General features: G+C 46.0%; 1 protein-coding gene and 1 pseudogene across 1 annotated transcript; one reads left to right on the top strand and one right to left on the bottom strand.

Moving 5' to 3' along the window:
* Positions 1-36,720: 36,720 nt before the first annotated feature.
* LOC122914055 lies at positions 36,721-37,486 on the top strand (annotated as a pseudogene).
* Positions 37,487-44,575: 7,089 nt separating this feature from the next.
* On the bottom strand, positions 44,576-71,278 carry ADAMTS15 (ADAM metallopeptidase with thrombospondin type 1 motif 15). The gene is made up of 8 exons (XM_044258216.1): positions 70,154-71,278; positions 58,996-59,128; positions 58,334-58,501; positions 57,814-58,097; positions 51,441-51,618; positions 50,242-50,423; positions 49,961-50,136; positions 44,576-48,100 (listed from the first exon to the last, which is right to left on the bottom strand). The coding sequence occupies exons 1-8, from the start codon at positions 71,108-71,110 to the stop codon at positions 47,326-47,328; spliced, it is 2,853 nt and encodes a 950-aa protein (XP_044114151.1). The 5' UTR covers positions 71,111-71,278; the 3' UTR covers positions 44,576-47,325.
* Positions 71,279-71,930: the final 652 nt, after the last annotated feature.

The following is a 71,930-nucleotide window of genomic DNA, read 5'->3' as shown; positions in this document are numbered from 1 at the left end:
TCCTAGCTTTAATGCACAGTCAGATATGATCTGGCCCTGGATGTTGGTCCCTTCAAGCACGCCAGTGCCTTCAAAAAGGACAGCATGTCTCAGCTAAGCCTGACACAACCTCTCCAAGTCTTCCTGGTCTGTTTATTTGTTCTAAGCATCTGTTTGGTGAGAGAAACACGACAAAAACTGGAAGACTGGTGTCCCTGTGCCTGCAAACCTCCCCTTCAGCTGGACAGATGGGCCAGAGAGCCTGGCTTACAGGAGTGGGGGCGCTAAACAAAACACAGATGGTCAGCTGACCGAGGCAGGCAGCTCCACGTGCCGGAGGTTGAGCAATGTCACAGACAGCTCCTTCAACACTCCCTCACCATCGCTGTGCTGACCCCTCTGGCAAAGAGCTCATGGCTAGGATGGGCATGACAGCTTAGAAATAAACCAGCTCCAATCCTCTCCCCCCCACCAACCCCCCTTCCCACACTGGCTAGATTCAGCACTGTTGTCATCAGGAACGCCTGGAGCCTGGACTATAGTCAGCCGATAGGAACCATGCATGTGTTGCGGGGCCTTGACATTGCCGTCTATGATGCAGAGTAGGAGGGCTTGGGCTCAGTAGTCCAGATGTGCTCTGGCCTCCTGTACCTGGCCTGGGCGGGCCTGAAATGAAGTGCCTTGCTCTCACTCACTTCCATACCCTGGGAAGTTTGGACTCCTACTTGGAAGACCTTCCACCCTGCACTCTCCACAGATGCAGATACAATCTCAGAACAGCACTCTGACCAAGACAACTTGTTCTCTGGGAAGCCTCTCCAACTCCCAGGGGCGAAGTTAAATATTCTCATTTCTAACCTCCTGTTTCACCCTGTATAGAGCTCTATTGAGAGGCTGTATGGTGGGGTAATTAAGAGATAGAACCCAGAGGAAGGCTGCCTGGGTTCAAGCCCAGCTACACCACTTAACAGCATACAGTTGCTGCAGGGATTGCTGAGTTAGTAGAGGTGAAGGGCAAAGACAAAGTACTGTGTGTGTTTGTATACTATGTACATACACATTTATATCATACTACACAGTGTGTAGTATGCCTGTATATATGTATACACATGTATATGCATATGCATATGTATTTATATATATTTATACTTCTAATTTACTACATATAGTTATATGATTTATATATACAAATTATATTATTATATTAAGTACTAATAAATTAATATGTTATTATTTTATTATTAATTATGTTCACACTGCATTACATACTAATACATAAAATATACTATTTGTATTCTGAAGGATGAATAATATGACATAGCATCATCTATTTGTCTGTCTTTGTTCATCACTAGACTGTGCTTTTTTTTTTAATTTTTTTAAAGATTTTATTTATTTACATGACAGACTGAGATCACAAGTAGGCAGGGCAGAGAGGGGGGGAAATGGGATTCCTGCTGAGCAGAGAGCTGGATGCGGGACTCGATCCCAGGACGCTGGGATCATGACCTGAGCGGAAGGCAGAGGCTTAAACTCACTGAGCCACCCAGGTGCCCCTAGACTGTGCTGTCTTAAGAGCAGGAACCATGCCTTCTATATTACCTAGCCCCTAAGCCAGGGTTTGGAACACAGTAGGTACTCAGTAACCAATTGATGAATGAATAAAAAACAAAATACTGTGTTGCCTACCCAACATACATACTATCAACTGAGGCAGAAAAATCCAACTCACTACCCACTCCTCCAGAATCTTTTTAATTTCCCAACAGAATCTCAAATGGAACGTTCCAGTGGAGGCCTGGCTTTAATTTTAAGAGATAAAGAGAGCCAAGTGCTGGAGAAATGCGTTATCCCAGTTTTCAAGCCCTTTTCTCCTTAATCCCCCAAGACTCCCACTCCTGCCTTCCCTCTCCAGCCCTTCCCTGGCTACACCCCATGCTGTCCCGTCCTCCACCCCTGGGCGGCCCTCCTTTCCCACACAGTTTGTGACACCACTGCCTGCTCCCAGGGATACAGAGGAAACTGGCTACCTCAGAGGCCAGGCAGGCCGGTGCCATTCCCACGGCCATCATCCATGGCCTTCAACACCAACCAGCTCTGCTGGAAGCAGCCCAGATGCCTCCAATGCTGAGAGTGACATCTAAACCAGAGCCTCCCGTGGCCTGCAAAGCCTCCCGTGGCTAGAAAGACCACACACAGCAGGATGTGCACACCCCCACCCTCGGGCCTCACCCCCCACCCAGGCCTCACACAGACACCCACCTCACACACAGTGCTACACACAAAAGCCCCTCTCGGGGGCATCCTTCTGCCTCCACCCCTAGACAAAAATATCACCATTAAATACACAGCTCACTTAAAACTGTCACTTCCCCGAGTCTGCAGAACTTCCTATCATGATCAAATCACGACGGTAGGGCAGAAAGGAGAGCAGGAGTCTTAAGCAAAAATATCACCTTCAGGGCACCTGGGTGGCCCAGTGCATTGGGCATTCAACTCTTGGTTTCAGCCCAGGTTATGATCTCCAGGTTGTCCATGCTCAGCGGCGAACCTGCTTCTCTCTCTCTCTCTCTCTCAAAATAAGTAAATAAAAATCTTAAAAAAAAAAAAAATCACCTTCAGTTGCATAGCTTCATAGAAAGACATGAAATTTAAGTGAGCACTGAATGTCAGGTCCTACTCATGCTAGGCACTTTCTAAGAGTCAAAAAGACACAAGCATCTATCCGTCTATTTATTTATCTATTTAGGCAAGAACAATGAGGTTCGTGATACCAATAATTTGACAGTGTACTTGGTGAAGCTTCCATGGTCTCTCTTCCCACCTGGCATTGCCCCAGAACAGCTCCACCTTGGTTTATGTACGAACTTGTAAGTAAACTTTAATTTGGGGAAAGAACATGATAGCAGAAAATGGATGATCATGCAGTTCCCGTGTCTCATTTCTCTATCATATCCAAATGTAGGGGTTCAACCTGGATGAAGTTTTACTGACACCTCTTCCCCTCTCCTCCAACCCTCTTTAGCACACACACACTCACATTCACAAATGCCATCCCTCCCAGGCCAATGCTTATTTGTTCTTGGCTAGGGAAGGGCTACTTATAGATACCAGGCTTAAAGGGCAAAGAAGGCTGAGGTGGCACCAGTCTTTGCTCTGGGACCAAGAGTTCCTCTGGGAAGCATGCTTATACCGCAGCTGCCGTGCAGCCTCCTGCAGCCTCCCTGGGCCCTGAGGTCGCTTCTTCCTTGGGTTTCTGCAAGCTCAGAATTCCATGTTGGGAAATGAGGCCGGAGGGTAGAACAGACGCAATCTCAAGGATATTGTTGGGAAATAGAGGAATCTGTGGAGTAAACACTCCACTGTTCTCAAGTTTGTGTTCCCACAAAAACTCGATACTAGGGAGGAGGATGTATCTGACTTTCTGTAAGTTGTCATCAGATACCACTGCATGCATGACGCAGCATTTGTACTAAGAGGGGATAAAAAAAGAAAGACTTCCGGGGCGCCTGGGTGGCTCAGTGGGTTAAAGCCTCTGCTTTCGGCTCAGGTCATCTGGGATCATGCCCCACATCGGGCTCTCTGCTCAGCAGGAAGCCTGCTTCCCCCTCTCTCTCTGCCTCCCTCTCTGCCTACTTGTAATCTCTGTCTGTTAAATAAATAAATAAAGTCTTAAAAAAAAGAAGAAGAAGAAGAAGAAAGAAAGAAAGACTTTCTGTCTACAAGCATCAAACCATCTCACTGAAGACATAAGACCATGTCTGCTCTCAGGAAGGCACACATCAACCCAAAGCAGCTTGAAATCAATGTCAAGGGGAGGAAGGAACTCAAGAGGACAGACAGAGAACTCGGGAATTCTCCCTGGAGAGCTGGGACTCCAGCAGGGTCTTAAGCACTTGGACCAGAAAAAAGGGTGAATGGAAAGCATTTTAAAGGACAAAAAGTAACCTGGGAAGGCCAGAGTGGAAATGAGCAAGAAGTATGTGCAGGATGCTGGGTAGAATGGTAGAGCCACTGGGGCAGGCTGAGAAGAAACACCAGCATCAAGAGTGGTTACTGTAGGATTACTTATGTCAGGCACCTTGTTGATGGATTTATAAAAATAATGTCTCACTCTTCTGAATCATCCCAGGAGGTAAGTAGTGTGGTCTCAGTTTTATAAAGGAGGAAGGTGAGCTCAGAGAGCTTAAGTCACTTGCTCAAGGTCTCATCTCTACTTCCTCTCCTCAAACAAAGCCCGAGCCTACTCTTCTTGAATCAACAAGTTATTTGGGCCCAAACTTCATAATTTCTACAACAGCTAGAGGAGTGTTTTCTCCTACTAGATTGGGAAAGCTTGTGAGGGCAGATTTGATGTTAAAATTCAGCTTAATGGTTTCTCCATGGCCCATATCACCTTCAACAAAGCTAGTGATTTCTTCATTCATTCCATTCACTATAGTGAATATAGTAAACTGGTGACCTGAAGGAAATAGATGTTGAAAGTTTTGAATTTCAATTAGCCACTGACTTAATCAAACAACGGCTCTCCAAGAAAGTATCAGGTGAAGCTATGTCTGGCTCGGTGCAGCTCTGCCGAACTGAAACTGAACAGAGTAAATGGCCTTGAACTGCACAGATGAGATGGGAAACCATCCGTGTGCAAGACACTCTGCAGAGGCTTCATGTTTTCTAACTGGAATGCCAACCTGCAAGGCAATTATGTTCTCCTCGCTACATGAAGAGGAGCCCTGCTGGCTCAGAGAAGCTAAGTAGCTGAGGTAAAATCACCCACGTAGGATGGAACTTAGACGCAAACCTGGGACCCTGTCTCATTTCGGAGCCTGGGCTGCTGCTGCTGTAGTACATTATACTTTGCATAAAGCCCATGTGCCTGAGCTGCTGAAATGGGGGTTGGGGAGAGGAACTGTCCAGAGAGAGAAACCGCTCTCTGCACATTCCCCGGCGGAGAAGCCACTGGCCATACTCCTCCTTGCGGGGGACCTTACCAAAACATCTGTGCTCTGAGGGCTTGAGGCACCACAGACAGCCAGGGAAAATGTGACCCCTCCCGGGAAGAGCCTCAAGTATGCACAGTACCCATCGCCTCTAGGCATTTCCTTCATCCACAGCGATGTGTTCAAAAAATGGCCAGAGATGGAAGAACAGCCTCAGGCCTTGGGCAACACAGTCCATAAGCATAAGGAAACGCTGAGCTTGCTGTTAGGCACTGAGCCACAGGGGAACAGGCAGTGCTTCCCTCAGCAGATCAGACCCCAGACTTGAGCGCTGGGGGAGTGGGGATGAGTAAGGAAGAACTGGAAAACATGGCAGGTATTTTCCTGAAATTCCCGGGAAGCACTGGAACGAAGGGAAGTTTAGTCTGTTTTTCTCCCCAGTTCTGGCTACAGGACTCCATGTTGCAGCCCAGTTAGCTCACCCTAAGGCAACCCTCACATGACTGGAAGGCAGTGGTAGGAAGTGAGGGGCTACAGGGAACCCCAGCAGTCCCATTTCCTCTGCCCTCTGCTCACCCCCTCCTCATCTGCAAGTGCAAACTCAAGGTTGAGCTAAAAGCCAAGCTACTGCGTACAATTTGTCATCTGCACCAATGCGCTCTTTAGAACACAAGGAGGCATCATTAATAATTATGCTGTGACAACAGATGTAAGTCAGAGCTGTGGCAAACTGGAGATTTTGGTCCCCCTAGTTGAAGGGCTCAGAGCAAAGTTTCTGTGGGGTTTTGTCTTTTAAGGCGAACTGGTTGATTTCAGTTGAAGGCAGAGATTTCCCAAAGATTATTTTAGAACCCTCAAGGTTTTCAGCTCCTTCTCCTCTCTGATCTAAGGGTTCGTAGTCAGTTTCAAAAACAGGTAGGAGGGTGGGGAGATGAGTTAAATGGGTGATGTGTATTAAGGAGGGCACTTGTGACGAGCACTGGGTGTTATATGTAAGTGATGAATCACTAAATCCTACACCTGAAGCTAATATTACATGGTTTGTTAACTAACGGGAATTTAGATAAAAATTTGGAGAAAAAAGAAAAAGAACTCCTTTCTCCCATAACTCATAATAGATCTGCTCCCTGGGGATTAAACCCCACCTGACACATACCTAGAGAGAGAAGTCTTTAAACATCTGGAAAGGTCCAGGCAAATAATATGCAAAGGTATCCAGGCCTTCTGTTATACCCCCACACACCAATGACTCCAAGGAGAGCCTTAGAGGAGGGCTCAGAAGAGGACAACTGGGAGGTAGAGGAATTAGATTCCAGGCTCGGGGACCATGAGTTCCTAGAACCAAATCCAGTCCTGCCAACTAATAGCTACCTTGGGCAAGTGGTTAACTCCTATATCTCCATTTTCTCCTCTATAGTTTCTCTGGCTCTGCTATACCAAAAGGCAAACACAGAAGTGGACATTACTGCCCCCCTTCTCCCCGTATGCCACTTCCGTGCTGGGCTACAACCCCCACATCCAAGGAGAGGTGGCAGGGCAGGAAGAATCAACAATGCCAAACTAGGTTGGGTAGGGAGAGGAGGCATTAGGGAGAGCAGGCAAGGAGGAGGCACAAGGGAGTGTCTGTGAAGAGAGAGGTGTCCTCACGTGGCCTTCCCCAAGCTGCCTGGCTGGGAAGCTTTCAAGGGATGGATTTCAGAGCAGAGTGTCACTTTTCAAGATGTCCATCTCATACAGAGCCAGCATCTGTGTGCCGTTGTGGTTTTGGTGAGCTGACTCACTGTCCACGCCCCTCACCCTCACCGGCCCCTGCTCCTCTGGCACTGCTGAAAGGCGAGTGACTGGACTGCCCAGATGTCATCTCTTCCCCGCCACATGAGCACTGACACCTCAGATCACCACATCTTTGTTCAGACCTCAGCCTGAACTGCATCCTGCATTTTGCTAAACAGGAACAAAGACAACATGGCCCTCCTAAGAGCTGGTGACCTGAACACTCACACATGCAGCAGAGCTTCAGTGGGACCTCCATTCATTCTGGTGCTGAGTGGGAAAGAGGAAGAAGTTGCCCAAAGGTAGTGTCTTCAGTGAGCAGAGCTGGAAAGTCGATGCTGGGGCCCCTTGGCCTCCTCAGAAGACAGTCCTTTCATCAGATGATTTAACCTCCTCAATACAAGACTCTTTCCACACCGCTCAGTGAGCAGACCATGCTCAATAACAGACGTCCAGAGCACAATAGCTATTGTGGCCATACGTGGGCCCACGAACCAAGCTCAACAGGCTCTCTACCAGATTCTAGTATTTGGGTTCTGAGACTGATCCAGGGATGGTTAAAGAAACAAAGAAATTTGCTTCAAGCCCACTTTGAAGCTTGAGAGATCTACACTCCACAACAACTTGGTATTTGGCAATCTGAGTCCCTAGAATCTGCTTGGAACTCAGCATCTGAAACTTTTCTAAGCCAATCTTCCATTGGCCTATCTGAAAGCCAATCAGCCCCCCACCTCAGCCCTGAAGGACCTGGTAAACCTCTAACCCTTCCAGAGAAGTGTCCCATTCCAGGATTGGTCAAAACCAGTGGTTGTTAAAGAGGGGGGTCCCAGGCCAACAGCATCAGCATCAGATGGGAACCTTTTAGAAATACAAGTTATTGGCCCCCTCTCCCAACCTATTGAATCAGAAGTTCTGTGGGTGGGCCCACAAATCTGTGTTTTCAAAAATCCTCTAGGTTTAAGAACCACTGGTCTAGACTTAGGATCTTCTCTTCCTCCATCAGAGCCAGAATAGGAGGGCAGGTTCTAGAGGCAAGGGGACCAGGCAGAGGCCCAGGACACTGCTGCACTCAGGGCAATGGCTGGAGGTAAGGAAAAGGTCTGTTTGCTCTCTAATGAGCTAATAGAGACCCTGGCTTTCCCCAGGCAGCAGAAGTCCAGCAGTCTGTCCCTCTGTGTCCTCTCTGAGCATCATCTCTCACCAGATGAGTCTGACCATATGTCACTGCAAACATCACAGCTTGCTCTACCAGAGAACAGATGTTCCTAAGAGTTCAGCCATTTGAACAGAGTTAATGGGCAGCCACAAATCATCAGCTGGAGCCAAGGGGAGGCTGCAGGGGAGATGAGGCCACTTGGCTTGAGCTCTAGCATGAGAACTAGGTGTGTGCTTCATTTGAGCCAGTACGCAGGGCATCAGCCAAATAGGAAGGTCAAGCAAAGGCTCCTCCCTGTGCCAGCTCAGAGCTCAGACGGCAGCTGATTCTCACTACTGGAGAGATCCTGAGCTAGGAAAGAATGGATCCCAACTGGCCATGGTCATATCAACTGCTTCAGTGGGCAGTGTGAAAAGGGCACCATTCCCTCTCCTTTTGCCCCCCTTCCTTTCTCTCTTCATATTGTCTTCACCAAAGTTCTTCACCAAGAGCATGAGTTAAGAAGAGAGGTAGGCAAGGAAGAGAGCCTAGAGAGAAAAATGAGCCTGAGAAGCTCCAAAATGCTGGGGAAATGGATAGGGAGCCAACAGCCCGGAGAGGAGCCTTTTCCAACATTACTAATCAGTCTTCCCAATTGCAGTATCCCTCATTTCTGAACTGAACCTGATACTAGATACCTCACTGTCCTATGTGCTGAGGCTCTCCCATGGCAGAGGCACCTGTGCTGAGCCCTGGTCATTTTCTACCAATCATGCTGAAGGATGTGAGCCACTCTAACACACCAGAACACACTCTTCTTTCTTCATGTCCATATCCTTTCTTCCATTCCCACCCATGCCCATGGTGAATGGCCACTTAGATCTGAATCTCTATCTGTGAGAACCCCCTACCAGATCTGGAGTTCAACACTGGAGACCAGTGCTATTCAGTTGGAACCATTTATCTAAAACTGAGGTGGGGGGAGGATGGGAACAAGGTAAACTTCCAAGATGGGTATGTGGGGCATTCATACCCAGTCATTTACCAGGAGGATAAAGAGGGGAGAAATCAGCCAGGATTTTTCAGGGAAGGAGTGTAACTAAAATTAGAAGGACTTAAATTCTGGGCCTATGAAATGTGTAAGGGGATGCTAAAATCAGTTTTAGTAGAAGAATCAATATAATAAAGACTAGTACCACCATGACTATAAAACCAATCCTGATGTGTGGACCTCACACCACTAATGCTCCAGAACAAATTGCACTACTGTGGGGCCCTTGGGCAGATGAATGCTATAGAAAGGGAACAGAGAGGGGGCCTGGGTGGCTCAGTGGGTTAAGCCTCTGCCTTCGGCTCAGGTCATGATCTCACGGTCCTGGGATCAAGTCCCACGGTGGGCTCTCTGCTCAGCAGGGAGCCTGCTTCCTCCTCTCTCTCCACCTGCCTCTCTGTCTACTTGTCATCTCTCTCTATCAAATAAATAAATAAAATCTTAAAAAAAAAAAGAAAAGAAAAAGAAAGGGAACAGAGAGTTGTGAGAAAAGGTAGAGGAAAAAAGTTCTATGGAGTTAGCTGAGGCTGAGTTATCTCACCCCTCTTGCATTTGGGATTACCTTTCAACCTCAGGGATAGTGAGATAGGGTTTCTAGGGAATTCCTCAGAAAATGTACAGGGTTTCCTACTACCAGAAGAAAATAAAAAGACCTGGTATGTGAGTCACTCCTTAGATGTAAAAATGTCTGTGGCTTAGGTAGATATAGCCACATTATCTATTCCTGGAGAATGTGTGCCTGAGAAGAATGTGCATTTTACTGGTATTGGTTGGAATGTTCTGTATGTTAAGTCCATCTTCTCTAACATGTAGTTTAAATCTAATGTTTCCTTATTGATTTTATATCTATCCATTGGGGGTTTTTTTAAGTTTCTATTTAAATTCCAGTTAGCTAACACACAGTGTAATATCAGTTTCAGGTGTACAATTTAGTGTGCTTCAATACTTCATACAACACATCATGCTCATCACAAATGCCCTCCATGCTCCCCATCACCTATTTAACCCATCCTCTCCATGCACCTCCCTCTAGTAACCATTAGTTTGTAGTTGAGTCTGTTTCTTGGTTTGCCTCTCTCTTTTTCTCCCTTTGCTCATTTATTTGTTTCTTAAATTCCACATAGGAGTGAAATCATATGGCATTTTAGGGGTGCTGTGTTTTACATGTTTTGGATACTAACCCTTTATCAGACATGTCATTTGCAAATATCTTCTCCCATTCTATAGGTTGCCTTTTAGTTTTGTTGATTGTTCCCTTTGCCGTGCAGAAGCTTTTTATTTTGATGAAGTTGCAATAGTTTATTTTTGCTTTTATTCACCTTGTCTCAGGAGACATATCTAAAAAGAAGTTGCTATAGCTAATGTCAAAGTGGTTACTGCCTGTGTCCTCCTCTACAATTTGTATGGGTTCAGGCCTCACATCCAGTTCTTTAATCCATTTTGAATTTATTTTTGCATATGATGTGAGAAAGTGTCCAGTTTCATTCTTTTGCATGTTGCTGTCCAGTTTTCCCAACACCATTTGTTGAAGAGATGTCTTTTTCCCATTGGATATCTTTCCTGTTTTGTCAAAGATTAATTGGTCATATAGTTGTGGGCTCGTTTCTGGGTTTTCTATGCTGTTCTATTGATCTGTGTGTCTATTTTTGTGCCAGTACCATACTATTTTCATCACTACAGCTTTGTAATGTAAGTTGATGTCTTGAATTGTTATGTCTCCATCTTTGCTTTTCTTTTTCAAGGTTGCTTTAGATATTCATGTTCTTTTGTGGTTCTATTTATTTATTTGACAGAGAGAGATCACAAGTAGGCAGAGAGGCAGGCAGAGAGAGAGGGGGAAGCAGGCTCCCTGCCAAGCAGAGAGCCCGATGTGGGGCTTGATCCCAGGACCCTGAGACCATGACCTGAGCTGAAGGCAGAGGCTTAAACCACTGAGCCACCCAAGTGCCCCGATAGTATAGAAATTTTAATACTATTTGTTCTTTTTGTTCTGTTTGTTCTTTCAATCCATGCGGATGGAATGTCTGTTCATTCCTTTGTGTGGATGATCTATCCGTTGTTGAAAGATAAGTATTTTATTTGTATGAAATACCTTTTTAACATTCCTTCACTTTGAGGGTGCCTGAGTGGCTTAGTCATTAAGCATCTGCCTTCAGATCAGGTCATAATCCCAGGTCTTGGGATCAAGCCCTGCATCAGGCTCCCTGCTCAGTGGGAGGCCTGCTTCTCCCTCTCCCACTCCCCCTGCTTGTGTTCCCTCTCTCGTTGTCTCTCTCTCTCTCTGTCAAAAAATAAAATCTTTTTTTAAAAAAATTCCTCACTTTCAACCTATATGTGCCCTTAAAGCTAAAGTGAGTCTCCTGTAGGCAGAATAGAGTTAGCCCTGTTTTTTTATCCATTCAGCTACTCTATGCCTTTTTATTGGAGAATTAACCCATTTACATTTACATTTAAAGTAATTATTTTTTGGCATGTGCTTACTAATGCCATGTTGTTCATTGTTTTCTGGCTGTTTTAGAGTTCCTTTGTTCCTATCTTCCTCTCTTGCTCTCTTCCTTTGTGACTTAATGATTTTCTGTACTGATATGCTTTGACTCCTTTCTCTTTATCTTTTGTGTATCTACTACAGATTTCATTTGTAGTTACTATAAGTCTTGTATAAAACATCTGTATTTTAAGCCCATAAAAACTATTTACCTTTACCAGTGAGTTTCATATTTTCATATGTTTTCATGTTACTAATTAGCATCCTTTTGTTTCAACTTAAAGAACTCCCTTAACATTTATTTTAAGGCAATGAACTCTGTCAGCTTCTATTTATCTGGGAAACCCTCCATCTTTCTTTCAATTCTGAAGGACAGTTTTGCCATGTAGAGTATTTTTGATCGGCAATTTTTTCTGTCAGAACCTTAAATATATCATACCATTTCTTTCTGACCTGCAAGGTCTCTGCCAAAAAATCTGTTCATTGTCTTACGGGGGTTCCTTTGTGTACCAAGTTGCTTCTTTCTTGCTGCTTTTTGTTGTTGTTGTTGTTCAAATATTTTATTTATTTATTTATTTGATAGGAAAGAAAACACAAGTTGGGAAGAAGGGAAGAGAGAGAGAGGGAGAAGTAGACTCCCCACAGATTAGGGAGCCTGATTCAGGGTTCAATCTCAGGACCCTGAGAACATGACCTGAGCCCAAGGTAGATGCTTAACTGACTGAGCCACCCAGTCACCCCTCTCTTGCTGCTTTTAAAATTCTCCCTTTGTCTTTAACTTTTGACAATTTAATTATAATTTGTTTTGTTGTGGATCTCTTTCGTTCATCCTCTTTAGTATTCTTTAGGCTTCCTGGATCTAGATGCCTGTTTTCTTTCCCCAGCTTAGGGAAGTTTTCAGTCATTATTTCTTTGAATAAGATTTCTACTTCTCTCTCTAGAATAGCTTTAAAGTATATACTCATTTGCTTGATGGTGTCCTTAAGTCCCTTATGCTATCTTCACTCTTTTGTTCATTTTTCTTTTTGCTCCCCCTGATTGAATGATATCCCTTGCACTGTCTTCTGGTTCATTGATCTTTTCTTCCACTCAATCCAGTGTGCTGGATTCAATAGAAAACTTTTATTGAATTTTTCAGTGCCTTTATTGTATTTTTCATTTCTATGATTTCTGTTTGGTACATTTCAATGCTTTTTATCTCTATTGAAATTGTCACTTTGGGGGCACCTGGGTAGCTCAGTGTGTTGAGCCTCTGCCTTTGGCTCAGATGATGGTCTCAGGGTCCTGGGATTGAGCCCCGCATTGGGCTCTTTGCTCAGTGGGGAGCCTGCTTACCCCTCTCTGTCTGTGCGCCTTTGACTACTTGTGATATCTATCTATCTATCTATCTATCTCTGTCAAATAAATAAATAAAATCCTTTTTTAAAAAAAAGAAAAAAAAAGAAATTCTCATTTTGTTAATACATTATTCTCCTGACTTTAGTGAGCATCTTTATTTCCATTGATTTGTACTCTATATAGAACAAATCACTTATCCCTAATTCATTAAGACAGTTTCTAGAGATTGATTTTGTTCTTTTGTTTAAAACATATTCCCCAGTCTCTTCATTTTCCTTGACTTCCTGTATTAGTTTTTGTGCATTAGCTAAAACAGCCACCTTCCTTAGTCTTGACAGGTTAGTCTCATGTGGGAGATGAACCTCATCAATCAGCCATGCCTGAGTCCTGGTTACCTCCAAACCTTTGTGAGTGCCTAACGCGCGATCTTTGCTCTTAGTCCCAGTAGATACGCATGTTCAGACTCTCAGAGGACTGCTAATTACTTGCCCCTTCAGATCTACAGTGTGGATTAATTGTATACCCAACTTTCAGGTGGCAGCTGGAAAGAAAAACCAGAATGTTGGATGTCCATTCTAGCTTCTATCAGGGAGAAATTGGGATCTGGGTGTTTTTGTCTATTCTGACAAAACAAGCAGAATAGACTCTGTGCTGAGCCAGAGGTAATAGTCACTGGGAATGCTTATGTACCTAAATAAAACCTTCTCTTTTTTGTGTGTGGCTCTAGGGAACTTTTTTTAAATACCAAGCCCCACTGACTCTCAGAGCTAGGTGATTTGAGATCCAGTCTCTTGGACAGCAGATATAATATTTGGGGTACTAAATATGTTGACAAGCTCCCTCCAGAAATAATATAGAGATTTATTTCTGCTGTTGAAGTGAACTGGAGGCAGATGGTGAGGGACATATACACACATCCTGCACCCAGGAGGATCCAAATCAGCTCCCAAGTGCAGAGTAGCTGTAGGAAGTGCTTGCACATCCATTTGAAAACTGTTTCTGTTGTTATTGGGGTTTTTTTGTTGTTGTTATTTAATATTTTATTTGGTACTAGTAAATATTGAGTTTCATGGGCTATCACAGCTACAATATGAAGACTCATCCCCAGGTGAGAGCCTTAAAAGTTGGGGTGTTAGATGTATGGACAAGCTCCTTCCAGGTAGAAGCTAGAGGTCTGGTTTTATTATTGTAGTGGGACAGAAGGAGACAGCAGGGGAAATGTCCCCCAGCTCTTTCAGGCACCTGCAAGGCTCTCGGTCAACACCTAGATGCAGACTTATTAGAAGTTGGATGCTTAGGCAACAGCCGGGAAAATATAGTCAAACCTTTTCCAGGAAAAATCTGGGAGATGGGCACTTTTGTCTTCTGCCACTATACTGTGTCCAATGAGATAACCACAGGAAGTGCTTGTGTGCCCATTTAACAACTTCCTCTCTGCTTACCATAGTCCTACAGGACTTCTGAATGCAAGACACATTGGCTCTTAGAAGTGATTTGGGGCCCATACCTTGGGTGACAGATTCAAAAAGTTGGGATGCTAGATGTGTGATACAAACTCTTCACTCCTCAGGGAAAAACTAGGAGTTAGGAGCTGCATCCTGATGATAAGCACTGTGTTGGGAGTGAAGTTTATGGTGAGAGTATGTCTCAGCCTTTCTCGCCTATTTTAATGTCTGTATTTTCTCAGACCTGAGGTGTTTCTGGATTTTTTTCAGAGGTAATTGGTCCATGTGTAAGAGTCTACTCAGTACATCCATGGGAGAAAATCAGAAGCTTCCTGTGTTGCCATCGTGGTGACATCTGAAGTAGTTCCATGAAAATCAAACCTCTTCCCCACAGTTTGTCAGGGCAAGTGTGGATCATATCTCCCAAGTATTAAGATATTAGCCCAAGAGAGAAAGAGGCAGATTAGGGTGTCTTTTGTTAAGAGGTTTCACCTAATTGGAAGAAAGTTCCCAGCTTCAAGAGGATAGAGATCAATTCAGAGGTCTGTAGGAGTTGAAAGCAATCACCAACATGAGGCCTTAAGTCTGGACACATAGGCAAATAGACATAACAAATATTACCTTACAATATATGGCATGTTCAGTGACATTACACAATACTCTCAGTGTGTTAGCCCTCATTTGCAGGGCAATGTGTAAAATTTCAGTGGGTATGATTATTTTAACATAGTATTTTCCATTTTCATCCATTATTTTATACTGATGTTCTACCTCAAATTATTTAGGGTTTTGATTTTCACTGAATAAGCCTATGCTTTTAGCATACCCCAAAAAAGTAATTAGAAAGATACAATATTTTAAGAAAAAGAAAATAATATTGTCTAGATTTCCTTTTTTATGGCCCCTGTAGATTAAAACACAGCCACCAGGTTAAGGGGTCTGCAGAAGGGAGTGGTGTTAAGAATGTGGAAGAACCCACCAAAGTGCCCACAAGTAGTGAGTGCTCTACACACCCCAAGCACAGAGCCACTTTGGGACCTTTCCAGTCATTAAGGACCTTTCCTATGTCTTTCCTTGCTTTTCTCACCACTCTTCCCCCCACTTTCCAGCCAGGATAAAAACAGAAACCAACCAGGAATTGAGGAAGGAAGATGAAAAGAAAGAGCTAGAAAAATGAAGAACCAACCACATCCCCTACTTCCATCCCAGTGTCAGCTACAGGGGGAATCCTAGCTGAGGCTCACTTGTGCCAAAAGAAGATAGGAGACAACACAAAATCCGGTTCAGAATGATTACTGTCTTTGCCTGGACATTGCAGTTTCTGAATTGAGGCTCTTATGGACTTCATGTATTGGTAAAATGTATCTGCTAGGCATTTCCTTCTAAGGCAATGGAAGATTGTAGCAGTTGAATAATTTTAAAGGTAAAATAAAAAGTTGTATTTTGATCATGTCATGAGTTGTGAATGTTTATAGAGTACGCACTACATTCTGGTCATTTTCCTTGTAATATCTAATATAATCCTCACAACAGTAACTCTGAGAGTCTGAGCATTATTATCTTCCCTTTCATAGCTGAGGGAGTTGAAGCTCAAAAAGCTTAAGAAATTTTTCCAATGACACCCAAATTCAAGTAGAGAATCTAAGACTGACCTAACATGTCTCTGATTCCAAAGTCCTTGCCTTTGATCATTTCAAGCTTGACACATTCTTTCTGCCTGTGGGTTCATCACAGATTCTAAAATGTGGGTGTGGGAACCAAGGAGCCCTCACTTGTTTGTTTGCCTATCACTAAATTCCCTAGACCTCTAAATTCTGAACTCTATCTCTTTGACACTCAGCCTTTACCTTCCCTGCAGTCCAAGCTGCTTCCCCAGTAGAAGCAGGCCCCACACAGACAACAGCATTAAAAGTGACTTTCAGTTCCAGCCAGGAACAGAGATGTGACGTATGAAGGGTGTTCCTTTTTTTTCTTCACCACATACTTTGGAATTACAACTGCACTTTAAAGAGAATGTCAGATTGGTGGAGTTGGTTAAGGTCCAAGATAAATGTTAGATGTTTGTTTTTAAACCAGGCCTCCTGAGCTAAAAAAAAAAAAAAAAAAAAAAACGCAGCAAGCTTATGACAGGGAAAAATCTCCTTTTACGGGCATTCACAGACACAATGACAGAGCTCCTCGGACTAAGGAAGATTTTCTTTTCTAGTCTATAGAGACTCAGGGGTATGACAAAGTCAGGTATGACCTGATCGAACTTTTAAACAAATCCAAGTTCTTATGAATCAGGCAGATAGTTTGAGACCCTTTTAAAGGAAAGGACTTGTCTTGGCTTAGAAACTAGAAAAAAGGAAGAGATGGCCCTGAGGTCCTGGAATGAATCCTTGACTATAAGAATTGTCCCCCAGGGGCACCTCGGTGGCTCACCGGACTAAAGCCTCCCTTCAGCTCAGGTTCTGGGATCGAGTCCCACATTGGGCTCTCTACTCTGTGGGGAGCCTGCTTCCTCCTCTCTTTCTCTCCGCCTGCCTCTCCACCTACTTGAGATCTCTGTCTGTCAAATAAATAATAAATAAAATCTTTGAAAAAAAAAAAAGAATTGTCCCCCAGTACCCTCCTGGGTCAGTGAGAATCCTGAAAGACACCAACAACCACAGCAAGTGAGATTCTGGCCAAACCACTTAACTCCTACATTCAACAACCCATCAATAAGCCAATAGCCTGCCAGACTTCCCAGACAGAAAAACTTGGCAGTTAACATCTCAGTAGAATCTTTGAAATCAGGTGCAGGTTCAGAACCCAGCCCTGTACTCACCATCTGTGTGACCCTTGGTAAGCTGCTTGCCAAGCCCCCGTTTCCCGATCTGTAAATTCAGAGTTATAGCAATGCCCACACAAAGTGCGATAATGAGGGTTCAATGAGAAGATATTTATAAAAAGCTTGCATAGTTCCTGGCTTTAAATCTTAATATTAAGTGTTAAATACATTTTTACTAATAAAGTATAAAAATTAAATTAAAACATTATAAAAGCTACCTTTCATCCCAGTCTCCAGTTCAGATAATTATGAAAACTTCAGTGAGGTTCAGAAGAAGGGCTAAATCTCCTTTTGTGTGAAGAGGAGTAGATAGAGTTTTCCCTATGCCTTCCACCATGTACAATTAAAAGTCCTGGACAGACTATATAAAACAAACACAAAAAGACCCCAGCAGGTAGAAGAAGGCAGATGAGATAGGAACCTAGGGAACCATGGACAACAGAGTGGTGACTTCCTTGGACTTATTTTTTGCCTCACATATACCAGACTTAAGAGTTGAAGGCAGTGGCAAACAGACCAGAAGACAGACAAACTCCCAATGAAAGACTTCTCTCTTTGGCCAAAGAATCAGGAAAAGTAAGCCAATCAAGACAGAAAACTTGTAAACAATCACTGTTCCATTCAAGCCAGATGCCACAGAAAATGATGTGGTCCCACCCTATCTCTACCAGCAGAGTCTGAAAGAGGAGTTACTTTTTACCACCTCATTAGGCTATAAAAAGACACCCCAATATCCCAGCATGGACTGTCACAAAGATGAAGAAGGGAGCCAGGAGCTTTGCCCCCCACATTGGGTGGAGATCAATGGGGAAGTGAACATCACATCCACATAGAAATAAAGGTGTCCCCACCCCCTGACCCTGTGTCAAAGGAAAATTAGTGAAATTTCAGGATTCACTGACACACACCTGTAATGAAACCACCACACCTCCCTTCCCTATTGTCACTGGAGGCCACATGGAAAGTAGGAACAAGTTTCTCCTACCCCTGGCAGCCAGATTTCAGTGAAGGTCTAGTGAGGAGCCAGAAACTCCACCCACTGTTCAGCAGTAAGTCCCTCTTAGTTGTCATTGGAGGTCAAGTGAGGGACCCAGACATCTATTCTCACCTGGCCATAGTAAGGTGTTCTTCCTCTGCTAGAACAGTAACTTAAAAAAAACAAAAGATTTAAATAAGAATCAGTCTCATAACATAACACCCAAAATGTTCAAGTTTCAACTGAAAAATCTCTCAATATTCCAAGAACCAAGAAAACAATTTGAATGAAAAAAGATGATCAGTAAGCATATACACCAATATAATAGAGATTGTAGTATTATCTGAGAAAGATTTTAAAACAGCCACCATAAAAATGCTTCCATTTATAAGCGACAAATGAGACAAATGAACCATAGGGGACTGGGGGCAATTCAAATGACTGTAGATTTCTCACCAGAAACCATGAATGTCATGTGAAGGGGGCACAATATTTTCTAAGTGTTAAAAGAAAATAATTATCCCAGGAATGAACCCTCAATTCTATGATCAACTAATCTTCAACAAAGCAGGAAAGAATGTCCAATGGAAAGACAGTCTTTTTTTTTTTCTTAAAGATTTTATTTATTTGTCTGAGAGAGAGCATGAACGAGGAGTAGGTCAGAGAGAGAAGCAGGCTCCCAGCGGAGCTGGGAGCCCGATGCGGGACTCGATCCGGGGACTCCAGGATCATGACCTGAGCCGAAGGCAGTCGTCCAACCAACTGAGCCACCCAGCCGTCGCGGAAAGACAGTCTTTTCAACAAATAGTGTTGGGGAAATGGACAGCTATATGCAAAAGAACGAAACTGGAAAACTTTCTTATACCATACACAAAAAACAAACTCAAAATGGATGAAAGACCTAAATGTGAAACAGGAATCCATCAAAATCCTAGAGAACACAGGTAGCAACCTCTTTGACCTTGGCCACAGCAACTTCTAGCTAGACACATCTCCAAAGGCAAGGGAAACAAAAATAAAAATTAACTGTTAGGACTTCATCAAGATAAAATGATTTTTCATGGCAAAGGAAACAGTCAATAAAACTAAAAGGCAACCTACAGAATGGGAGAAGATATTGGCAAATGTCTTAACAGATAAAGGGCTAGTATCCAAAATCTATAAAGAACTTATCAAACTCAATATCAAAAAAACAAAAAATCTAGTCAAGAAATGGGCAGAAGACATGAACAGATATTTCACCAAAGAAGATATGCAAATGGCCAACAGATAATGAAAAAAATGCTCAACATCACTAGGCATCGGGGAAATACAAAGCGAAACCACAATGAGATACCACTTCACACTGGTCAAAATGGCTAGAATTAACAATTTAGGAAACAACAAATGTTGGCAAGGATGCAGAGAAAGGGGAAGACTCTTACAATGGGGGGGGGGGAATGCAAGCTTGTGCAGTTACTCTGGAAAACAATACAGAGGTTCCTCAAAAAGTTAAAAAAAAAAATACCCTATGATCCAGCAATTACATCACTAGATATTTACCCAAAGGTTACAAACATAGTGATCTGGAAGGGCACCTGCACCCCAATGTTTATAGCAGCAATGTCCACTGTAGTCAAACTAAGGAAAGAGCCCAAATGCCCATCAACAGAGGAATGGATAAAGAAGATATGAGATATACATATATATATAGAGAGAGAGAGAGGGATATGTATATCTATATATATGTAATATCATATGACTTATACACACACACAATGGACTATTACTCAGCAATCCAAAAAAATGAAATCTTGCCGTCTGCAATGATGTGAATAGAACTAGAGGGTATTATCCTAAATGAAATGTCATTCAGTGAAAGAAAATTATCATATGATTTCACTCATATGTGGAATTTAAGAAACAAAACAAAGGATCATAGGGGAAGGGAGGGAAAAATAAAATAAGATGAAATCAGAGAGGGAGACAAATCATGAGAGATTCTTAACTATAGGAGACAAACAGGGTTGTTGGAAGGGAGGGTGTAGGGAGATGGGATAAATGGGTCATTGGCATTAAGGAGGGAACTTGAAGTAATGAGCACTGGGGTGTTGTATACAACTGATGAATCACTAAACTCTACCTCTGAAACTAATAATATTGTATATGTTAATTAAATTGAATTTAAATAATTTTTTAAAAGAGACCCATTACATATATAAAGGTCAATTCTCAAAAAAAGACCTATCAATCTTTAATGTATATGAACGTGCCAACAGAGTGTCAAGCTATGTGAGGCAAAAACTGATAGAACTGCAAGGAGAAATAGAATCCCTTATTATAGCTAGAGACATCAATACCCCTGTATCAAAAGCAGACAGATTCAGAAGACAGGAAATCAGTAAGGACAAAGCTGAACTCAACAAAACCATCAATAAAGTAGATACGATTGACATTTATAGACTACTTCATCCAACAACAGAATATAGATTTTTCTCAAGAATACACATTCTTATCTAGTTCACGTAGAACAGTCACCAAGAAAGATCACATTCTGGACCATAGAACAAACCTTAATAAATTTAAAAGAACAGAAATCAAGCAATATCTGCTCTCAGGCCACAGTAGAATTAAACTGGAAATGAGTAACAAAAAAGTAGGTGGAAAACTTGAAAACATCTAGAGATTAAACAACACAATTCTGGGGCACCTGGGTGGCTCAGTGGGTTAAGCCGCTGCCTTCGGCTCGGGTCATGATCTCAGGGTCCTGGGATCGAGTCCCACATCGGGCTCTCTGCTCAGCAGGGAGCCTGCTTCCTCCTCTCTCTCTCTGTCTGCCTCTCTGCCTGCTTGTGATCTCTGTCTGTCAAATAAATAAATAAAATCTTTAAAAAAAAAAAAACACAATTCTAAATTATACATGGATCAAAGAAGAAATATCAAGATAATTTTTAAACAGTTTGAATTAAATGAAAATGAAACAAAATTTGCAGGATGCAGGGGAAATGGTGTTAAGAAATCCATAGAATTGAAAACATATATTAGGGAAAAAAGGAAGATTTTTTTAAAATCAATAATCAAAGCTACACTTTAGGAAACTAGAAAAAGAAAAGCAAATAAACCTAAAATAAGCAGATAAAAAGCAGTAATCAATGAAATTAGAAAGAGGAAGTTAATAGAGAAAATCAATAAAACCAAAAGCTGGGGGTGCCTGGGTGGCTCGGTGGGTTAAAGCCTCTGCCTTCGGCTTGGGTCGTGATCCCAGGGTCCTGGGATCTAGCCCCGCATCGGGCTCTCTGCTTGGCAGGGAGCCTGCTTCCCCCTCTCTCTCTGCCTGCCTCTCTGCCTACTTGAGATCTCTCTCTCTCTGTCAAATAAATACATAAAAAATAAAACAAAAGCTGGTTCTGTGAAAAGAGCAGTGAAATTAATAAACCTCTAGCCTAGAAAAAAAAGGGAGGACACACAAATGAATGGGGGACATCACTACAGATCCAATAATCATTAACAGGACAATAAAGAAATATAATGAACAACTCTATTCCCACAAATTTGATAATCTAGATGAAATGGACCAATTCCTTGAAAGACAAAATTTGCCAAAATTCACACAAGAAGAAATGGACGATTTGAATAGGCTTATATCTACTAAAGAAACTGCACCAATAATTACAGACCTTACAATAATTACAGAAAGCAACAGACCTAGATGTGTTCACTGGTTAATTCCACCAAAGGAAGAAATTATATCAATTCTCTGAAATATCTTGCAAAAGAAGAACCAGAGATAATACTAACTCATTCCATGACATTAGCTTTACCTTAGCACCAACGCCAAAGACATTATAAGAAAACTACAAATCACTATCTCATTAACTTAGATGCAAAAATCCTCAATAAAATATTAACAAATATAATCCAATAATGTATAAAAAGGCTTATACACCACAATTAAGTGGAATTTATCGCAGATATACAAGGCTTGTTCAACATTTGAAAATCAGTTAAAATAATCCATTATATCAACAGACATAGGTGATAAATGACAAATAACAAAAATAAGCAAAAACCCTTAGAACTCAACAATATTAAATTGAACAACCTGACTGAAAAATGGACAAGACCTGAGCAGACACCTCACCAAAGAAGATACACAGATGAAAAATAAACATATGGAAAGATGCTGCACATCATATATCATTAGGGAGATGTAAATTAAAACAATGACATAACCACAATACACCTGTTAGAATGATCAAAATCCACAGACAACACCAAGTGATGGTGAGGATGTGGAGCAATAGGAACTCTCATTCATTGCCTGGGAATGCAAAATTGTACAGCCACCTTGGAAGACAATTTGGGAGTTTCTTACAAAATTAAATATACTTTACCATATGAACCAGCATCTCACTCAGTGGTATTTACCAAATAGGTTGAAAACTAGGCCTGCACAAAAATCTGTAGATGGATGTTGTTTGTTTGTTTGCTTGTTTGTTTAATTTTTATTTATTTTTTTAAAGGTTTTGTTTATTTGACAGAGATCACAAGTAGGCAGAGAGGCAGGCAGAGAGAGAGGGAGGAAGCAGGCTCCCTGCTGAGCAGAGAGCCCAGTGTGGGGCTTGATCCCAGGACCCAGAGATCATGATCTGAGCTGAAGGCAGAGGCTTAACCCACTGAGCCACCCAGGCACCCCTAGATGGATGTTTATAGCAGCTTTATTAATAATTGCCAAAGCTTGGAAGCAACTAAGATGTCCTTCAGTAGGTGGGGGATACATATACTGTGGTACATTCAGACACTGGATATTATTCAACATTGAAAAGAATGAGTTATCAAACCATAATGTAAACTATGGACTTTAGGTAAACTATTACTTTAGGTAATAATGCTCTATTCATGTAGATTCATTGATTGTAAAAAATGTACCACTCCGATATGGAATTTTGATGGGGGGAGCTGGGGATATAAGCAAAATCTCTGTACATTTGGCTCAAATTTGCTATAAACCTAATATTGCTCTTCAAAAAGTCTCTTTTTAAAAAAATAACATTCTCCAATTTATTATAAATACAGCTATAACTTGTTGCAAAAATATTAACAGCAAAAAATATTTGTGGGTTTGGTTTTCTTTTCTTTTTTTTTAAGATTTTATTTATTTATTTGACAGAGAGAGATCACAAGTAGTTAGATAGGCAGGCAGAGAGAGAGAGGAGAAAGCAGGCTCTCTGCTTGGCAGAGATGCGGGACTCAATCCCAGGACCCTGAGATCATGACCTGAGCCGAAGGCAGAGGCTTAACCCACTGAGCCACCCATGTGCCCGGTTTTCTTTTCTTACTGAAGTATAGTTGACACACAAAGAAAACTATTTTTAAGTGTATCTAAATTTTTCTAAATACAATTACTAGACAACCTAGCAGTTGCCCATCTTAGCATTTACCGAGAGAAATAAAGCCATGTCACACAAAAACCTGTACACAGATGTTTGTAGCAGTGTTTTACATTTTATTTTTTTTTTTTAAAGATTTTATTTATTTATTTGAGAGAGAGAGACAGTGAGAGAGAGCACGAGCGAGGAGAAGGTCAGAGAGCGAAGCAGACTCCCCATGGAGCTGGGAGCCTGATGTGGGACTCGATCCCGGGACTCCAGGATCACGCCCTGAGCCGAAGGCAGTCGTCCAACCAACTGAGCCACCCAGGCGTCCCAGTGTTTTACATTTTAGCCAAAAAGCTTGAAACAGTCCAAATGCCCTTCAGTGGGTAAAGGTTGAACTGCACAGCCATACCATGGAATGCTACTCAGAAAGGAAAAGTAAGAAGCTGTTGATGCAGGGAATAAAATATGCAACAAGGAAACCTGAAAGGTAACATATTGTGTGATTCAGTCTGTCTACAGAAATGGGAAGCAGATTAGTGGTTTCCAGGGGTAAAGTAGGTGTAGGAGTGAGAGGGAAGTCACTACAAAAGAGCAACATGGCTCAGAAAGGGCAACATGAAGACAGTGCTGATAGAAATGCTCTGTGTTACTGTCAGTACCCTGGTTGTGACATTATACTCTGGTTTTGTGAAATGTTACCCTTGGGGGTCATGAGTCAAAAGTATACAGGCTCTCTCTGTATAGTTTCTTCTAATTGTTTGTAAATCTAGAGTTATTTCAAAATTCAAATCGTACTTTAAAAAATAACAGATATGGGACGCCTGGGTGGCTCAGTTGGTTAAGCAGCTGCCTTCGACTCAGGTCATGATCCCAGGGTCCTAGGATCGAGGCCCACATCGGGCTCCTTGCTCGGCAGGGAGCCTGCTTCTCCCTCTGCCTCCCCCTCCTCTTTGTCTGCCTGTGCTCGCTCGCTCGCTCTCTGTCTCTGACAAATAAATAAAATCTTTAAAAATAAATAATTAATTAATTAATTAAAAATAACAGATAGCAGCAATGGCCACGGTCGCCAAACTGTGGAAAGAAACAAGATGCCCTTCAACGGACGAATGGATAAGGAAGATGTGGTCCATATACACTATAGAGTATTAGGCCTTCATCGGAAAGGATGAATACCCAACTTTTGTAGCAACATGGACGGGACTGGAAGAGATTATGCTGAGTGAAATAAGTCAAGCAGAGAGAGTCAATTATCATATGGTTTCACTTATTTGTGGAGCATAACAAAAAGCATGGAGGACATGGGGAGTTAGAGAGAAGGGGGTTGGGGTAAATTGGAAGGGGAGGTGAATCATGAGAGACTATGGACTCTGAAAAACAATATGAGGGGTTTGAAGTGGCGGGGGGATGGGAGGTCGGGGTACCAGGTGGTGGGTATTATAGAGGGCACGGATTGCATGGAGCACTGGGTGTGGTGAAAAAATAATGATACTGTTATGCTGAAAATAAATAAATTTTAAAAAAAATAAAAATAACAGAAGGATGGGGCACCTGGGTGGCTCAATGTTCAGCTCAGGTCATGATCTCAGGGTCCTGGGACCGAGCTCCACATTGGGCTCTCTGCTCAGCGGGGAGCCTGCTTCCTCCCTCTCTCTGCCTGCCTCCCTACCTACTTGTGATCTCTGTCTGTAAATAAATAAATAAAATCTTTAAAAAAAAATAAAAATAAAAAATAACAGAAGGAGAGCTAGAGAGATCCAGAAATGGAACCAACATACAGCGTCCTAAAGCCATGGGGGCAGGGAAATGCAAAATGCCATATGGAGGTATTACAAACTACCCGTTCCCAATGCCACTTCCCTTCTCCTATCCAAAGAACCATGTGAAGCCAGTTTGCCCTCAAGGCTGTGAGAAGCTTTGGGGAGGGAAGGTGGTTTATACATACCATTGCTTTGGAAGGAGGCAGACAGAGAGTAAGTTCTGTATCAGTTCAGAGGAAGGGCAGACATCTATAGGCTTACATGCACCCATGTGCCAAAGTTGCTAATTTGACGTCAGATTCAAAAAATGAACACCAACTATGGGAGTGGGAAATGGGAGTGGGAGAGGAAATGAGACTGAATCCCCTGTAGAACCACAGACACAGACATAGGGTGGCTTCTTGTGGCATGCCTGGCCTGGGGCCAGCTGTCTCTGAGCCCCAGCTGCTTCTTCAACCCATCCTTAAATTGTCCACCACGCTTCAGTGGCTTCCATGAATTTCCACTTTTTACCCTAAGTTAGCTCAAAAGTAATGTTTTGTCCCTTGCAAATAAAAAAAGTACTGCCCCAAATATCAAGGCTTGGGCCCTGGCATGTAATTACCATAAACTAAATAATTGTCACTCAGAACAAATGGAATCCAGCCCTCAGTTGCCCTCAAGCCACAGGACTAGCTTCAATACAGGGAGGCAGTGGGACGCCTATAACAGTAGTCGCTTCCATGTGATGCAAAGAAATGGCCTTCTTCTTTCTGCATTGATTTCATCCTTAAAAATGGGATAATAGCAAGGATAAGGTTCTCATATAGATGCCCTACATTCCCTGTCCTTCAAGAATCAACTTGAATGCCAACTGTGTACACTACGTCTATCCTCACTCATCTTCACATAGCTTCTCCCTTCTCTCAACGCCTATAAACTTTATCTGAAACACTCCCACACTCTTTATTTTGTGTTATAATTAGATGAACATTCTGATATTCCCTATTAAGCTGTAAATTCCCTAAGGACAATGTTTGTTGTATCCTTATTCATCTAGCTCTAGTGTGTAATATGATACAGATAAAGTGGGCAGCGAGTATTTGTTGAAAGAATAAATCAAGGACAAATTGAGATAATTTGCTCAAGATAGGAGGAAACCCTTTCAAAAGTATAAACCATAGATTACAAAGTGTAAATGTACTGCATATAAATAAGGTCTGGTTATCCCTCCCCTACCACTTACTGATTGTGTGGTCTGGATCTAGAACCTTAACCTCCTTGGGCTTCTCACAACAAAGACTCTATGGATAGGGTTCGTGGGGAGGTACAGTTGAATTGTTTGCTTTTGTTTTTGATCTCTACCACTCCTAATTTCAAAGTAACGAAAATGAAACTTGGATACAATAAAACGCCTGTGCCTATAAAGGCATATAACAATAAAAATGAGAAACCAGAAATCATATAGAGGAAATGGGGGAAGATAAGTTAACTGGAACCACAGGTGACCACAGGTCACTGTAATTAGGCTCCACATTTAGTGCTAAGCTTCCTGGTAGCCAAGGCAAAAAGCAAAATGCAATAGTGTTCTTAGTTCATAATGTCAGGGGAAAAAAAAAAAAAAAGTTCATTCCAGATATCAGGAAAGACAAACCCTTTCCCGGAGCTGCCTTTTGCAAGAATTATGGTGTAATTACTTTTAAAAGTCTGATGAATAACATTGTGGGTAACATCTTCAACTGCCCCCTCCCTGAATCACAAGGCTGCAGGACAGCCTCTAACTCAGAGAGGCCCTGCTTCTAGGAGAGGATCGGCAAGGGCTCTAGTAAGGAACCAGCCCCCAACTAACCTCCCCCACCAGCCCAAAGCAGCTGTGTAAATTAGCCAGTCACATCATTATTTAATGCTGTCTGATTGGGTGTAGGAAAGTGCCTGCCTAAAACAACTATTTTCCATTTGGCGTAAGGTCGAGACGTTCTCTCTGACAGTAATTTGCCATTGGACTAGCTCTCTAGTAAAACAGATCATGTCTCCCAAGTGTAAAACATAAGCCATGATAATAAACCATGATAATAGCATTGGTTTCCTGTTTACTGTGGCACAAAGGCATGTGCCAGATGCATCTAAAAAGTCATCATTTGTTTGCAAGTTAAAGAGAGAAGTGTTACAAACAGAGAGGTAAGGAAGTGAGAGGCTGAGGACATAGCCATATGGCCAGGTCTCTTTGAATCTGGGTAATGGGGTACCTGGGTTTCTATTCTCTCTGCTTTTATGTGTTTGAAATATATATATATCTTTTCCTTTCAAAAGAAAAAAAAAAAGCTTAAGAGCATTACAATTTATACCGCAAGATCCTGGCTACAAAATGATTTGAATGGGTAGTAAAGCAGGACCCCGGGCTCATCAACTATTCACTGCCCCTGCTATGACTCCGCAGCTCCAGGAGGCCCCCAGTGGCTCTCCAGAATTCACACACTGGCCTTGTCCCAGTCCTGGCTGAGGGCACCTGGGGACCCTGTAGACTGAGTGCTTCAAGAAGCATCTCAAACGATGAGTTGTTTGTACCCGTCAGTGGCTGGGCCTTGGAGAACTGGTCTCAGCTGCCTCAGTGCTGACAACAAGAAACTCTGACCCTCCACAGATACTAGGGGAGAAGAGAGGCTTTGGCCCTCCCTGAAGAGGGGGAGGGAGAATATAGCCCTAGCCCTAGGGGCTGGTGGTGTAGGATGGGAAGAAGAAAAGGAAAGGAGCTGAGATCTGAGGAGGGGTAGCAAAACTTTCCGTCAACTCAAGACCTCTCCACCTGCAGACGTCCGAAAGTGCAGTAACTACAGAATCTAGAGGAGTGGCCCAGAAAGAAGGTGCCTCGAGCCACAGAGTCTGGATCAGAGGGGAGGCTTCTGCAGGGCAGGTGGTACACGGTTGTGACCTGGGAGTGAGAAGATCGTAGAAGCAGATGAACCTGGGCGGCATCCTCTTGCAGAGGCTGATGCCAAGCCCCGAGTCTGGGTACTCTGATACAGTCTACCGCCTACAGACTGGCCCAAAGGGGGGCATGCTAAAGAACAGAGGGCAGGCAGCTAAGAGGGAAGTTCAGATCTGACCCCTCTGACCTCAGCAACCCCTGCTCCCAAGCAACAGCCAGCTTTGCTCTTCCTCCCTTTGAAGAAAGCAGAAAAAGAAAGTGCTTTGATTCCTCTAAAACAAACACTATGTTGAGTAAAGAGATAAGTCCAGCCTTGGGTTGGCTCAGACTCCCCTGTGCAAGGGAAGTCACACTTCATATTTCCAACATGAAAGCCCAAAAAGGGCTGGGCTTTGTGCAGGCTGAAAGCTGGAGAGGCCACTGGCCCCCCTTTTCTTCCTAAGAGAGAGGCCTGTCAAGCCAAAGGGGAATCTGCCATGATCCAGCAGTGGTGGAAACTGAGGGCACATTTCTCTGGCTGGTGGGCCTGAAGATCCAGAGCCAATCAGATCTAACAAGGAAAGAACCACATCTGCCCCCAAAGGGACCTTGGTGGCTAATGGTCAAGGAGGGGCCACCTCCCAACCCTGGCAAGTTGGAAAAGTTGTTGGTCCATGGAGAATTAGTTTGAGTAACACAAGATGGGAAAGGCAGGAAGGAACATGTGTGGCTTGAGGGCAGCAGGAGGACTTCCCCTTCCCCCATAGCTAAGTGCTCCTAACTGCTCTCTGCATTCACATCTTTGTGCCTTCTTGGTGTGACGGTAGGAACAGCCAGGCACTCAGTGTTCTAAGTGTTTCTTGTATGTTGTATCACTTAGTCTGCTCAGCAAACCCACCAGGCATGTACTGCCGTACATCATCCTTACAGATGAGGATGCCAAAGCACAGGGAAGAGCAACCATTGCCAAGGTCACACAAAGTTCAAACTGAGGTTTGAACCTGGACCCTTGGTTCTGGAGCCTGAGCTAGACCATTGTGCCTCAGTTCTCTCTATCCCTCCTGGTTGCAGGGCTTCCCAGAGGCCCTCTTAAACCACTTCCCACCCCCAAGGTGTGATTCCCACCCTCAAGCCACTCACCTGAACTTCCAGTGGCTTGTTTCCATCTGCGAGTAGTGTTATACCTACAAACAGTGCTCACATGCCCCTGTCTCTCAGCCCACCCAGCTTAGCTCTGTGGGCCTCTTGCTATATAACCCTCAGGCCATATTCACTGCTAATCCAGAGCTTCTGACACAAAGCCTACAAGCATATATCCTTCTCTCTCACGAAAAAACCAATTACACATGAGTTCCCTCAAAAGAAAGAACAGGGAAAAAGCAGAAATCACCTGTTCCCCCTTTCTAGCTCAAATATTTTTATTTTTTGCCAAATTGACCTTGATAAGCCAATCTTTTAGGATTAAATGGTGGGGCCTGATGGCAACGGGCTCCGGGCTGCCTACAGTGAGCAGATGGGGTCAGGATGGACACACACCCTGAGTACCAAGAACTAGGGCATCTTAAGACCAAGATAGCAAAGCTCCAGCACCAGAACATCACTGTCACCACTAACTGAAAATGACCACATGGACTAGACCATGGACTGGCCAACAGGGGACCAACAAAACTGGGGCAAGGGACAAGAATTAGCAGGAAACCAGAAATAATCCATTCTCTGCAGAGAAAGTGCCAAAAGCCAATCTGATAGGTTGGGACAATGACCTAAGAAACTATAATTTATCTCCATGGTACAGCTATATTCAAAGAAGATCTTGATGACCAAAAAGGAATATTGAAAAGAAAATTTGTCAGATCCCCCCTCCTCACTCTACCTCCCCTGCCACTGCCCAGTGTTGGGGAGATGACACCCAGCTATCATAGGTATTGCTAATTCTCAAGATGTCCAGAATGAACTGAAATATGCATGACTTAGTGGCACTTCTCTTAGGTAATTTTCCCTGATTTTATTCTTCCTGAGCTGCCTTCTAAACTTACTTTCCTAAATAGATTTTGTTACTAAAGAGAGGTTAAAAAAATAACAAGAATTGTTGTCACATAACTGAATTCTTACTAAGTGTTTTCTAGGTATTCCCTCCTTAGGCAGTCACAAGACTCCTGTGTTGTAGGGTTGTTTTGCAAATGAAGCCATGTCTGCCTATTGTTAGGTTACTACAGGCAGGCATTGACCTAAGGACCTTTGTTCATCTGCAGAGTTTAGCATGACACCTTGTATACATAGTAGACCCTAAAATTATTTGTTCATTTGAACCAGAATCAATTAACAACACTTTGGGATTAAGAACGCACCTCTTTACTCCAAGTTTCAAATGAGAGCTTTTTTTTTTTACCAGAATAATAAAAATAGCCAATATTTATTGGTCTTAATAGATGCCAAATACTGTGACTAATGTTTCATATTCATTATTGAATGTGGCTGTCATAAAAATCTTACTATTTTCCCCTTTACAAATGACGCTGTGAAGATGTAGAGAAGCAGTTACAAAGGAGCAAAGCCAGAATTTGAGCCCTGTATTCAAATCATGAATCAAACCATCTGACTCTAGAGTGCATGTTCTTTATATCTAAGCTAATACCAAAAATAAAACAAATTAAAAATGAAATTCAACCAATAATAAATGGGAAAAAATTCTCCCATAATCCATTCCTGAGAAGCCACATCCCCTTTCCCACAATGTCTACCTCTTTCTCACAAATATCCAGTTAAACATATGATGAATACTCTTCTAAATGTTTTTTGGTATACATGTGTACATATACATTACATACATATTATGTTTTCAAAATGGAATCATACTGACTAAACTGATCTTCAGTTTTTTACTTTTAACAATACTAGAGGCTTTTCCATATGAGAATATATATTATTTGAATTGTTTCCCCCAAAATTCATATGTTGAAGTCTTAGCCCCCAGTACCTCGGAATAGGGCTGTATTTAGAGATGAGAGTGATTAAATTAAAATGTGGTCATTAGGGTCCCTAGTCCAATATGCCAGGTGTCCTAATGAAAAGAAGAGAATAGGGCACAGACTTGTACAAAGGGAGGACCTTGTGAAGACACAGGGAGAAACAGCTGTAAGCCCTGGAGAGAAGCCTCAGAAGAAACCAAACCTTCCAACTCCTTGATCTTAAACTTTTAGCCTCCAAAACTGTGAGAAAATTTCTTAAGACACTCAGTCTGTAGTATTTGTTAAGGCAGCTCTAGCAAACTAGTACATAGTTTTACCACAGTTAAAAACTGCCACGTAGAATTCACTTTTTAAGAAAGATTTATTTACTTATTTATTTATTTGAGTTGGGGGAGCAGCAGAAGGAGAGAGAATCCCAAGCAGACTCCAAGCTGAACACAGAGCCTAATGTGCAGCTCCAGCTCACAACTCTGAGATTACAACCTGAGTCAATACCAAGAGCGGGACGCCCAACTGTGCCACCCAGGTGCCCCATGATCAGAGTTCCATTTTATAAACTTATCATAATTGACTTAAATAGTTCCTTTTTTGATAGACACTTAAGGCCTGCTTGCCTGCCGACCTCTCTTTCTTCGTTCCTCTTTCTCTCCCTCCCTTCCTTCCTTCTTTTCTTTCCTCTTTTTTCCTTTTCAATTACAAATAGTGCTGTAATTAACACATCTACATATACTCTTGTGCACTGATCCATGTGTATTTCTATAGGTTAAATTCAACAAAAAAGAGTTCCTATATCAAATAAGAAGCATATTTTATAAGTCAGTACATATTGCGTGGAGGTTTTGAGTTTTGCATGCATGTAGTTTGTTAACTCCTCTTATTTCTTTTTCTGTACTAAATTGGCTTCCTGCTCTCCCTTCCCTGCCGCCTGTTTCATTTTTTGAATTTTTGACCTTTATCATAGAGAGAGAGCTAAAAAAGTAAAGAAAAAAGAGCCAGTCACATGTTTAGCTTCAGAAAATGACAAAACCACTCAACCTTATAGAAGACAAACAGCCCGTTCTATCTCTAGCTTCTATTTGGGTCTCTTCATCTCTTCATTCTTAAACTTACAAAAACCACATTAAACCATCTGGGAAGCCACGTGACCCTAATGGCCAATATGGTTGCCCTTGCTAAATCCCTCCAGGAATGGTTGTGGGTAGAGAAAGGCAGTGGTGGTGTTGGAGAATTCTCCATAGTTGGTTTCAAAGAGTTCACTCATTTCCTTCTATCTTCTCCTCTTTCTCTTACTTAAAAAAAAAAAAGTCAATCCCATATGATTTCCCCTGTTTAGAAACCGTATTCACCATTGCTATAGCTTGGCATAAATCCCCAACTTTCTGGGCAGGAATTAAATCCCTGCACAGTCTGGTTCTTATCTGCTTTTAGCCACCACACCTTTCTGGCACAGTGCCTCTGCTTCAGGCCAGCTTCTTCATCACCCTGAAGGCGGTGAAGTTCTCCCTGCCTGGTACCTATTCTCAGGTTAATTTTACAGTCTCTCCATTAGAGTCTGAGCTCTGTCTTGCATTCCATATTCCATTTCATATTCCATATTCAATATGCCTGGAATCAAGTGAAAAAATTATTAATATTGAGAAAAGAAGAGGAGGAGAAACAGAATAGGAAGGACATGGTGCCTACTAAAGAAGACCACCTTCCAAGCCACCCACACTCACTATCTCCAGCTATCCTCAGCCTCCACATTCAGCCTGTGCCCTCCTCGTCCATCTCAACTCCTCCTCTTCTACAAAACTTTCTGGACTACTCTGCACTATTTATTTATTTCCTAAATGTATACGTAACCCCCCTGCACTGAAAGATAGGCCCTTTAAGGGTAAGGACCCTTCCTCGAGCTTCTTTCTTATACACCACAGCTCCAAGCACACACTGTAGTACAAAGATATTGGACTGAACTGAAAACACTGTCCAGTGATTAGTCCATTCTCCTCTGATGCTTGGGAAGCAGGTGAGACAGAAACTTCATTATTGAGAATTTCTATGCAATCAGAAGCCCAGGAAGAATGATTCTCACTGTTTCTAGGCCTATAACCTACCAAGCTGGTTGTCACTTACCAACGTTGGTTTTCTAACCTGCAAAATGGGAATAATAATGGAACCCACTTCATCAAGTCACTCTGAAAATAAGCCAACATATAACATGAAAATACTCATAATCTATAAACACACATAACATCCACAACATTTAAGGACTTAACAGTACTAGGGTGGGATGTAGAAAACCCTCCATGATTAGCCACAGCAGCCTTATTTTTACCCACCTTCCAAAAGGTATCCAGATTTCTTTCCCCAAGGCCCAGTAGGAAGAGAATGCAATAATGAGAGCTACCCACTGGGCGGCAGTGCAGGGTTCAAAACAGAGTTGGGTGTCTAAACATGGGCAGGATAATTACAGGAAAGAAATAGAAATATTTCAGTACCATTTTTCCTGTCCCCTGACATCCAAAACTACTTTCAAAGTCAAGAAAGACTAGGGAAACCACAAAGGCAATAACAAGCCTCTGTACTGAGATTTCTCAAATATTTATACTCCTTTCAAAGGCTGCCTACTGATAGAAAAGCAGGTAGGCATGTTTTGGGTGGGAAGGGTCCAAAAGGAGTGAAGGATCATGGAAATTTCCAAAGTATAAAGCCAGAAGATACATTTCCTTTTGTTTCAGAAGAAATGATGGGCAAAAACCTTTGGAAAACTCCCCTGGAACTAGCTTTTTCAATCTATGGGATTGATGAGTCTTAGGGCTTGAAATGAACCATGCCATTAACGATCAAATCCTATTAATACCTCATCTAACAAGTGAAAAAAATGGGACACCGAGAAAAGACAAATCACTTGTAGAAGGTCACTGAGCCCAGTTTTAGCAGAATCAAGGCAAAAATTTAGGTCTCCCTGACTCCCACAGCCATGATTTTCCATATATAAAAAGGTGGCTTTTGAAGAAACAAGAACAAAGTGACTTACTAAGACATCGTGCCCTGGCCTCGTGGAATAGGACAGACTTTCTCACTAAGCAATTGGGCATCTATCTAATTATCTCGAAGGCAATTTGTACATGTCAAACTTTCCCAGGATGGTGTGGAAAGAATAGGAGTGGCCTAACCAATGCAATTTCCATTTCAGGTAGAAATTAGGCAGCCAAGAGATTTACCCAGGTTACTTTAAGAATGCTTTCTTACCCAGAGACAGTACATAAAACTTCTCATTCAGAAAATCCACATTTTTCTCAGCCTGACTCCAATCCACTTGCCAATCCAAAATAGAGTGTGTTACACATTAAAGCCACAGGATTCTTTATGGATAACATATGGAGCCATAATATCTTGTAACCAGTGGAATTGTCCCTAGAGTTAATATAACTCTGTTAACATATGGTTCTGCTATTCCCATCCTGAGAAACGTGTATTAAAATATATTATGCACAATGTATGCTTAATTGAAAGATACAGGGGGTATATTAAAAAATAAATCAGTTTATATGACCTATGTTTAAATACATTTGAAATACCATACAGTTGCTTGCACACTAATGTATGGGGGCTATCTCTGTCTTTTCCTCTGATCACTCTGTCCTTTTCCTTTCAATCTTGTATGTCTCCTTGTATGTTTTCTTGGTACCAAGGTTACCACAACATAATAAGGTTAGAGGTAGGCTGTTGTTTTGCCAGAAACTAAGGCAGTCAGTAAGGAGGTATGGTAGGAAGTGAGGAGCAACAGGAAAAAGAAAAGTATCAGTCATCCCATCCCTTCCAATCCTGGCAGTACTGAATTTTAGAAACATAATCCAAAGACGAGATCAAGAATATCCACTTTCCTCTCCCTTTGTTCCATGGTCATATCCATGTGTTCAGGGATGGTCTAATTTTATACTTCCTTTTAAAGAGAGAAAGCCATTGAGAGGGAAAACATTAATCTGCAGCTTCCTTTGATTCATTCATCTTCATGCCCTGTACACGGTTATGAAGACTGGCTCTTGATGCTGCATATTTCTGGAATTTATGTTATCCTCTCCCTCTATCATGGAGAGAGGGACCTAGGCATTTCATCCCTAGTCCAGACTATCATGGTATTAAGTCTGGATTATTGCAGGGGCCTCTTACTTGGTCTTTCTACCAACAGTCCTCCCATTCCAATCCATGCTTACTATAACCTCATCAGAGTTGTGAGCTAATTAAAATCTAATCTGATTTTAAAATCTGATTTAAAATCCTTCCATGGCTCTCCATTGCCCAGAAAACAAAGCACAAACTCCTTAACATGGCATAGAAGGCCTTTCATGATGAGACCCCAGCCCAACCTTGAAGCCTCCTCTTCCACCTCTCTGCCCCTTGCATTCTGTAGTTCAACCATACCATACCACACTATCTCCATTCCTAACATTCCTACCCTTTCCTACATGCTGGCCCCACTGTGAGGAATGCCTTCCCTCCTATCTACTAACAAATTCTATTCATTCTTCAAGAGCCAACCCCAACACCATTTTCTTTGTGAGGTCCTCTGAGAGCCACTGAATATTATTACCACAATTTCTTCTTCTATAATCCCATAGATCAATATGCACATAACCCATTAAGACCCTTCCCATACTGCATCAGAATCATTTGCTTATCCCTGCCCATCCCCCTATAAAATGTAAGCCTCTTGAGAACCTCAGGACAAGAACCTCTTCTATATCTCATTCAATAAATATGGAGCTTAGTGTCCTAACTCTGCCACTTACAAGTTGAAAGAACACATGCTAGATCTTAACATCTTTAGCCCTCAGCTTCCTCATACACAAAAGGGTGCAATAATTTAATATAATTCATAATGCTGTGATGAAGAATAAATAAGGTGATACAAGTGAAGCCCCAACATAATACTTGTATATAGTTATCCTAAGAGATGGCTATTATTATTACATGTATGTCCAGCACTTACTAAATGCAAGGTCGATTAGGGCCTACTCTCAAGGTCCTTAGAGTATAAGCCAAGAGATAGATAACACTTTGTGCAATGTCAGAAGGACATAGAGGATGTCAGAGGAACATGAAATGGGGCATCTTCTATTAAGCCTAGAAGTCATTCTAGGAGGAAGGGCTGACAAGGGTTGAATCTGGGACCAGACTTGTCAAGGATAGTCTAATGATGTCCTCCAGGTGAGACATGAGGCTGGCCTACAGTAAGGTAGCTGCAGTGGAAAGGAACATTTAGGAAGTGGGCATTTAGGAAGACAATTAGGAGGTGGAATCAAATCATGTGACTCACTGAATGATGAGATGTAGGGGTCCCCGTCAGGGAGGACTCAAAATGTGCACAGATTCAGGAGAAGTTTAAGTATGTAGATTTTTTTTTTCAGGAGCCATCAATATGCTTGTTTATAACTGAAGCAATGTGAAAGCTTGTTTTTACCCAGGGAAAGTGGATGAAATGAGCCGAACAGAGACCTGCAAGAAGCACCACACTTTAAGGCTAAAGGAGCAAAATTTGCCTGGGAGGGACACCGAGAGGGAACAGCCAGAGAGAGAAAAGGAACCCAGCACAGAAGCAGAGAAAAGAATGTTCTTGATATTCTTCATGCCAGATACCTGGTAGATAAACAGGTATTTGTGGAATAAACGATTGAATCACTGAATTTAAGTGGCCCACTTAAAGCTGAAGACACATGAAATTCCTTTCATAGGAATAAGAACTTATCTATATTTCACCCTCATAGTCTACGGGGTACTTATTATCATGGACAGAGGGACCTTGGCATTCAGTAGAAGAGTACGGAAACAAAAGGCTAACTGAACCTCTTTTTCCAGCTGGAACCATGGAGGGTCCAGAAGAGAAGAAAAAGAAGGTTCCTGTTGTGCCAGAAACCCTTAAAAAGAAGCGAAGGAATTTCGCAGAGTTGAAGATCTGCGAAAGAAGTGTGCTCAAAAGATGCTTCGAAAGGCAAGGAGGAAGCTTATCTATGAAAAACTAAGCATTACCACAAGGAATATAGACAGATGTACAGAACTGAGATTTGAATGGTGAGGATGGCAAGAAAGCTGGCAACTTCTATGTACCCGCGGAACCCACATTGTCATTTGTCATCAGGATCAGAGGGATCAATGGTGTGAGCCCAAAGGTTCAAAAGGCGTTGCAGCTTCTTCGCCTTCGTCAAATATTCAATGGCACCTTTGTTAAGCTCAACAAGGCTCCAGTTAACATGTTAAGGATTGTGGAACCACATATAGCATGGGGGTACCCAAACATGAAGTTGGTGAGTGAATTGATCTACAAGCATGGTTGTGGCAAAATCAGCAAGAAGTGAATTGCCTGACAGATAACACATCGATTGCCCAATCTCTTGGTAGATATGGCATCATCTGCATGGAGGATCTGATTCACGGGGTCTATACTGCTGGAAAACGTTTCAAAGAGGCAAATAACTTTTTATGGCCCTTCAAATTATCTTCTCTATGAGGGGAATGAAGAAAAAGACCACCCATTTTGTGGAAGGTAGAGATGCTAGCAACAGGGAAGACAAGATCAACAGGCTTATTCGAAGAATGAACTAAGATATCTACCATGATTTTTTGTAATCTGGCCAGTTAATAGAGGACTGCTCTCAAATGGGAAAAAAAAAAAAAAAGGCTAGCTGAAATCCGTCTCATAAATGAAAGAACAGCAGGAAGAAAGCCCAAATGTCCTCAAGACCATCCAGAAAAGGTCAGAGAAACCAAGTAATCCAAAGCTTCACTACTAGTGGAATAGCTGCAACATGAGAGCCACACAAGAAATACTGAGGAGAACGGGACAATTCAAAAGGCACCGTGAGGAAACAAAGAATGAAATTCAATGTGAGAACCTTGATGGATCCTAACAAAGACATTCTCGGGACAATTGGGGAAATTTGAATATGTCCTGGATATCTGGTGCTATAATGGGTTTGTTGATTTATTAGGTATAGGTATAATGGTATCATGCTTATGTAAAATACGGTCTTTTCAGGCCCCTGGTTGGCTCTGTTGGTTAAGGGTCGGACTCTTGATTTCAGTTCAGGTCTTGATCTCAGGGTCATGAGGTTGAGCCACACGTTGGGCTTCAAACTGGGCGTGGAGCCAACTTTAAAAATAAAATAAAATAAAATAAAGGACTAGCTTTATTCTTAGGAAATGCATGCTAAAGTATTTAGGAGTGAAGTGTCAGATGCAACTTCCAAGTGGTTTGACCAAAAAACAAGTCTCTCTAGGAAAGAGTTGCTGCAAATACTGTAAAATAATAATGGTAGATTCTAAGTAGATGATATGTGGTTAACTATTACTCTATTCTTTCAAGTTTTATATGTCTGATATTATTCATGGTAAAAATTTAGGAAAAGAATGAGAAATGTAGTCTCTAGAACCTTGGAAAGTCATCTCCCAAAAGCCATTCTGCAACATCCAGGAAGCAAGAACCACACTGACTCCTGAGGAGCTAGATAAAAGGTAGGAGGCAGAGTCCCAGAAAAGTCCAAAAAAAAAAAAATGGGGATACCACGTGTATTATTTTAAACATTAAGGAAACAACTATGAGAAGAGTATCCTTAACCTACTTATATTTCAACACAGATTGGGAAAGAACTACGAAAATTCTTTGAGTTATTGATGCAATGTAACTAATTCTCGGTTTAGAGTATAACTAGCTGGCATTTAATAAGCACATTCACACAAGAGCTGTAAGAGTTAGGTACTCTTGGGGTGCCTGGGTGGCTCAGTGGGTTAGGCCTCTGCCTTCGGCTCAGGTCACGATCTCAGGGTCCTGGGATCGAGCCCCACATCAGGCTCTCTGCTCAGCAGGGAGCCTGCTTCCTCCTCTCTCTCTCTCTCTCTCTCTCAGCCTGCTTCTCCACCTACTTGTGATCTCTGTCTGTCAAATAAATAAATAAAATATTTTTTTTAAAAAAAGAGTTAGGTACTCTTATTTCCCCTTTTACAGATAAAAGCAACTGAAGCTGTGTCCTCCAGTCAAAAGTCTCAGCTCCTGTTGGGCAGCCCCATCTGCACAAACTTTTCTAACTCTGGTCCTCAAAACCATTGCTCCCTTCACCCTTCAAGGCCAGTGTGGAAACTGAGCCCCACAGTTACTAGCCTGGGGTTCTACACTAACTCTTTGGGTTTCCATCCCACACACAGACCTTTCTCTATTCTACTGTCTCCTCAGATCATCCTAACTGGAGTGTTCCATCTACTTCCTGCTGGAATCTTAGCTGATAATTGCGACGGGGGTGGCGGTGGAGGACTAGAAAATGCAAATCCTACCCAATAGTAAGGTGAATTAGGAAGCAACCCCAGCTGGTGGAGAAGTAGCTCCTAAAAAAAGAAAGGCAAATTGGCAAAACCCTGAGCATGGTAAAACCACCTGGGAGATTAATTTGGAAATAACCCATGATAAAGTTGAAGAAGAACATACCCCATGGCCCAGAAATTCCAACCCAGAAGCTCTCATATACTACATGCACTGGGAAACATTGACAAGAATTTTCACAGCAGAATTTTTGTATTAGCAAATTCTGAAAAAAACCTAAATGCCTGTCATTCACAGCCACATAATGAAGTAATATACCAGACTGAAAAACAAGTAAGGTAATGCTACATGTATCTCTATGAATGACTCTCACAGACCATCTTTTTTTTTTTTCTTTTAGATTTTATTTATTTTTTTGACAGGCAGAGATCACAAGGAGGCAGAGAGGCAGGCAGAGAGAGAGAGAGGGAAGCAAGCTCCCTGCTGAGCAGAGAACCAGATGCGGGGCTCGATCCCAGGACCCTGAGATCATGACCTAAGCCGAAGGCAGAGGCTTAACCGAGTGAGCCACCCAGGCACCCCTCCCACAGACCATCTTAAGCAGAGAGAGTGAATTGTTGAAGGTGCTACCCTGCATGTACAGTCGAAAAGCATGCAAAGCAAACTGTGCATTGTTTAGGGATGCAGATATACACAGTGAATGGATGACGGAATGGCTGGGGATAATAAACACCAAATTCAAGATAACGGTTAACTCTGGCAGAGAAGGGAGGGGCATGAAGGGCAGGCATCCTCTGGGAGCTTCAGCTGTATCGGTGATGTTCTAGCTCTCGAACTGAGTGATTAGCACCTGGGTTTCATTTTCTTTTTTTTTTTTTTTAAGATTTTATTTATGTATGTATTTGTCAGAGAGAGAGAGCGCACACACCAGTAGACAGAATGGCAGGCAGAGGCAGAGAGAGAAGCAGGCTCCCTGACAAGCAAGAAGCCTGATGCAGGTCTCGATCACAGGGTTCTGGGATCATGACCTGAGCTGAAGGCAGCAGCTTAACCGACTGAGCCACCCAGGCACCACTTGGGTTCATTTTCTTATTCTTTGTTCCTTCTGTTTGTTTTAAATACTTAATAAGCATTTTAAGGAAGTGAAGGGAGGAAACAGAAAGACTTCTGGAGGTTTCCAGGGAAAATGAAGAGCAACATGGATTCCTGGACTCCAGTTTTACTCCTCGTCATTCCTTTCTGCCTCCTTGACACTCTAAATAGTTCAAACCATTGGAGGTTTCTGGGGCTTCTTTGAACTCTGGGCTCATTTGATGGCAAGGTGCTTTCAAGAGCCAAACATCGGCCCTAAAAACCTCAGAAGACGGCCCACTAGGAAGCATACCAAATAAGCAATCAAGTGAATAGGCTTCCTATTAAGAGCTGATGGGGATCAGGGCAAGTTTGGGTTAAGAGGTCCTTTAGAAACCATAAAATCTTGCCTCAAGAACATGCTCCTAGGTCATTTGAAGAAATCTTTTGGAGCAAAAGAAACAGTTGATTGTCTCTCTGCTGTAAGAGGGGCTGGCAAGGCCTCCAAGAGTCCAGCAGAGTGAAAGAGTCTGGTTCTGGAAGGAAACAAACACACTCTTGCATCCTGGCTCCTACTCACTAGGCTGGCTTTGCACAGGGTACTTCATGTTTTGAAAGCCAGATTTCAGCATCTGTAAGGCTGGATTGGTCTACCCTTAGATGGTTACAAAGGCCAAAGGTGTTTGTAGGCTCCAACAGTGCCTGCACAGAGAAAGGGTCCTCATAGTTCCAGAGAAGACGGGCTCTGCCATCTGTCTCAGGACCAGACTCCCTTGGCATTGCAGACCCAGTCCATAAAGGGTTCTTGAAGAGGCATGTCATCTTCCTGAGTACATCTCCTTAGGCTTCTCAAAGGCTCTTTCCTCAAAATCCTCAACACCAACACCACAACATGAGTACCTGCCAGATCACCCATGATGGAGGTGAGAGGTGTTCTCTGCTGACAGTAGAACCCCTAGTCCCACAAGGTTATCTGGACAGTTGGTCAGAAGTCCCAGACACAGTGGCTTAAACTATTGTGTGTACAGTCTAAGACTGTGGCCCAGATGGGGCAGGAGAAGGGGGTAGGTAGGAGACTGTTTGTAACAACTTAGGGATGCAACTGAAATTTCAACCTCCAACTACTCACGTGACCATATTTTCACCGTTTTCCCAAATCCAATTCTTCGTGAGGAGATTCCCTCTGTCTTCCTCTCTATCTTGCCCTTTCTGCCAAAATAGCTCTCCTTTGGGAACAAATAGTTCTGTTTCTTCTTTGGAATGCCTCTGGAAGCCAGGAACTCTTATCTCCCTCAACAACATTCTGGCCAATGCTTGGAATGTGATTTACATTACTGACCACCATGAGCACAGGAGAACAAAACAAAGAAAGGGCTTCCCAGTAGAGCATGAAGGGGGCAGGGCAGAAAGTGCTGGAGTGGGAGAGAAAGAGTGAGCGCAGAGTTTCTGGGGGAGCGAGGGGTCTGCCCCACTGCCCAAACCTTCTGCACACAATGGGGAGCAGGCAACATGTCACTGCAATCCCCATCACTAGGAGTGATGTGGCGGTGTCTGGAGAGGCTGAAAAGAGACCTTCTGCTTTTCTGCGATTTGTTGCTTGGACAGCGGTCTTCGGGGCTGACTCACTCAACAGTGATGGCTGCAAGCCAAGAAGTCACGGAAAGACTCTCAGGGTCACACGCGCTGCCCTTGGCGTGCCAGCTCAGCCTGCTGGGGACCAGCCAGGGCTCATTGGGCAAGGGGAGTGAGGCCCAGGGAGTCAAGACCTTTTTGCAATTATGGAGGTTATTTCTCCACTTGGGCAAGAAAGCATTCCTCTCCTGAGGATGGATGACAAAGCAAATGGTTCCTGCCTCTCTCCAAAGGCCAAGAAGGTTAGGAAACCACTCCTTCTTTCTCCAGAAAGCCTGAAAATCCAGGCAGAGTGGTCTGCTCCAGATGCTTCCAGTGTGAAATGCTGTCCCCTTACCTAATTTGGCTCTCAAGGACCGCCCAACTGGCTGCAGGGTGGGACTCAGACTACTCTCCTTCCTCTTTTATTTGTTAAGCTCCTACAACATAAGAAATACACATTTGTCTGCGCCTAGTTCCTGACACTGAACTTCTAAAGCCTTTTAAATTTCCTAACTAATAAGGGAACAAACAGCATTTTTTGTTCTGTTTGGTCTTTGACCTTGGTTCCTAACATAGGGCTCCTAAATGCCTGGGTTTCCTGAGTGACAGGAGTGGTTCTTTCCTAGTAAGGTGACTCTGGGTGGGCTTCTGGATAGCTTCAGAATGGGGACTTGTTGCCAGAAAGACAAACACGTGATTAGCTGAGAACTTTCAGCCCAACCCCCATCCCCCAGGGAGAGGAGACGGACTGGAAATTGCATTAAAAATGAGAATGCCTATATGAGAAAGCCTTCCCCAAAATCCTTAAACCACAGGGTTTGGAGAGCTTTTGCTTTGATGAACACACCAGGAGGGTGACACAGCCCAACTCCACAGGGACAGAAACTCCTTCACTCTGGGACCCTTCCCTACCTTGCCCTGTTTCACCGGGCTCTTCATCTGTATCTTTTATCATATCCTAAATAATAAAACACTGAACATAAGTAAATGTTTTGTGGGCCAACCCAGCGAATTATCAAACCTTCTAGGGCACCTGGGTGGCTCAGTGAGTTAAGCCTCTGCCTTCAGCTCAGGTCATGATCTAGGGTCCTAGGATCAAACCCCGCATCGGGCTCTTTTTTCAGCAGAGACCCAGGTTCTCCCTCTCTCTCTCTCACCTGCCTCTCTGCCTACTTGTGATCTCTCTCTCTCTCTGTCAAATAAATAAATAAAATATTTTTTAAAAAAATCTCCCCAGGGACTGTGGGAAAACTCAGTTTTGTAGCTATGTCCATCAGACGTGTGGATACCCTGGGGACCCACTGCTTATGACTAGTGTCCGAGGTGAAGGCAGTCTCTTGGGACAGAGCCCTTAAACCTGATTCTAATTCCAGCTAGTTACCATCAGAAATGATTTAAATTCTAGGACACTCAATTGGTGTCTGGAGAGTTGGAAAATTGGTTGGCGTGGGAAACACACACACACACACATTTGGTGTCAGAAGCATTGTAAGTAGAGAAACCATTTTCCTTTACCCAGAGACCAACCCGTGGGAATTTTCCTTAAAAAGGTTTTCCTGGCAGTCGCTACAATACAAAACAGAAGGGGTAACAAAAATAAAATAATAAGCCCAAATATGCCAAATGTCTTGAGATGGTTTACAAAGACTTTGAAGCAGCTGACTTCTGGCTTAGACATCAACACTCCTGGTCCCTTCCAGGCCTCCAACTAGGTCATCGTGTCAAGTGGACTTTTCTGACTAGCTTCCCCTTCCACCAGAACCTTCTATCAAGTGCCGAAGCTTTGTCCAATTTCCTACTCGGGCACCCTTGCCCTGGGCCCCAGGTCTACAATCAGCCTGTAAAGAAGTTATTTACCCCATGTCCTTGCCCTGCAGGGAAGGCATGAGAAGCAGCCCGTTCTTCTCTGAATCCCAAACTAAAACCAAACAATCATCTGCCAAAGTGTAAACCGTCACTGTGCTTAGAAACACGGACTGTTAAAGCTGGAAGCACCCTAAAACATTAAATCTACCTTTCTCACTTTGCAGATAGAAAATGGGGTCCCGGGAGAGGATCTCCGATCTAAGACCAAGGCGAGTTTCTGGACTCCGCTTCGATGTTCTTTAAAATGTGTCACACCACTCCGCTGCTTAGGTATTTGCTAACATTGTCAGACCAAAACAGAGCTAAGAAGAGGGAAACATTCTTCAAACAGGAAGGAGGATACCTTCCCTCAGGAAACAGGATTTCCTCCTAAGGCAGGTGCCTGGGAGACGCCTACTGAAGGGACCCTCCAGCCTCTTCTTGTGCCTTGCCCCCTTCACCACAGTCCCGACCCAGGGGCCTTCTTTCAGACCCTCCTGCACACACACCTGCTCCTTCTGGTCACCAAGCCCTAGCACGCTGTCCCTCGCAGAAAGACTCCCACCCCTCCCAACAGGGCCATGCCCCATCCTCTGCTGGGCTTTCCTGGTCACTCCACCCACACACAATCCATACACAGATCCTTGCACCTCCCACATCTGCCACTATTTCGGGTCTTTGCTTCCCAACTGTTTGCCCTACCTCCCCCAGCTGCATGGGACAGAGACAGTGCCTGTCCTTGTTGCTGTGGTACTGTAGCCCCTGGCACGTGGCTGGCACATGGGCCAGTTCAGCAGATCTGGGGGATGTCTGCGCAAACGAGGTGAAGTCACGGAAGCAGGACACGGATGTTAAATACTTACAACTTTATTAGGAGCAGGCTGTTGTCCCCGCAGCAGCCAGCTCCCATGTATACACAGTATACACAGCCCAGCCAGGACCTAGGTCCTTCCATCCGTCTGCTGCACGTGGAATGCGAAAGAACCAAACACAAAAGGGGGGCTCTGTAAGTGACAGTGTCTAGTGCCTTCGGGAGCCAACTACCAGGCTGGGAACAACCAAGCCCTTCAGCTCACCCCAGCCCCCTACTCCAACACGGCCAGGCTCACAAGGTTGGACTCCTCCAATCAGTGCACACAAAGGGCAGAGGAGGCAGGGGACTCCTGAGCCCAGATCCTTACTGGTCCACACCCCGTGGACGAAGTCTCTGGAACCCCCAGAATCTTCTTCATCTTCTATAGAAATGAGATACCACCTTTTCATTCCATCACCAGAAATCTGTACCTTGAGGCTTGTCTCTGCTCCGCCTTGGAGAACATGGTCGGATTAGCAAAATGGTCAAAGATAAGACAAACCTCCCAAGTTGTCTTGGTCATACTTCTTTTAAAAAGGAAAAAAAAAAAAATCATGACAGAAAAGAGCATTTGAGGCCCAGCTTGTGTCAGGAACAAGATAGGTCGTCTCTCCTCGAAATGATTTCTAAAGCTGCTCCGCTAGGGGATCAGTCACCCCCACTGATGGCAGCACCCTTCCCCCCTCCCCATTCCCCTGCCCGTTCTGCACAGCCCCCGCGCCACCCTCTCCTCACCGAGGAGGGGTGCACCAAGCACGGAGAGCAGTGCTATCGTCGGCTAGTTGGGGTCTACATCTGCCCTGGTGCCCTGCGTCCTTTTGATGGTCTCAGCCCCACGGTTTCTCTATATGGGGAGGAAGACTCCTCCTTGCTTCATTCTCCAGGAATGGCTGCAGCTCTGCCTCAGAGATCCACACACCCTCTACCCTGCTGTGGGGGTTCCGGTCAAGGGCTCAGCCCAGGGCTGGGCTGGGATTGGAGCACCATCCCAGAGGTTTACCTGAATGGCTGGTTTGTGGAGTCTGCCTACTAGGGGAAGCCAAATAAGAGGACTGAGGCCCTTTCTCAGGGAAAACACTTGCTCCGGTATCACCTCACTAAAGTCCAGGACATATTACCTAACTCAGAAGCAGAATCTCCCACATTCGTGCAGGAGCAGCTGCACCCTCAAGAAATACCCTGCTTGACCAAATGCTCTCTCACCCCAGAACATCTTCCCACTTGGAGCTCCAGGAAACACCCTGGTTTCTACAGCCCCAACACGTCTCTAGGATAGATAGGAGGTCCCGTTGGTGGCTGCCAAGTGCCTCTGGATCAGGTCATTGATTTTCTTTCTTTCTTACTTTCTTTCTTTTTTTTTAGGTCATTGATTGTTGTGTCTCCTGAAGCCTGTCCCCAAGGCACCTGAGATCCTGCTTTCATTTTTGGAGCCCTAGTGGATGGCCAGGCTCTGGGGGAAGGAAGCCATGTACCACACACTTATCTTTGTGTCTGGGCAGCTCAGTCTGCAGAGGACAACAGCCAGGTCCACTGGAAGCACCAGGGTCTCCACTGCCCCAGGGAAGGGACAGGTGTGTGTACCCAAAGAGGTTTGCCTGAGGTAGCAAACAGTGAACCCCGTTATCCAACTGCAATGCCATGTGATGTGCCCAAAGCCAGACTACATGCAGCTGTCCAGACAAAGGACCCACCTCCAGGCATGTGGATGTTCAGCACCTAGCCCTCCTGGGCATCTCCCACATCCCTCTTAGTGGCCACTCTGAAGGTCCTCTGAGGCAACACAGAGCCCAAGGCAGCCCTATTTATACCTACCTCTCTGGAGGAAGGAGTCATTGAAACTGAGGACTCCTCCCCATCCCAGGTGACATTGCCCCAAACCTCAAGCCCAGTCCCAGTGACACGGAACATTCTAGGCCACTGCTCAAGCTCCCTGTTTCACCACAGAATCCATCATCCCTTCCATCTTTTTTCAATGGTCCAATCCCTCCTGAAGAAGGCAATAGACTCCCTATTGACTTCCTGTACCTATTTGCAAAGCCTCAGAGGGCACGTACTTGGAAGCCCTCCACCCAGTCTAATGTCCTGGACAACACAGGAAGAAGAGGCAGCTCTTGATGGAGAGTCAGGAGTAGAAGGAAGATGAGAAAGCTCCGGACTCCCCCTACACATAAACCTCTTCCCAGACTTGTTATTCCTCACCCCACTCTCCTACCAGTTTCTGCCCACACCAGCCATTGTTTCTTTTCATTATTCAGTCCTGGTCAGTCAGAAAGGAAAGGCGGGCTGACAGCACCATAGAAACCTGCCTTGTTCAGAAACGGCTTAGAGCCCCCGGGGCCACCTGAGGGTGCCAAGCTGCTGGGCCATGGCTCTTCCAGCAGCCTGTGGCCTCCCTTACGGGGGCCAAGGTCCCTGAAGTTCTGCCTGGGAGGTGCCCATCCTCCAGGTCCCTTGGAAACTGGGCCCCAGAGCCTCTGCCCAGTGCCCGCACCTCTCAGCCTCTCCCAGAGACTGGGCCCTGGAGGAGCCGGGCGTGAGGTAGACTGTGCGTTCGTCACTTGGCTTCCCCCGCCCAGGCCAGGGAGGAGGAAGGGACCTCTTAGCCCTGCCCATGGTCCTTGTCCCTGGGAGTGAGTGACATTATGGCCTTGACACCCGGCCACCGCCCTCTGCCCATGGCTCCAGCTGGCCAGAGCCCTGGCAGCACCAATGGGGCGGAGAGTGAGGAGGAGAAAAGGACAGTCCCATTCAGCACGGCCTCAAGACACAGAAGTCCAGCTCCTGGGGCTTCCGGCGCAGGTTGCACTGTTCCCGGGCCAGCAGCCGCCCTCCAGGGCCCAAACACTTAAGCGGACGCCTCTTAAATCCCCGGCCACAGCTCTTGGAGCAGGGTGACCAGGCGCCGAGCTCCCAGGTCGGGCAGGGTTCCCCACAGGCTCTCATCTCCACTGGCCGATGGGCTGCATCACAGGCAGACGTGGAGCGTGGCCCTGGGGGCCCATGACAGTCGACCGCCCTCTTCTGCAGGCCACTGCCACAGCTCACAGAGCAAGGCCCCCAGCTGCCTGCCACCCAACGCGCCAGGGGTCTGTCGTCCTGCTGTTCCACTTGATTGGAGAGGCTGAGGACACTGTTGTGGTGCACCGAGGAGCCCCGGGGGTCCTTGGGGTGGGAGGCCTTGTCCTCCCAAGGCTCTTTGGGAAGGTAGAAGGAATAGCGGACCCGGGGTGGTGTCATCTTGCCCACGGAGAGGACCTCCACGGTCAGGGGCTCCAGGATGGGCCGGGAGGCCTGCAGGCTCTCCACCGCCGTCCCCGTGCCACTGTAGCGCAGTAGGCTGCCCTTTACCACCAGGTCCCGCTCCACGGCCGACACCACGAAGTGCCCATTGAGCAGGTACTTGCCTTGGCTGTTCTTCAGGGCCAGGTAGTTGTCGTCTCCAACGAGCCCCTTGTAGCCACGCTGGCGGATGTCAATGCTCGAGGCACCCGCAGGGATGGCCACCACAAAATTGTAGCCGTGCCTGTGGTGGAAAAGGGGATTGTGCCTTAGACAGATGCCTGGACGTAAGGCCCTCTCTCCCAAAATAGTCACAGCTGATTCCCCTTTCAGAAACCCAAGTTGGCAGAGAACAAAGACTAGGCAGATGGCTTCAACTGCCCCTCAGGAAGTCGGGGGGCACACAAACTGAAAGACGGTATGAGATGGTCACCACATCATCTAGAGTTACACACCCTGGCTGTGTGCGACCTTTTTTATTCAGGCCATAATCATAATTATGATTGTCATAATCATGAGATTATGAGATCATGACCTGAGCCGAAACCAAGAGTCTGACGCTCAACTGACAGTCCACCCAGGGGCCTCTATACTGTGGTAAATCCTAAGGCAAAGTAAAGCCAAGGTTTTGGAGCCTGACCCATCCCTACCACTGGCCTAGCTGTTGGCCTTGGATAAGTCTCTAAGCTTCTCAGCGCCTCACCTGGAAAATGAAGATCATAATCACATATACCTCATTAAAGCCCATAAAGCCTAGGGCCTAGGGCCTGCCACCCAGTAAGCACTAAATATGTATTAACTGTGAGAAGGAGGAGAGGAGGGGAAGAAGATAAGTCTATAGTCCCTGAGTCCAAGGCTGGGGCCAGACACCCTACTGAGACACACTGGCCCTGGAGTCGGGCCCCCAGATCAAGACTTGGATACCAACTCCGTGGTGGCTCAAGTATATTCATCTCTCTGGGTTCCGGTGTCCTCACCTATACAACGAGGAGGTCAAACTAGATGCTTTCTAAGGCTCCTACCAGCCCTACTAGTCTACAAAGGGGGCACCTGCCATTTAGCCAGCGAAGCAAGTCCGAGAATATTTACCTTTAATTCTCCACTTAGCCTCCCCTTCAGATCCCTGTGAATGCCATCCACTTGCAGTGCCCCCAGTTCCCAGAAAAGCTGCCCAGCTAGGGGCCCAGCAGAGTGCACTGTGTCCAGAGGGGGCAGCAGAGACTCCTGGACAGCCATCTAGACCTTGGACTCCCAACTTTTCAGAGCCCACCATATCCCTACTCAACTCTCTGCTTCCCCCAGATTCTTCCAGACCATGGGTCAGGACTTTCCAAGGAGCACATTCCCCTTGAAAATATAAGGGAATATGCTGGACTTCAGAAAGCCAGGAATCCCAGCTCTGGAGGTAGGAATTGGAGAGACCTATAGACATTTCTTCAGCTGACCCTACACACATCTCCCAGGAAGAGGGAATTCTTCGGTCTTAGCCCCCTGCTCTGCTGTTTATTGCCGTTCTCAGCTCAGTCTCACCCCTGAGGACAGGGCCTCAGCCTCTGTGAGATGGGGAGGCTGTCACATTTGTCTCTAGGCTTGTTTTGTTTTGTGATCGTCATCATGAACACTTAGTGAGCATTCATTATGTACCAAGTATAATGCTAAGCATTTTACTTGGATTAACACCTTCATCTTCACAACAGCACAACAGGAAATATATTCATGTCATACCCACTGTATAAATGAGCAAATCCAGCATTCCAAAGATTGTGTCACATGCTCAAGGTCATCCAGAAAATGGGGAACTGAGATTTGAACACAGGTGAGTCTCACTCTAGAATTCTAGACAGACCATAATGACCCTCTGCCATCTCCTTAACTAGCATCCTCCTATTCAGTGGTGGACTTACCAAGCATTCCTCTCTGCTTGATGGATGAATGGATAAAGGAATGAATGAGTGAATGAATGAATGAACGTCATACTCTCAGAGGAAGAGTCCGAGTGGCCTAGTAAGGGCATTGCTGGCTTACCCCAGTCTGACCCAAGCTTTCATCACCTGGGACAGCTGCCCTCAGCCCTCCTCCCCCTGCTCCAGGACCCAGAACTCACATGGGCTTGGTGAAGAGGCCTGTCACCTTCTTACAGCTCTTATTGTCGCCCCCACACACCCCACACTTGTCGAATTTCTTCTTGGAGCCCAGGTTCCCATCACAGCCAGCCTTGATGCACTTGCCTTGGACACAGACCGAGGTGGAGTCAGGAGTACACGGTGTACCATCCACCACCTGCAGTGGCCCCAGTGGGGGAGAAAAGGAGAGAGGGGCAGCTTAGCCAGATGCCTCTCCAGAGACTTTCTCTCTGCTTTGGTCTCCTGCCCCACACCCACTCACCTTCGGCGCCAACACATAGAAGTAGCCAGTGCCATTGGCTCGGCAGATGAGCTTGCACTTGTCCCGGGGAGAAACGCCGGAGTACTTGGGCACCCATGCCACGGCAAGGGTAAGCCGGTTGGTGCTGTGGTTATAGCCATTGAAAGCCTCACACTGCTCCTCCCGGAAGCTCTTGCTGGAAGCTGAGGAGGGAGGAAGCACAGGCAGGAAGCTAAAGGGGGGGGGGGCAGTGCTGGGATTGCCCTCGCCAGGATGCTCAGCTGCCTGTGGCTCTAACAGCCCTTCCCCTCAGCCAAGTTACCCTCATCACTCACGCCACCCCATCTCAAAGAACTAAAGTAGACTAGGACCAAAGGATGCAGGTTGCAGATGACATGCCTCCCCCAGGAGCTCTGCCAACTTCCCCAGTGATCTGACCTCCAATTCTCCATCTGGGATAACAGGTACCCCAGAGAGTCTGGGGCTATCAAACCCCTCAGGAGTCTTTTGAAACTATTTTCAGGATGTTATTAAATGGATAAAATAAATTACATAGGTTCCAAACAATACCAATTATACTGATAGACAACTATCAATATATATTGAAACATATTTGTGATATTTGTGCTTGTTAATCCACTTCATAAGATACAACGACTCTAATAACCACTGTCATTTTCAAGTCATGACGCGAGTAAATGACATTCTGAGAAATCCCACCAACTGAAATGTCATATAGAAATATCCATGATTTCCATTGGTGACAGAGTCCCAGGTACTGCTAATAGTATTACAGTTTGTTGCCTAATTAGAAGACATAATAAATTTTAGATAGAAACAGCAGCAAAATAATATTAAACTCTAATTGAAGGAAATAAAAAATTTAAATTAAAAAAGGCTAGTAAAAATAAAGATGTAATTTCCTTTCCTCCCAAGCTCATGGACCCTGGATAAAGAATTCCTGCTCATGAAGGTCGGCTTGTGAGTTCTTAAATAAGGGGAGATCTAGTGCGTCATTCCCTTGGTGCACTTGGTTTCCCAGCCTAAGCATCAAGAATAAAACACCCCTGCCCAAGGGGAGTGGGCAAAGAAGTGATCCCAAGAGGAATCTGCTCTTCTGCACTTCCAGAATTGGCCCTAGAGGAAAGAATCTTGATTGCAGTAATCTGCAGCCAGGAAGTGGGGGAAAGGGGGCGGGAGAGGGGCCCTCCCCTCCTCACCTGAGCTGGGGCAGGGCTCCAGGTTGCAGGATCGGTATTTCACTCTCACTCCCTCGCAGTACTTGCCCCCATTGGCAGGGGTAGGGTTGCTGCACTGCCTCTGGGCCAGCTGCACGCCCCCGCCGCAGGTGCGCGAGCAGGTTCCATAGGGCTCCCACTTGGCCCAGGAGCCGTCCACCTATAAGAAAGAGTCCGTCCTACTCATGCAGGGGTTGAGCTGCACATCCACACCCTAACCCTGCAGAAGGGTTACACGGGTACAGCCTCATGGTCCCATCACACCGGAAGGAAATCCACCGTGCATCACATGGGGGAAATGGGAAAATAGCAAGCAAACGGTCAGCACACACAGTGCCCAGGCAACACTTCAACATGGTAATTAACCTGTGCCAACTGCACCCAGTTATAAATGAGGCTGCTCAGAAGAGAGGCCCCTTTGGGCTCCGGAGTCGGATGGCCAAGTTCTATCATTGCCTCTGTCCTCACCATATGGGTGGTCTTTTTTTTTTTTTTTTTTTTTAGTTTTTTTTTTTTTTTTTTTTTTTTTGACAGAGAGAGATCACAAGTAGGCAGAGAGGCAGGCAGAGAGAGAGAGGAGGAAGCAGGCTCCCTGCTGAGCAGAGAGCCCGATGCGGGACTCGATCCCAGGACCCTGAGATCACGACCTGAGCCGAAGGCAGCAGCTTAACCCACTGAGCCACCCAGGCGCCCCTGGGTGGTCTTGAGCAAGTAGTAAAACCTCTTTAAATTTCAAGGGCTTTATCTGCAAAAATGGGGCCAATAATACTCAGGTGTGAGATCAGACAGAACTTTAAATGATGCAACATGTATGAAAATTCCTAGCACTGTGCTTGCCACGGAACAAAAATTCAGAGTTTCTCCGTACCTACTACTGTTGGAGACACAAGTCTCTTAATCTGAGGCAGCAGCAGCCCCCAGGCTTGCCAGGAAACCTTGTTGCCCTCGATAGCTGGATATTTTTCTTTGTCAGTGTTCCATAATTCTGACTTCTCTCCCAACCAGACTTAAGCAGATGTTCAGCTTAATCGGGGGCTGAATTTGAGAAAGTTTCACTCGAAGAGGTTCTAGTGTTTGTGCTTGGAGGAGATGAAAATAGGAAACTACAAAGCAATCCTAAAACTCTATTTGGCTTCGAGGTGAATGATGCAGTGTTGTTTCATTTTTTAAGAGGGTGGGGAAGGGGTCGAAAATGTATCTTCATTATGTTTTTCTTAGGATGCCAGCAAAGCGAGTTTTCATCCCCTGAACGCACATCAGTTGGGCAACAGGGGAAGCAGCCCAGTTGTACAAGCCTGGGATTAAAATGTTGTCATGCATCCTCCAAAGAGACTAACCCGCGTGGAGCTGATCAGGAACTGGCTGCATGTCACGTAAAAACATTAGTTTATGCACACATGCAGCATAGTCCATCTGCCTGGTCGGATAGCTCTTGTGTCACTGTGTCAACATGTCTCTCCTCCTGTGAGAGAAACACTGGCCCATAGCCCTGCTTCCTCCTCCAGCCAGCGCCCCACCTCATTCCAGCCTTTCATTCCCTAGGAGTGTCTACATCTGCTCTTTGCGCCTCCTCCCTCCTCAGTGCCTTGCACCATGGGCTTGGTCCCCATCACACCAGGGAAGCTGCTCTTTCAAAGGTCTGAGATGACCCTCCAGAGACTAGGAGAGTCTGTGCTTAGACCTTGCTATCTCCAGTTTTCCTTCAGTTCTTCACATTGTCTCTGTGGCTTCTGAGATGATGCTGTGTGGTGGTGGTGGCTGTTACTTTTGTTTTTACCCTGGTATCACCTGTACCTACAGATAGAGCAGCTTTTCATCCCCCAGAAAACACTCTGCCCTGCCACGTGCCATTCATTCACCAAATATTTGTTGCATTCTCACTAATGCCTGGCACCGTGTACAGAAAATCCCTGCTCTCCAAGTGACTGCAATCCAGCAGAAGAAACTAAAGATAAGCCTGTGCTTATAGGAGGGGTTAAATGCAGGTGGGAGAGGGGGAGGTGAGCTGCTCTATATTACAGGGGTCATGGAGCTTCATTGCAGAGGTGACCCTAGTGAAAAGATCTGAAGGAAGTACAAGAGGGAGTTGAGCAGATATGAGGGCAAGAATATTCCAGACAGAAGGAGCAGTGCAAAGATCCTGAGGAGGGACAAGCCTAGAGTACTCCAGCCTCACAAGAGGAAGAGAAGCAGGAGATGAAGGCAGAGATAGGGCTCACCATCCTGAGCAGAGAGGAGAGCCCCTGAAGAGTTCTGAGCATGGGCATGACCTGAGCTACATTGTAAAGGATCCTTCTGGCTGCTATGGTGGGAACAATCTGTAAGAAGTAAGACCGGCAGCAAGGAGATCACTTAGGGTACAAGACCAATCATTCAAAGTAGCTTGGAGCAGGGTGACTGCAGATAAGATGGTTAAAAAAAAAAAAAAAAGACTCATGACCGATGCTGGCGAGAATGCGGAGAAAGGGGAACCCTCCTACACTGTTGGTGGGAATGGAAGCTCATGCAACCACTCTGGAAAACAGCATGGAGGTTCCTCAAAATGCTGAAAATAGAACTGCCCTATAACCCAGCAATTGCACTACTGGGTATTTACCCTAAAGATACAAACGTAGTGATCCAAAGGGGCACGTGCACCCGAATGTTTATAGCAGCAATGTCTACAATAGCCAAACTATGGAAAGAACCTAGATGTCCATCAACAGATGAATGGATAAAGAAGATGTGGTATATATACACAACGGAATACTATGCAGCCATCAAAAGAAATGAAATCTTGCCATTTGCGACAACATGGATGGAACTAGAGCGTATCATGCTTAGCGAAATAAGTCAAGCGGAGAAAGACAACTACCATATGATCTCCCTGATATGAGGAAGTGGTGATGCAACATGGGGGCTTAAGTGGGTAGGAGAAGAATAAATGAAACAAGATGGGATTGGGAGGGAGACAAACCATAAGTGACTCTTAATCTCACAAAACAAACTGAGGGTTGCTGGGGGGAGGGGGGTTGGGAGAAGGTGGGTGGAGTTATGGACATTGGGGAGGGTATGTGCTTTGGTGAGTGCTGTGAAGTGTGTAAACCTGGTGATTCACAGACCTGTACCCCTGGGGATAAAAATATATGTTTATTAAAAAAAAAAAAAAAAGACTCAATTCTGGCTCTGTTTTGAAGATAGCATCAACAGGAGTTACTGAAATATCAGAGGGATGGATGTGAGAGAAAAGAGGGTTGGCCCAAGCAGTGGGCGGATGGGAGCTCAGTCTTACACACATCATGTTTAGGATGCTTATCGGTTATCCAGATGGAGGTGTGAATATTCAATGAGATGTGCCCATCTGTAGTTCAGGACAGAGGTCTGGGCTGGAGATACAAATCTGGGGGACTTCAACGTATAAATGTAAGTGATACTTAAAGTCTTTGGCCTAGATCACCAAAGAGGTCAGTGTGATAGGGAGGAGGGCTAAGGACAGTGCTAGAATGCCCAACATTGGAAAAACGAGAGTATGAGCAAGACCCAGTGAAGGGGACCAGAAGGGCAGCCAGTAAGGGGGTGGAGGGGAAACCAAGACACAGTGGAGCCCGTGTTCCCAGAGGAGAGGGTAATCAGCTGTGTCAAATGCCGCTAACAGGTCAGGCAATATGAGGAACGATAATCAATCACGGACTTCAGCAGTGTAGAGGCCATTTGGCGACTATCGTGAGAGTTATTTTTAGAGGAAGAGTAGGACTGAAAGCCAGACTGGAATGGGCTCCAGAGGAAAAATGGTAAGACGGGAACCGGAGAGAGCAATTTCATACCACTCTTTCCAGGAACTTTGTGGTAAAGGGAGTCAGAGAGAGAGAGACTGTGATTTATGGAGAGGAAGTAGGATTAGGAGAAGTTTGTTTAAGGTGGGAGGAATTACAGCAAGTCTGTATCCTGATAGGAATGATTCGGCTCGAGAGAGGGGAAATCTGACACTGCAGGAGAGAGACGGAAGAATTAAAGGAGTGCTTTTCTTGAATAGAGGGGATAGTATCCTAAGTGCAAAGCACAGTGCCGGGCCTCCAGTGAGAGCGTGGACAGCTCATCCATCACAAAGGAGGAAAGGTAGAGATTACAGGCACAGAAGTGGGCCGACGGCAGATGTGGAGGTGGGAGCTGGTGGACGTTCTCATGGAATTACTGATTGCTTCTTTTTTCTTAATGAGATAGGAAGAAAGGTCGCTGGCCGGAGTGGAAATGAGGAGGAAAGAGTTGGTAATGGAGGAGAGAGGCAAAGGTGTGACATGATTGTGCAGGACACGGGGAGAATGAGTGCAGTAAAGCCAATAAAATACGAGATGCCTGCTGAGCGGCATTCCGGGCCCACCTACTTGTCAGGGCATTAGTTTAAACTGAGACTGCTGAGCACGGTTCCGTGTCTCTCTCCAGCCACACTCACCCACACTGGTCCAGCTGAACAGGTGGGAGCTGGATTTCACCAGGACGGTAGCTCATCCAAGTGAGTATAGCCAAGAAAGAGGCAGGAACATGGGAGCCGCAAGCATACCTGAAGGAGTGGTTGTAACCATAGTCCATGGAATCTCAAGAAGAAGGTGGGTGAAGGCATGAGAAGAGCAAGCGGAGCTGAAGAATCGTTGCAGTCCAGACTAAAGGGCCAGACAACAGGGCCTTGGTGGTCAGAGTGTGATTATGGCACCTGAGATTCTGCCGGCGGGGGGGGGGGGGGGGGTGGGGGGAGGTGGGCGCAAGGAAGTTGTGTGATTAGGAAGATAAGCTTTGTGCTTTGACCTCTGCTGATTAGGGCAGTATCCTCCACGAAGGGCCAGGGTGGAGAAGGGACCGTCCAGAAAAGAGATTGAGAATGTAGTGGATTTTGCTGCTGATGGATCATCTTTCCACAGGCTTCTCAGATCACATTTCCTGTTTCCTATAGCCAATATCCTCTTGGGCAATGTCTTTATCCACTAGACTCATCTTCCCAAGAGAAGGAGCTGGCCACGGCTGGCCTGTCCTCAGGACCGTCTAGTTTAAACCCACAGCCTGGTGGTCAAGGCAAGCCCAGACTAGCCCTAAACCATGTCCCCAAAGATCTTTCCCATAGAGCCCCAGCCCGACTAGCCCTCCAGCTTGCCCCACCTCTCTGACTTTGGTCCATCTCTGCCTGTTGAGACCCTCAAGGCTCTCTCCAAACCTGATCTCCTCACCAAAGTTTGTTCAGACCTCTCTAGTCATCATCAGTCTTTCATCCCTTATTCTCCCAGGACATGTTTCACACTTCAGTCTTAACAGAACACACCTTCTCTGTGTCTGGGATCACAGGAACATTTCTAGCTTCCCCACTAGACTGTGAGCCCACTGAGACACGACCAGGTTTTATTTCTTTTTCTGACGACCACAGTACCTCGCACAGTTCTCTAAACACAGCAGGCTGGTGCCCAATAAAGGGCTAATGGCTTAATTAAATATATGTTTCCAAAACACAGAAAAAGATCTTACATAATTGTGTACCAAACCCAGCTCAGGGCAGCTGATGAAGTGCTGGCAAATGCTTTTTTATGTTATGGTCTCCGCATACTACACCCCCAGTCAAGGTGGTCTGCAGCAGAGGCAGGGCTCAGGAAGGGACCATCACCAGGATCAAGGGAGAGGAGGGACATCTTATTCCTGGCTGACAAAGTCCCAATCCCTCTGTGACCCCAACCCCTAACCTGAAGTTTTGATTCTATTCAGAGAGCATGTGGGGTTTGGGATTTGTTCCTATTCAACTGATAGTCTTTTTGACCAGAAAAAAAGAAAAGAAAGAAAGAAAGAAAAACTTTTGCTCTATTTTGTTTCAGCTTCAAAAACCAATCTTGACAAAAAGCGAAGCTGGGTTCGGGATGTAGGAAATTACTGGAGCCTGCCCAGGGATCTGGTTCCTTTCAGAGATGAGCCTGGCTCCCCTCTGGCCCAGAGCTCCCTGGAAACAAAACACACTCAGAAATAGCTGATAAAAGGAGGAGTGGGGGCTGGAAGGAGCCAACAAGTGAGGAATGTCGAAGATCAAGTGTGGGGCTTTGGGTTCAGGGCTCCTCCCCAGGTAGGATGAGGCCCAGAGCTCAGGGCTGGACCTCCTGGCGCCCGGGGCGCGCCTTCTCCCCCATGTCTAAGGAAGGCTTCAGCAAGTTCTCTGACCTACCATATGTCTTGTTTCCAGTCTCAGAATCAAGACGGGAAGAGGAACCCAGACAGGAAGACAGAGACACCGAGCTGCGATGTGCACAGTTCCGGCCACGCAGCAAAGCTGTTCCCCTCAGATGCCTCCAAGTCTGCCCCCTGTCCCCCAGCAGCCCCAGGAGCTGCTACGCAGCTCCCACACACTCACCTTGTACTTGTTGAGGTTATGTCTCTCCACACAGGTCCCCTTGAGGCAGAACTTGCCCTCGCCACAGCTGGTGCCATCTGCCCAGGGGAAGTGGCGGGTCTGGCACACCATATGCCCCTTCGCCTTGCCGGTGCACCACAGCTTGGTGCAGTACTGCATGTAGGGACAGGGCTTTGAGCCCACGCCAAAGGCCAGCTCACACTGCTGGCTCAGGGTGTAGCTGGTACCAGGCAGGTCCTCAGGCAGGGAGATGGGCTTGCTGGGTGGGTCCAGGAGGCAGTCGCCTGTGGGGAGCCAAGGGCATTCATGAGAGATGACTTGAGAAAGGTGGGACATGGCCAGCCCAGAGTCTAAATGGTAAGGAGACAATGAAGCAAGGGCCAGTGCAATGGACCCCCTTTGAGAGCCCAAACCTTTGGGGGTCATGCACGCCTAAGGTCATAGAAGACAGGTCCAGAGAGGTGCTGAGCACTCTCTCCAGGAACAGCACCAAAATCCCTCCTCTGTCCTCCTGGCTTACCATGCCCACTGTCCAGGAAGTCGGTGATGATGGCAGCGCTGCAGGCAGACCAGGGGTTGGCACGGTCAATCTGGATGAGTGTTGGGGACATCATGTGGTTGGCTCGGAGTTTCCCAAACACCTCCTCGCACACTTTCACATTGTCATGGGGCATGTTGAACACATGGCCTGTGGGGTGAGGCAAGAGGACTCAGAGGGTAGAAGGATGTGGGCTCTGCAGTTTTACAAGGAGAGGGGCTCAGCCGGGGAAGCTAGAGAGCCCGAGTCAGCAATTCTCAGGCTGGTCATTTCAACCTAGAGAGAGACTGCTTTGCAAATGTCAAGATGATGTTCTTGTGTTCTCAGTCCTGTCCATTGGGCTGTGGGCTCAGTGGGGACAGCAGTGTATTTAAAATATTCTCCCCTTAGTGACTGATTGATGAGATACTCTGACTGCTAAATCAGACAATATGGCTGGCCAACTGGGCTGGGGCAACTGGAAAAAATAAAACCAAGCCATTGCTAAGGCAGACTCTGACCCTAAGAAAGGATCCCTAAGGCTTCGGGACATGAAGAAGCAAAGATAAATGTCTACCTCCTGCCCAAAGCACCCAGGACAAACCCAGAAAGTCCCCAGAGGGGAGTTCTACCCCCTCCACACAAGAACCCCCCTCTAGACTTACCCAGCTCATGGGCAGTGGTGAAGGCTGATGGAAGCCCATCATCCTCGATCACAGAACAACTTCTCTTGGGGTCGCACATAGTGCCCACATCAGCCATGCCCAACGTGTCACAGGTGGTGGCCCCACACAGGTCCTGCCAGGTGAGGGGAGAAGCAGAAGCCAGCCAGAAATTAGTGACAGCTACAGAAGGGACCTGATGGGAAGAAAAGGCATCGTATGGGAGGTTCCAGCTCATCCCCGCCCCCAGCCCAACCAAGCCCAGCACCTTCCTAGCCAGCCCCTTTCTCCCAAAGCATTTCAGGGTTATTCATGGAATCAACCCCAGGCTGAGGGAGGAGGCTTCAGGAGAAAAGCCCTGTGGGTCTTTAAGAAGATTCTACCCAAATCCTACTCAGGGGCATCCTGTGGGAGGAAATTAGGAGGTACAAATTAAACCACAAGGCCATTGCTGTATGCAGAGACAGATTCCCAAGCCAGGCGAGGCCCTGGCTATGGCTAACGGAGGCAGGTGGGGGCGAAAGACAAGCATGGTCCTCATCCGGAGTCAGCCCTGAGCTTTTCAGTCCTCGCTGAGCGATTGCCTTTGGACAACCATGAATTAAGCTCAGATTCTCAGCCAAAGGGTCACGGGCCAAGGACCCGCCCAAGCCAGAGATTTGGCTTCCTTGGGCTGGGAGGAGGCGGACTGAGGTGGATACGAGCAGCTATCCAGACACAGCTCAACTGGCTGCAGAAGCTCGGGGAAAAAAATCAATGGATCGCCGCCTAAGACAGTCCCTCTCTCTGTAATAAAACTTAACTTGCAGCAGAAGCTAGGACTTCCTGCAACAACCCCGATGGGAAGGGCTTCTGGGGATGTGGAAGGGCAAAGTGGGGCGGCGGAGCAGATATCTCAATGAATTTATCGAGTATTATGGGCCAGCAACGCACCCACATACCTTAAGAGCCAAGGAGTTGGAAATAGGATAAGATACTTACCACTTAACAGAAAATACCCTGTTGAACCAGTAATACTAGGGTTCTCTTCATTACATCCTTGCCTTTCTTTACAGTTGACAAGAAACTATTCCATGCATCATCTCGCTTCATCCCCAACAGCATTAGGAGACAGATATATTATAATACCTATTTGTCAAAGGTGAAAACTGAGGCTCATGCTCATAACTAATCATGGTGATGATTTATTAAATGCTGACATCGTGTGTGCATTTCACACGCGTGACCATATTCATCCTCGCAACATCCCACTGGAAGAATGACAGCTATTATCACCTTCCGCAGTCAAGGAAGCCAAAGCTCAGAGAGGTCCAAGTCGCAGAGCAGAAACGTGCGCTGGGGTCTGTGTGATTGGATACCATCAGCACTCTTTCCACCACGTCAAAACTGATTGCTCAGCAACCCCTAAGTTAACTCTGCAGAGAAAGAGCTGCGTGTGTTCTCCATGGGAGCCAAGGTGTCCGCAGAAACACCCCCCAGAACTGTTCTCAATCTTCATTCTCTTTACGGCTTTGCACACATGCGTGTGCAGGCACATGCTGACATGGGGGGGAAAGGTGGGCAGCAGAGTTGGTGGGCCAGGGGGCATAGGAGGAAAGTGGTCATAGTACAGAAAATCAGCAAAATTTAACCCAGAGTGCTCAGAAGTTTACCAGCTGAGCAGTCAAACTTGGCTTCCCACGGTCAGGTGATGGTCACACCTCCTAATAATGAGTTAACAGTTTCTCTGGCCAAAGATCGGAGAGGGCGATCAGACTCCAGAGTACACGGGTCAAAACTGATCTGCTCTTCTGTGCTCACACATGGCAAGCCTGCCACTTCGGGGAACCCTCGGGGAGAACCTCAAATTCCCCCTCTTCCAAATAGTCTTCCTTCTCCAAAGGCTCACCTTCCAGAAAGTTCTCCTTCCCCTAGAGCTCTGAAACCTAGAAGAGGTTGGACAGGAGTCTCTGAAAACTCTTGTCTGGTGGTCACAGCCCATAGGGAGAACCTGTAGGACAAACAGGACACTGCCCCAGGGCCACCATGCACACTCACTGCTGGCTTTGTGTAAGAGAAAGGCCACAGGAGGAAGAACCAAGAAGGCTAGATTCTGGTCCTGGCCCCACCACAAAGCAGATGTGTGACTTTGGGTAGGTCACTTCTTTCCTCAGGGTTTCCTCCTCCAGAAGAAGGGCCAGTTCTCACTGGACCAGTGCCTTAATTAAGCCTCTGTTCCTGCCCCGATCCCAGGGTGCTCACCCCCCTCTGGTCCTCTCTAGGTTATAAAAGGAACACAAAGAATGATATACTTCAGAATGGAAAGAACCCTGATCTTGTCTACTAACCCACAAAACTAACTCCCAGAAAAGGGAAGGTCACCCATGTGGACATTCGGAGTCCTAGCCCCTGTGCTGCTCAGCAGAAATGAGGACGCCAGACTGACAGCTCAGACGGGGCTCTCAGAAGCCGCTGGACCTCCACTGTCCAGCAGCCTGCCTCTGCCGCTGGCAGGTCCTTAAAATCAAGAGCCTCTTTCCTCCCTGGGAGGGTGGGTTCTCTCTGGAGTGAAGACATGCCGCTGCAGGCCCTTTCTGGCCAGGAGCAACCTGTTCTTTCCATCAAGAAATCCCGGTTTCCCTGGATCAAACAAGAGGAACAAGGAAGGAGCCGGCACATTTCCTGAGGGTCAGGCTGTAGTTGAGAGCAGCCAGCCTGCAGGAACCAGTGTCTTCACTGTGGGAAAATGCAGCTGTTTGGGGTCACAGGCTCTGCCTGTCCCTCTTCCCCCAGTCAGAGACTCCAGTGAAGAATCGCTGGACCTTAGTTCTTTGAACGCCCACAGGCGGGTACCCAAGGCTCAGCAGTGCCTCATTTGTGGCACTGAAGATCTCCACCCTTCTGGAATGAACTCAGATGCACTCAAACTGCTTTAACCTCTTCAGCTCAGGCACTTGTCTCCAGCAATAGAAACTGTTCTGGTCCCTTTTGCCTGGAGGGGGTAGGCACTTCCCACCCAACCCCTATCTACCTCACTATTTCTGGTAATTTGCCATTTCTCCTTGAAGCTGCAGCTGCTTTTCCAGATAACCCAAGAATCACCTTGGCCAAGATCCTAGTCCTCCCAGATTATTGTTTTCTAACTGTCCTTCTTCACAGAATAATTTAGGATTGGAACCACAGTTTGAGAGAAGGCAAACAAGCAAGCACCCTGCAGTGGCTCAACCCACATTTCCCAGGCGCACTCCCTCCACCTCCCACCACAACTCCCTACGGCCCTCCCTCTCAGCTCCTCTCCTTTGCCCTGCCATGCACTGAGATGCTCATATTTTCCAGCCATACAGGGTGGAGGACCTACACAAATCAAGCATGCTACCTTTTTTTTTAATGTAGCAGAAAATACATGTTGTCATGTAACCAACTTCCTCTTCATGAAGAGCAGGGTTCATCTTCATGGCCACACCGTAACATCCAACATAACACAACTTCAGAGCCGTCCTCTCATTCTGCAGATGGGGACACTAAGGCTCGGTGGACTAAGATTTCTCACCCAAGCTTTTAACACAGGAACTGAACCCCATGCCTTTTGACACCAAGGCCGGTAGTGGTCTTGGGTCTGAACCACAGCATGCTAGTCAGGATATCGTAATTACTGCTGAAAACCACCCACACTGGTATTAATATTGTGCCTTTAATTTGTTTCCATCTCAATCTCTTCCATGCATCACTGTATTTCCTTGTCCAACCCCAAATCCATGGCTGTTTGTGATCCCCAAACGTGGGAGGGCCTTATTTTACTAGAAGAAAAAAATTCTACCGATTCTAGGTGTCCGGGCAATGTGGCTAAGCATGCCTGATGAAGAACGGACTGCTCCCTGGTCACGTCCATCTAGGTTCGGTTTCGCTGGAATATAAATTCCTCAAGGTGTACAAAATGGCATTACAACGGGAGACTGAAGATAACTAAGACAAGAATTACCTCAACGAGGAAGCAGAGAAATCTGAAGCTTGCAGAAAGACCAAGCTTCTCTCGGAAATCATCAGTTCCAGTGAGGGAGCACACCTAACGCGATGTTGGTGGCGAGCGCTTACTGGGTTGCACCTGTGAACCAGACACTGTTCTAAGAGCTTTTCTTACTAGCTCATTACATCTTCACAATGGCTTTATGGGGGACATGTCATTATTAGGCCCATTTGACAGATAAGGCTCAGAGAAGGTAAGTTACCAGCACAGGGTCAGTGAGCCCAAGGTTAGACAGGAAGGGAGAGGCAGAGTGAAGGTTGAAATCCAAAAGCGCAGCCTCTGAGCTGAATGCTTCCCTTGTATTAGTACTGTTTCTTGTACAGATGTACCCCACAAATGAAGAGACCAGGGAATCTCAAGATAGCAAGGCTGCCCACCCCATACCCTCAGCCCCCAAAGTGCATGTTAGCCACGAAGTGGGGAGAGGCCTGGGAGAGGCTGATGAAGAGGGAAATGGAAGGATTAAGTGCCAACAGTGCTCTTAGCACAACTCCTGTGCCCCCTTCCTGACTGAGGAAGCTCCGAAGTCCTTGCCCCACGCCTGCACTGACACAATGACCCCCTGCTCTGCACCATGTCTGCTGGCTCCTCGCTGGGACCTCTCCTCTCTCCAGGGCAAAAACTGATGGCAAAGAGCCGAGAAGAAATGCCAGAAGAACCTGAGACTCCCTCTCACAACCCTGCAGCCTGACAGTTGCAAAGGCTGGAATAATGATCCCCAGTAAGCACCTAAGAACCACCTAAGCACGCATAGCCACACACAGTCTTTCGCTGACATCGGTGCCTTCCTCCCATGAATACATACTGGACAGCGGCAGTATGCAGGGGCCCACTGGAGCGGCCACAAAGATATAAAAAGGTCTTGCTTAAAGGAGCTTACAAGTTAGGGGTAATGGCAAATGCTGGAGCCATGGTTTCCACACAAAAACAGACAAATATTAAGTATACTTACAAGTGCAATGCAACAAAATAGTTCAAAACAGGACTGTCCCAAATGTAAGTTCTGGCAAGGGACCTATAGGTAATTATTCAAAACAACAAACACGTGCTGAGTGACCACGAAAGTAACAATGACAGTAGACGCCATTAACTGGGTGGCTGTTCTGGAACATTTGCTAACTTGTCCTTGATACTGCCTTTTTAAGCTCAGTACCATTGTCATCGTCATTGTCCTTCTATGGATGAGGAAAGTGAAGTTCAAGTGGCTGATTCATTCAATGTCCATTGCGAAAAGTCAAGTGCCAGGACTGAAACTCAGCTGTGCCTGACTCCAAGTCTGTGTTCTTTCCACTGTGCCACACAACCAAGGACAGGCATTGAGGCAAGTTGTGGGGGGCCACAGGTATGCACGAAGAATGATACAAACACCTACCAAGAAGTTCAAAGGTAGGACAAGAGCAGGACCGAAGAAGGGGAAAACACCTCACTTGCCTTCCTGACTCAACCTTGTGTTTAAGAAAAAGAAAGAATATCATTCTGGTGCACATTCCTCCCAAATGTTTATAGCAGCATTATCTACAAGAGCCAAATTACGGAAGGAGTCCAGACGTCCACTGACTGAAGAATGGATGAAGAAGCTGTGGTGTGCACACAGTGCATCCAAAGAATGGTACCTTGCTAGTTGCAACAACGCGGATGGAGCTAGAGAACGTTATGCTAAGGGAGATAGGTCCATCAGAGAGAGACAAATACCGTGTGATTTCACTCATATGTGGAATTTGGGAAACAAAACAAAATGATCATGGGGGAAAAGAGAGAAAGGCAAATCAAGAAACTCTTGACTCTTACTGCAGCGAACAAACCAGTGGTGACCAGAGGGGAGGGGATTTACGGAGTGCACTTATGGTGATGAGTACCAGGCGTTGTATGGAAGTGTTGAATCACTAAACTGTACACTTGAGGAAAGCCTGGGTGGCTCAGTCAGTTAAGCGTCTGCCTTCAGCACAGATCATGATCCCAGGGTCCTGGGATCGAGACCTACATTGGGCTCCCTGCTCAGCGGGGAGCCTGCTTCTCCCTCTGCCTGCTGCTCCCCCCTGCTTGTGCTCTCTCTCTCTCTCTCTCTCTCTCTCTGACAAACAAATAAAATCTTAAAAAAAAAAAAAACTGTTCACCTGAAACTAATATCACACTGTATGTGAACTAATCGGAATGTAAATAAAAACTAAAGAAGAGATACAGAGAGATTCAGGTGCACATTCCATCCTCCAAACTTCCTCCCCCATCTTCCACTATGAATATCGGCTTTCTTATTTGGTGCAAGTCAAAGAAGGAGGGAGAAGACCTTCCAAGTCAGGGAGCAACAGTATTCCACTCCTTCCACTCTCTTTCTCCTCCTGCCTAGAAGTAGTGTTGAGTTTCCATTCAGTCATAAAGATTTACACACTCTTAAATACCGAAACTAAAGATGCTGCTCTCTGCTAATATCTTCCAAGGCCTGACTTCAAAAAAGATCCTGACACAATTATGCTTCTCTTTATTTTATTAGGAGATATGTATAAAATACACATTATCATTTTATTAACACTTTCATTGAACACTAAACTTCACTGCCATGTGGCAAGCCGTTTATTAGAGGAAGAACTGACCTCTATGTCAAATGAGGTTCCAGGCTGCCGTTCCACTCTGCACAGTATAGAATACACGTACATCCCCGCCTACCGGTCCCACAAAACGTAGTACAACTCAAGGCCAGAACAAGAAGGAAGGCGCCAAGCTTGAGACCGAAAGACAGAGAGGTGAGGACATTGGATGAAGGAAACAGAAGAGAAGAGAGAGATGACAAAGAACGGCCCTGGAGAATCTCAAAAGAGGAGAAAGAGAGCACCGAAGAAATGGGGAGGGCAGGAGGGGGCCATGGAACGGCCCACAGTGGTACTAAGCACAACAGAATAAATAACACAAAGGAAGGAATAAGCGGGCAGAAAAACCACAAACTGTAAATCCCACAAGACAAAGTTGGTTCAAAGGAGAAAATGTTACAAATAGCAAAACAGATGGTGGGATGGAAGAGAGGACCTCCTGCAGTGCCTTCTTGCCACCTGTCCCTCGCCCCACCCCCCCACCCCAACTCGGAGGGCTTCCCTGACTCCAGCCGCAAGGAGAATGCCGCCCCACTGGACTTTGGACAGAGGGCCCATGTCTCCCTCATGGCACTTAACATGCCCTAGTATACTAAGCTATTTCCTTGTCAGGCTCCCTGATACTCAGTAAATTCCTGAGAGCCAGAGGCCACATCTTAATATCTGTACCTCCACAGCCCAGGACAGTATCTGGAAATAACATGCTCAATGAGTTATTTTTTAAATGTAGAACAAATTCATGAAGCCTAGTCTACCACAAAGTTAACCCAAGAGCAGAGGCATCAGACGTAAAGAGAGAGAAGACAGGGACATGCAGACCTACTACATCCCAGCACCAAATACCCTATTCCTGCTGCCCACCACAACAAGAAGCCGTAGAAACGTTTCTTCTCATAGAAATGAATGTCCAGGGGTGCCTGGGTGGCTCAGTGGGTTAATCCTCTGCCTTCAGCTCAGGTCATCTCGGGGCCCTGGGATCGAGTCCTGCATCAGGCTGGGAGTCCTGCATCTGCTCAGCAGGGAGCCTGTTTCTTCCTATCTCTCTGCCTGCCTCGCTGCCTGCTTGTGATCTCTCTCTCTCTGTCAAATAAATTTTAATTTTAATTTTAAAAAAATGAATGTCCACCCTGAAAGACTGGCTCTAGTTCTCTGCCAATCCTGGTTCCAATCCCGTGCTGACCTCACCCTGCTGTTATGAGTCTGGAGACTGATTGCTTTGCAAAATCAGATGTGTGCTCCTTCTCCAGGAACATGAACTTACTCTGAATCTTTAAGTAAACTCCTCAAATTGTCAAAATACTTGTTGTATGATCAATTTTTTTTTCTCCTTTGCACACAGCATAGGCTCCTCCCTGGGTCATGTCTTCCTAGTGTTTTGATTTCAACACCCCACGTCCCTCCCTCTCCCTGCCAAGAGGAAAGCAACATCTCCCCATAGCCTGGCCAAGCCTTGTTTTCACACACACAGCAAGTCCAGTGATGGTGGATGGAAGGGGGATCCCCGGTGCTGGCCAGTCCTGATCCCCTACGGTCCCCCCTTCAAGTACCTGGCACCTGAAACTCTCCAGGAACTGGGCTCACCTCTTCTTCATGGGAAGAAATATAGTCTGACCAAGACTGACACATTCCTGCCTACTCCCTGTGAAAACCATGGCTACAGTACTATCAGTCAGAGTCATTAGCCATTTTCCAGAGTTTTGTGGGGGGACCAAGGAATAGGTGACTAAAGACGTCTAACAGCTCGACATCCATTCTAGGCAAAAGGGAATAAACAAAATAAGCACATTTCTAAAAACTTCTTAGCCAAACAAACTATATACAGTTGACCCTTGAACAATATAAGGGTTAGGGGCACTGGCCCCCCATGCAGTCGAAAATCCACATACAACTTTTGACTCCCCAAAACTTAAACAACGAATACCCTACTGTTGACCGGAAGTCTTACCAATAACAGTCGATTAACACGTGTTTTCGTATGCTGGATGTACTATGTACTGTGTTCTTACAATAAAGTAAGCTGGAGAAAATAAGATGTTATGAAGACAATCAAAAGAGAAAATACACTTAGAGTACCGCGCTGCATCAAAAAAAGCCCACACCCAAGTGGACCCATGCAGTTCAAACCCATGTTGTTCAAGGATCAACTGTATATATTTATCTTCATAGAAATAAGTATGTATATGTGTGTATATATGTATATTTCAATATTAGTTTGAAAAAGCATGGATTACACCAACATAATAATAATCAGGAAAGCTCATACCAGAATTAAAGTGTTCCTGCTAACCCTTATAAAGTACAACAAAAGGAGGACAGCAGGAGACTCATCCAGGTTCCCCAAGATCACATCTGCCTCAGTCTACAAAGAGCAGCTTCATGCTCTGTTTTCATCACATACTGTACCTTCCCCAGGGGAGCTGAGGAATGAGCAGTTCCTAAGACCCTGAGAACGTGGAAGGCCCTAAAGTCTGCACTGGCAAGGAGGGGAGAGAGAGAGAGACATGTTCATTCTAAAGCTTTAAGCACATACCTGGATGTTGGTCCTTCCAACACAGCCTCCCCACTTTCTGGATCGCCCTCTAGCCGCCTAAGAAAAAGACAGCTTCTAAAAGTCACATCTTGCCCATCACTGCTTCTGACCCAAGTGCTCATGCATCTTGTCCTCATTATGCATGGTTAACATAGCCCCTGGGTCTAGCACACACCACTGACAGAAGCTGTCACGCTGCTTGATTGCTTCTTCAAAAGGCGAATCCTTCTGATGGTGTGGCCCGTGTTCCCAGCAGGAGTCCTCTTTCTGTGGCTGGTTCCAAAAGTCAGCCTAGCCACTAAGCAGCGGAGACTGAGGTCTGTTACTTTAGAAGCCATGAGTGACCTCCACAGGGGCATCCCAGGTAGCAGATGGGCCAACAGCTGCTTTGCCCATTAAGATATCCTGTTCTTGGCCATTGCTTTTTTTCCCCCAGCAATCTGACTGCCGAGTTGTGTGTGCAGAGGTGGAAGCCACCTCCTCTGCAGTTTCCCCATGACTCAGGCAGTGTGTGTACGGGCCGGGCAGTGGCAGCTCCACAGACCTCAGCTGGAAGAATGAGTGCAAGGAAGCAGACTCAGGCCAAAGACCTCCCTAGAGAAACCAGGTGGTGGGAGGAGAAGGCTGGGAAAGGAGGAAGTTCAATTCCAGGAGGGGACAAGCAGTGCCAAATGGGTTAGTGTGGAAGACGTTAGCTCCAGCCCGGTGTGTGCCAGCACAGCTCTGAGTGGCTGTTGGAAAGAGTGGAGAGTCAAAGCCCCACAGACAACCAAGGATTCTGGGCCATCCCCTGAATGACATGTTTGCAATAATAACAAAACAAGAGCATGGCACAGATTCGAGCTAAGCCCCCAAAATCAGAGGAAGCAGGTCACTTGGACACCCCTCTTCCTCCCAGTCCCATCCATGAATTAAAGATATTGCACAACTCCAAAAAGTTCACGAGATCCCATTGCTCCAACATCTATAACCATAAACGTTCATAAACTCATAGCTGAAGGCAGAGCTGCTTCTGTGATCTGACCATCTTTCTTAGCCGCCTACTCGGTATCTTTCCAATCCCACACCTGGGGTCTGCGGATGCTCTTTACTGAGCGCACAGCACTTGACCACCGCCAGAGGTGGAATCTGGAGCCCCACCGTCAGGTGTGGTCATCGGGAGTTTCAGTGAGTCGCTGTCATGAACCACCTTGCCTGTTCTGCTCCACAGCACACATCAGGGCAAAGAGGTCACCCTGGGCCAGCAAGGAAATAGGAAAATTGAGAGATTTTCCCCAACTCAGCTCCAAGTGAAACACCACTAGAAATTCTGACTCCAAACAGGTGCTCTTATAGATTGCCAGCTCTGAATGGACTGGGATCCCTCAAGTAGAAGGCGGGCCCAGCACAGGAGGGTACAGAAGAAGCAGCAACGAAGGATGGAATGCTCCCCGTACTTGAGTCTGTCCTTTCCATTTCAACCATAAAATATCCCAAATGATTCCCTCCATCCCAGTCCAGGTTTTCCAGGCCTAGAACACAGGATAACTGAACATGCCCAGAAGAAATGAACCCAGGATCTGAACTGTGATGCTTGCATCACCTTCCAGTTTTACAAGCAAAGCAGAGAAGCCTCGGAAGAGACATCTGAAAGGATTTAGACGCCCCGGTTGAAAGGGGCGGACCTTTTCCGACCCCTCCAACACCATCCTCAGAGCGCCTCCTATCAGCCATGCAGACACACTGCGGCTCCGGGGCGGCAACTTCCTGGGTTCCAGCCCCTCGACGCCTGATCTAGGAGGCGCTGATTGGCCACTCCAGGCCAACACCTTCTGAAGTAGCTGGCGCTCCTCCGACCGCCCACGTGCTTCCAGATGCAAGCGAGCCGAAGCTCCACGGAACCTAGGAGCGGCCTGTCCCTGGAATATCCAAAGTGGGAGTCGGAAGAGAGCAACAAAATTTTAACCCGGCTCACCTGTTAGGCACAAACGGCATTTGGGGAGCTAAGGGCGGTGACCCTAAGAAAATGAGGCTACTGGGGTCCAAAAAGGTGACAGATCAACTCACCTGCCTGGTGAAGAGGATGGCCGTGTCCCAGTACTCTGGGTGTTTGTCACTCACTTTATTCAGCTTCTTCTGCCAGGCACAGAAGTTGCGCAGCGTCATGGCAGCGTTGCCCGTGACCTTGGGCCCTGTGTCGCGGTCTCTGAGAAGCAGCACCTTGACCACGACGATGTTGATGGGGTTGAGGATGCTAGGATGGCGATAGAGTCGTGCCGCCGTGGCCAGCAGCGTTAGCAGATAATGCTCCAAGTCCGCGCCGTGGAACTTGACCATTGATTCGTCCGCCACCACCAGAGTCTCCACGTAACGCGGGATAGACACGAAGCGCTTGGCGCGCCCGGACCTCCGCCGACTGCGACTCTCTCCTAAGCCGGCCTCCCGCGGCTTGTAAGGGTCCAGCGCCCGCAGAATGGCAGGGTTCCAGCCTGAGGCCACCCCGCATCGAGAGGTGGGATCTCCGGGAGGCCCACCGGGGGCGCCCCGGCGCTGGAGGAGGTGTGCGCCCTGGCTGTTGCGCTGTGCAGCCTGAGCGCTGGCGTTGGGGAGCGGACTAATGACATACTCGGCGCCTCTGTACCCAAAAGCTCCGCGTAGACCCCCGCACAGGCTCATAGCGGCGAAGGAATCTGGCTCGGCGTTCACGTCCCCAGAGTAGAAGCAACGTCGCAAGTCTGGAGAGCTCCCAGTGAGTGCCGGGAGGTGGACGCCCAGATGCTCTGTGGCGAAGGCGGGCGCCAGGAACTGAGCATCCAGAGTCAGGTGTAGGTAAAAGTCCTCCTGAAATGCTGTGATCTGAAAAATAAGACCCTGATCCCCTGAGTCCTCGGGACCCCTCCGGTAGTAGTGGCGGCCGTTGATGTCCGGGTCCAGTCGGATGGGGACTACCACCTCCTGGTCTGGCTCTGACCCGCCTGCGGGTACCCCGGCGAGAGCCAGTGTTAAGATACCCAGCAGAAGCATGGCGCCGGGCAGCGCACGGCCGCGATCTCCGAAGGGCTCGGCCCCGCTCCCCCGCCGGCGAGTCTCCTTGCAGCCGGCACAGGGGAACCACCAACGCTCCGGGGCAGTCAGTAGCTCCCGGAAAGCAGAGCAAAGGGAAAGAAACTCCTCCCAGAGGAGTGAGCGTGCACCGAGCAGCCCGCGCCTCCTACCTGTGCCTTTCCACAGCAAAGCGCGCTCTGGGAGCTTAAGTACAATCGCTGTCAAGTGCAAGGACGGAGATTTGCAGCCGAGAACTAGAGGAGGTGCCGGGCCGCTTCTTCGAGCCGCAGCTTCTCGCGGCGCCGCAAACCAGGCGCTGGGCGAGCCTATTAAAGGCCCCCTCCTCTTTGGACTGCCCAGTCAGCGCCCCTCCCTTTCTCCCCTCCCAGCTTCCCAAAGCTTGCAGCCCCGAGCCTCCAGGGGCCACCGGAGAACTCAGTCCCGCCTCCAGAACCGAGAGCCACTTGGCGGGGAGGGAGTGGCCTTGAGCCCAGGCAGGAGGCGTGGGCTGGCTAGAGAAACCAGCCTTAGTGTCTTGGTTCGCATTTTGTCCTCGCGTTATGCCCCCAGTGCCCCCACACATCAGTTACTTCTGTCCCGACCGACATCTGTCTGCTCCCTGGGTCCAAGCCTTTCTCTCAAGGCAGTCGAGGTCAGGAGTTGGGAATGAAGACTCCCCACAGACCACCGCCCCCTCCCAGGCCGGCCTCATCCCCCCCACTCCTTAAAACATCCCTGCTTTTCTTCATCATAGTGTCCTCTAAAAGACCCAGAACCAAGAACTGTCCCTGTAAATGTC

The sequence above is a fragment of the Neovison vison genome, chromosome 7, assembly GCF_020171115.1.
Source record: "Neovison vison isolate M4711 chromosome 7, ASM_NN_V1, whole genome shotgun sequence".
NCBI lineage: Eukaryota > Metazoa > Chordata > Mammalia > Carnivora > Mustelidae > Neogale > Neogale vison.
This window is presented reverse-complemented; position numbering and strand designations above follow the sequence as displayed.

Coding starts and splice junctions, on each gene's coding strand:
- ADAMTS15 (XM_044258216.1), bottom strand. CDS start 71,110: ATGCTTCTGCTGGGTATCTTAACACTGGCTCTCGCCGGGGTACCCGCA. Junction 59,129..70,153: donor CCATCCTCTTCACCAGGCAG/GTGAGTTGATCT, acceptor CTCACCTGGCAG/GACCTGTGTGGGGCCACCAC. Junction 58,098..58,333: donor CTTCCTGGACAGTGGGCATG/GTAAGCCAGGAG, acceptor GGCTCCCCACAG/GCGACTGCCTCCTGGACCCA.